Raw genomic sequence first — 68,295 nt, 5'->3', positions numbered from 1 at the left:
TCACTGCTGCCCTCTGCTAGGGTTTCCTGGGGTCACCTCCCAGCTCGGCTGCTTCCCCAGGGTCAGCCTCAGGAAGAACCCCCACAGGGACGGCGTGGTCCAAGCGCTGGCCCTGCTGCTGCCGGAGCCTCCAGGCCCAGCCCCGAGCTGCACTGCCGCCCGCCCGGCCCACGCTCCCGGCTGCTGGCTGGCTGGCAGGGCTTAGAATGTTCTGGTTGTCATGTCTACTACGTCAGGGCTGGAAAGAGAGCCGAGGGAAATCGGATGAGCCTGGATTAGGAGCTGTTCTGCAGAACTTTCGTGGTGATTTTCTGGGGGGGGAGGGGGCAGCATTCGGGATTCAGGGTGTGCGTCTCAGCTTAAAATACACCCTGGATCAGCGATGGCTGGGTGGCCAGACCGGGCAGGAAATAACACTTTCACACACGAGCCTTCAGCCCGTTTTCCAGGACAGGACAAAGCATGGGGCTGACCGTGACCTTGTCCTCATTCCTCTAAATGAGATTTTCAAAGTCAGCCGACAAGTGATGAGCCCCTGCCTTTTGGTGCCGCAGCTTCGAAGCAGCCTCTGACGACAGTGGGAGGCCTGAGCCCCGCCCCGGGGCAGCCGGGTGCCAGCCACCCAGTGCTGTGTCGCCAGTGCTCCCAGAAGGGCAGAATGGAGCCCCTTGTGGCCGAGCCAAGCTCTGGGAGACTGAGAGCGCAGCGATCCTGCATAGCCCCAGCTCCTATCCCAACCCGAGGTGAGGGACGCGGCCCTGGGAGGTTGAGACGCAGGTGCTGTCTCGTTCGTTAGGTGCCTTGCGTACAGAGCGCTTGGCATACAGAGGCTGTGAGAGAGTGGGGGTGGCTGCTCAGATGGGACTGGAGCTCTCCCAGGAGTCGCTGGGCCCATCCACCCCTGGCAAGCGGCTGGTGATTAAAAGTCGCTGCTGGGAAAAGCCCAGCCCCCGAGGCCGCACAGACCGGGGCTGGACCCAGCCGTGCCCCTGTGGGTGAAGAGAGACCCTTGCCACAGCATCCCCTGCTAAGCACCAACGAGTGCTGTGGACCTGAGCCGAGCTCTTGGCTCCCCACCCCTGTCATTTAATTTCCCCTTCTCACCAATGCTGTAAATGCATCCTTATTCCTTTTTTTTTTTTTTAATCATTTTATTTGAAAGGTAGAGGAAGAGAAACAGAGATTGAAACAGAGCTTTTGACTGCTGGTTCACTCCACAAGTGCCTGTAACAGGTCGGGCAGGGCCAGGCCTGGGCCAGAGCTGGAACTCGGTCTGGGTCTCCCGAGCGGGTGGCAGGGATCCAAGCGTGGGCCACCGCCCGCTGCCTGGGAGGATGCCCGTTCGCAGGAAGCTGGGTTGGAAGCAGAGGAGTGGGGACTCAAACCCAGCACCCAATACCGACTTCACTGCTGTGCAGGGCCTGTCCCTGTTGTTGCCATTTTACAGGTGGAGAAAGTGAGGCTCAGAGGGGTGGAGTGCTTTGCCCAGGATCATACAGCTAGGAAACGACAGAACCAGAACTTGAGACATGTAGATTTGCCTGCAAAACCCATGGCTTCTAACTCCCTCCCCACCCCATCATCACGGTGAAGGCCGGACTAGATCATGACAGCCACAGCTGGGGGCACTCTGTGCTCCACAATAGGGATTGTCCCATTCGACAGCTGGAAAGCTGAGGCTTGGTGCGACCAGGGGCTCTGTGTGGCTCGCTGGCCCCTTCACCTTGGCACTGCCATTGCTGGCCTCCTGCTGTCTTCCTGGTCTGCTGACTAAATGCTCACTCATAGCCACATGAACTCCAGCACCATCCCAGGACCCTTTGTGGTTGTTAAAGACAAGCTGCCAAATCGCGTTACCAAAGGCAGCCTTGCTCCTTCCCCACGTGCCGGCCCCAGGTGCAGTGTGCACGCAGACTCCCTGGTTCTCCGTGTGCTGGTCCCAGGAGCAGTGTGCACACACACTCACTCCTTCCCCACATGCTGGCACCGGGTACAGTGTGCACACAGACTCGCTCCTTCCCCACGTGCTGGCCCTGGGTGCAGTGTGCACACACACTCCTTCCCCACGTGCTGGCCCCGGGTGCAGTGTGCACACACACGCCTTCCCCTGCGTGCTGGCCCTGGGTACAGTGTGCACACACACTCGCTCCTTCCCCGTGTGCTGGCCCCGGGTGCAGTGTGCACACACACTCGCTCCTTCCCCGTGTGCTGGCCCCGGGTGCAGTGTGCACACACACTCCTTCCCCGCGTGCTGGCCCTGGGTGCAGTGTGCACACACATGCCTTCCCCTGCGTGCTGGTCCCGGGTGCAGTGTGCATGCAGACTCCCTGGTCCCCGTGTGCTGGCCCTGGGTGCAGTGTGCACACACACTCACTCCTTCCCTGTGTGCTGGCCCCGGGTGCAGTGTGCATGCAGACTCCCTGGTTCCCTGCATGCCGGCCCTGGGAGCAGTGTGCACACACACTCCTTCCCCTGCATGCTGGCCCCAGGAGCAGTGTGCACACACATTCGCTCCTTCCCCTGCGTGCTGGCCCCGGGTGCACTGTGCACACAGACTCCCTCCTCCCCCTACATGCCGGCCCCAGATGCAGTGTGCACACGGGCCAGCAGGTTTTATACTCATGGTTGCTGTCTGCAGACAGCATGGGGTGGGCTGCTCAAGTCTCCATGGACCTGACAGGTGAAAGATATTGCCGGAAGCGAACAGCTTGTAACAAAGAAAAGAGGCTTCTTCCATTTAACAAGTGTCCATAAAGGATTCTTTTTCTAGAAGGCTGAAGAACTTGCTTCTCTGGCCTGGCCCCTGGCCCTGATTCGGAGGAGGGTGGGCTGGGAGGAGGGCCTGGCAGGGGTCTCCACCTCCCGACCCCTAGCTCGCATGGACAGTGGTCCCTAGGCCCCCCCGGAGTGAGCCTGGGCCCCAGGGGCTGCGCACGGGTCGGGGTGGGCCTTTCCATCTGGCTTTGATGGGCCTTGTCCCCACGGTCTGTCAGTCCCCTCTGACGGCCACACCCCAGGCCCTGGCCCAGGCCCTCAGCGCTGCGGCCCCTGGCAGGGGTGGGGTCTCCCCGCTTGCCTCCTTCCCCCTCTCCACCAGCCCCTACTTGCTGCTGGCCCACTTGGGGCTCTTTCCCGGCTCCTCCGAGGCTTGCCAGCCCCTTCACATGTCCCCCCCAAACCCTCCCGGCTGCCCCTCCCCACCTCTGCCCTGGGCCAGCCCCCGCCCCGGCCCAGCATGGGCCTGGCTCAGTGGCACAGGGTCTGTGTTCCCAGCCTGGCCTGGTCTCCTGCACACATTTCAGGCGCCACCAGGAAGCTTCCCCGAGCACCTGGGCAATGGGGACAGAGAGGGCTGGTGCTAGGCCCTTGCTGAGATCCGCAGGAACACAGGTCCTGCTGCGTACCCGCCTCGCTGGGTGAGGACTCCCTGTCCATCTCCCACCTGGCCCAGGGCCAGGCACTCCCCTGGCAGGGAGAGACCATTACATATCCCCATTCTACAGACCACAGCTGAGGTCTACAGAGGGAAAGCAGACCCCCTCCCACACACGGCCTCAGGAACGGGCAGGAACTGAATTCAAGTCTTGGAGCCGCTTTGCTTGGGGGCTGCTCCCTGCAAGCCTCTGCCCCCACGGGTGCAGAAGCCGCACCCAGAGGAACCCCCGGGAGGCAGTGGCTGCTTTCGCGTTTGGTATTTTTGTGCCGTAGTTGACGCCGCTCATCCCAAACACGGTTTTCCTGCTAAGTCAGCCCAGGTGGCTTCGCTGCCAGGGGGAGCGAGCTGTTTCATTAGAGCCGCAAGCAGCCTCTGGGGTCCCCCACCCTGCCCCTTCACACTGAAGAAACCCAGAGGCTGAGAGGAAGTGGCGCAGTCGGAGCAGGTACTCCCTTCCCAGTGCTCCCCTCCCCCCAGGGGTAAGGGTGGGTTCTGCACGGGGCACCGTGGGGACAGCTGGGGCCTGTGGCCTGCAGCAGCCCGGCGGGGGACAGCTCAGCCCTCACTGGGGGATGGGAGAGGAAGGCCGGGTGGGCACAAGACAGGGCGTCCTTGGCACACACACGCCCGCCTCCTGGCTGGTTTATAGGCCGCGCTCTTTATAGCTTTTCCAAGACAAGGGCAATTACCTCCCCAAGCCTGGAGATTTATGGCCAGAGAAGGGACAAGGGACGTTCCACTCCACTCGGGCCCTTTGAACGGGGGTTTATTTGATTTGTCCCTGGGCTGGGACACTTTGCCTTCAGCTTTAAGAAGCACCGGCCCACCCTGCCCTCGCTTTACTGCCAACACCTGCTGGTACCTGGGTCCGCGGCTGCAGCGGGCAAACGTGTGAGGCTGAGCTGGGGGATGAATGGGAGTGGCCAACACACTTGCAGGTCCACGTCCCGGGCGGCGAGCAGGGCCTGCTGCCTGGCCGGGGTGATTGCTGGGACTCAGATGAGTACGGCTGGGCCGCCTGGTCCCTGCTCCCCGTCCCCCCACAGGCCAGGGCATCTGTTCACCCCCGCACCTGCACGGCTTCACGCCTTCATTCTTCCCCCTCTTCCCTATGCAGACATAAAAACAAAAAACCGCACCAACCGCTGGGCATCCGGCAGCTATGGGCTGGGAATCCAGAGGTGAATAACACAGCAGCCCTGGCTACAGGGAGCCCCAGACTAGAGGCCAGTGAGCCCGCACACTGGGAAGGGGCAGGACAGAGCTGGCTCACGGCTGTGGAGGAGGGTCCCGCCCAGCCCACACAGAGCAGTCAGGGAAGACTTCCTGGAGGAGGATGAAAAGTTAGGAAAAGACACTTCAGGAAGAGGGAATGGAGGTGTGGACCAGAAGGCACACCAAGGAGCGTGGATGGGGTATGTGGCTCACCGTGGCTGGCCTGTGCGACTTGAGGCAGGGAGGGGAGGACCCCAGTGGACAGAGGTCCCAGAAGCCCACGTGCATCCTGGGAGCTTGGGTTTTACTATGGAGGCCCCAGAGGGCCGTGGAGGCGTGGCTTCTTGAGTGCAGGCACCACGCTTTAGAGAAAGCACTCGGTGGCAGGTGCAGCAGAGGCTGGGGGCTCAGGGGTCATCACACCTGCTGTGCAGTGGGGCCACCTGGAGAGCTTCAGAACAGCCCCTTGCCCAGGTCCCCCTGGCTGGGCACTGGATGCGGAGACTCCTCTGAGACTCCTGTGTGGGCGAGGTGACCCGCTGCGGGGGAGCCCTGCAGAGGCGGCGTCCTTGGGCCTGGAGGCCTGCGCAGGTTCAAGAAGGGGGAGCACAGCCCGGGCCTTGCTCGAGGTGGAGCCAGGGAGGCAGCGAGAGGAAGCAGCCTGGCAGTCGGCGCCACAGGGGGCGTCAGAGACCCGCCCCCGACAAATCAGAGTCAAAGGCACATTGATTCGGGTGCAGTCCATCATGGTCCTTTCATAAAGTGCACTTCCCATGGACCCGGGAGTCCCTCTCTGAGTTACCACGTGGCCCAGGCACGTGTCCGAGACAGGTGAGAATGTGTTCACGCAGAAACACGCCCTCGGACGCTCATAGCCGCGTCTTTCAGAACGGCGAAGGCTACAAACAACCCAAAAGTTGCCTATCTGGTCAGTGGAGTGGTGTTTGGCTCTAAAAAGAAGTGAATTCTAATACAGGCAACATGGGTGAGCGCCGCGGCTCACTAGGCTAATCCTCCACCTTGTGGCGCCGGCACTCCAGGTTCTAGTCCCGGCTGGGGTGCTGGATTCTGTCCCGGTTGCCCCTCTTCCAGGCCAGCTCTCTGCTGTGGCCTGGGAGGGCAGTGGAGGATGGCCCAAGTGCTTGGGCCCTGCACCCCATGGGAGACCAGGAGAAGCACCTGGCTCCTGCCATCAGATCAGCGTGGTGCGCCGGCCGCAGCGCTCCAGCCGCGGTGGCCATTGGAGGGTGAACCAACGGCAAAGGAAGACCTTTCTCTCTGTCTCTCTCTCTCTGTCCACTCTGCCTGTCCAAAAAAAAAAAAAAAAAAAAAAAAAAAAAACAAAAAAAAAACCCTCGCATTAAGTCCGTCAGTCACCAACACGGTAAGTTCCGTATCCATGGAACGGCCAGGGTAGGTAAAGCGCAGGCTCAGAGCGCTGGAGGTTGCCCGGGGCTGGGGAGATGGCTGGGTGGGGTGGAGGGTTTCTTTCTTGGGGTGATGAAAATACTCTAAAATTGTGGTGATGATTGTGTAATTGTGTGACTACACCAACAGCCATGGAATTGCATACTCTACTTTTTATTTATTTTCATTTTATTTGAAAATCAGAGAGACAGATGGAGAGAGATGTTCCATCCAACTGGTTCGCTCCCTAAATGCCTACAACAGCCAGGGCCGGGCCAGGCCAAAGCCAGGACTCCAGAACTCCATCCGGGTCTCCCACATGGGTACCAAGAACCCGGGTCCTTGAGCCGTCATCGGCTGCCTCCCAGGGTGTGCGTTAGCAGGAAGCCGGGAGCAGAAGTGGAGCAGTCAAGATTCAAACCAGGCACTCCGATCTGGGATGCCGGTGTCCCAAAGGGTGACCTAACTGCCATGCCAGATGCTCACCCCTGAACTGTAGACGTTCAGTGGATGAATTGTATGTGAGTTGTATCTCAGCAAAGCTGAGAGAGAGAGTGAGCGAGCTGGGATTCTGACCCTTGGGAGTCGGCTAAATGGTGGCTTCATCAGTTCGGCAGAAAATGAAGGTGAGAGGAGCTACTAGGGCAGCTTCTTGGCTTAGTCACTGAGCCAGTAAGTATTCGTTGAGTACTTGGCAATGAAAAACGCCAGTGAACACGAGAAGCCCATCCCTGCCTTGTGGCCCTTTCACCGGGGGGCAGGAGGAAGCAGCGCAGTGAGCGGTCAGGGCGCCACGTGGCCAGTGCGGTGGACAAACGCAGTGAGGAAGAGCAGGAGCTGGGCTCTCAGGGAGGGGACTCGGACAGAGACTCGAGGGAGGTGGCACCAGGCCTTGGGCGATGGCGCGCAGGGGCGGGCTGTGTGGTGGCAGGCAGAGCAGACAAGCCGCTCAGAGCGGGGTGCCTCCCTCTAGCTCGGGGCTTCTCACCCTCAGTGCTGGCACATGGAGCCCAGATGATGCCTTGTGAAGGTGACTCACCCCGTGTGTGATGGCCATCTGCCGGTAGGGACCTCTCCACCTGGCCGTGATGCCCAGAATAATCTCCAAACTCGGCCATGGGTCCCTGGGGTGAGGGGCAAGTGCACCCCCAGGTGGGCACCCCTGCTGCGGGCTACAGGAGGCCATCCTCAGGCTGTGCTCCGAGGCCCACGCCACAAGCTCTATGTCGGGCAGCCCAGCAGGAGAGGCCAAGTCTGGCCAGCTCTGGTGTCTTCTGCCTCGGAGGCGGTGGAAGGAGAGCAGTGCCCAGAAAGTCGATTTCTGTTCATTGGATGATTGGAGCCCAGTTATGCTAATGGCCCTGGGAGAGACACGGAGATGAGTGTCGTGAGCTTCCAACCCCATGTCCCACACACGGAGAACATTTCTTGGCACCCCGGGCTGTCTCAGTGGGCGGAGCACAGGAGAGGCAGGGGCGGGCTGTTGGAGGCGCGGGATGGGCTGCGTGGCGAGCAGGTGTGCATTTCCTGCCGCTGGCACTAGGGCGATCACAGGAGCGCAGACTTAGGAAGAGGTTCAGGACCACCTCCTCTCAGGTACCCTGATTCTTGCTCTGGGGCCTTTGTGAACCCATCCTACCTGCCAAGCGTCCACTGCCTCCCCAGGTCAGGCCCAGGACTCCCGAGAGGCGCTTGCAGGCTTTTGATCCTGGCGTCGCAGACGTGCCCGAGGCAGTGCCGTCATAAACGTGGGGACCAGCGAGGGCGGTGTCTGTTTCCCTGGAAGTGGTCCTCCGGGCACATTCACTGAGCGTGCCGTGGGGCGCCCCCTGGCGCCTGAGGATGCGATTCTGAACTCTGGGAAGCAGATTGCAAAGGCCTGGGTGGGAGTTAAGCCTTTAGCTTTCTCTGGATCTGTATCACCAGCCATGAGCGGCTGGCTGTGCCCAGGAGTGTCTACTGTCTGTTTCCCCAGGGTGTACACTTGCACGCAAATGTGAGTGGGCATGCATGTGAGTGCATGTGTATGGAAGGAGCAGAGTGTTTCCTAGCCCACTTGACAGCTCAGGAGCCACCTCCTCCAGGAAGCCTTCCTTAGTCATCCTGCCGCCTTGCAGCTCACGTGACACCTGAGCATGAGACAGCTCCGTCACCACTGGCCTATCCCCCCCCCCCCCCTACACACCTTCTCATGCAAGAGTGACGGCGTTTCCCAGTGCACACCGGGAACTTTACTCCATACCCCCAGTACCCACCACAAGGGCCAGCACCTAGGGGCTCGATCAACAGTGACTACACTGGAGGGTCTCTTGCCAGTGCCTCCCTGTATCAGAACTGGGAGACTCACAGGCTCTGTTTATTCTGTGGATTCCTTCTCAGGTCTCAGGAGGTGACAAAGGACGTCTCTCCTGCCCTCAGTGCGCCTGTGAAAGTGAATCAGGAGCGCAGTCACCCCAAGGGCCTCCCCTCCAGTCACTCACAGTGAGCTGCGGCTGCTGCGGAGGGCAGAGCTAAGCACCTGCGGGTGCCCCCCCCCACCTGCCCGCCCGCGTGCCCCAGCCCCACAGTTCTGACCGGCATAGATCCCTCTGTGGCCCCCTGCATTGGTGACGCCCAGCCGTTCCCTGGTGGGACAAGGCATCAGCACAGGGCTTCTCACACTTGTGTGTGCACAGAGCCATCAGGGACAACGCCGACTCTGAGCCAGGGGGTCTGGGAGAGGACCTGAGGTTCCGCACACCTTTGGGGGCTCCCGAGCACGGCCCATATTGCTGGTCTGGCACGGGTGACAGTGCCCAGTCCCCTCTCAGTTGTGCGAGAGAGCGATGCTGCTCCAGCCTGGGACTGAGTTAGCCCCCAGCCCCGTGCACAGGCCGGCGGCTGCCATTTCACGTGCAGAGAAGTCCTTGTCGCTTCCCGAAAGAGTGCAGAGAACGGAGCCCGCAGCTCTGTACATTCTCGTGGAAACGGAGCTGGAATAGGCGGTGGGTGACCTTAATTCCAGCTTCAGTTCTGCAGGCCCCCAGGGCTCACGGGGCTGCCGTTTGATTAGGAGAGCAGGGGCTCGGCCCTGTCAGAACTGGTTTGTAGCTGTGGGGAGCAACCGAGCCTAGACTAAATTACTGGAACTGCTAGGACTAATTCTATGCATCTGCTCTCCCACAATATGGCGCTGAGAGACAGCAAACAACTTCTACACAGCTGCCTCCAGTTCGACTAATAAACTGCAGGAGCTGATCCTGCTCCTGATTGGAGGAGAGCAGCGTGCTCGGCGTGTGGGCAGCCGAGTTGGGATTGGTGGAAGAGGACTATAAAGGAGGAGAGAGACAGCATGCACCAGGAACACCTGAGGGACATCTGGGGAACATCTGAGCAGCCCCTGAGAGAGCCGGCCGGCGGTGTGCCGCTCCTCCGCAGAGGCGGGGGGTGGGGGTGGGCAAAGATAACAGCGCAGGGTCTAGTGTCGTTCCTCCGCGAATGGGGGAGCGACATGTAGCTGGGAAAAAGGCCCGGCCTTCTGGGCGCCTCGCTCTCCTCGGCTGGAAGTCAGGGAGGAGAAGCACGCGGGTGTGGGACAAGTGTCGAATCCCTTTCTCTGCTCCAAGGCCGACGGGAGGAATCCCTGGGCGCCGCCGCTGAAGTGCCAGCCCCGCTTGTCTGTCCTTACTGCCGATGGCTGACCCATGCGTCCCTCGTCTCCCTGGTTTATTGTCTGTCCCCCCGCGAGAACGGCGAGGCCAGGAGGCAGGGAGCGTGTGTCCAGGCGGCTCACGGACATAGCTCTGTGCTGAACGGCGGCCTGGCGATGCTTTGCGTGCTCCGCCGTCGTGTGCTCCGACCCGAGTCTGCGCACCCCTGGAGTTAGGACGAGGCGCGTGTCACAGGCACGGGTCTGCTCAGGGGCAGGGCCCTAGCAGCATACAGCTGGGGGGACAGGAGGCCAGAGGGTCCTTTCTCGGGGGCATGAGGAGCAATTAGCGTGGTGCTAAGGGGGGCGTCTTGGGCAGCCGCAAGTGCAGTGTTCCTCCTCCCTCTCCCTCCACCTGCCCCAGGCACGAGAGATGGATCCTGTTGAGTGTGTGAGGAAGCGATCCAGGGGGCCTGGAAGTCGTCCCACCCTCCTGCCTCTCCTTGTTCTCGGCGCCCGGGGTTCCTCGTTGCTTGGCTTTTGGGCCCAGTTTGGTTGCCAGTGTGGCCCAGCCTCTGAGACCATTGCACCCAGCCTGGGATTCTCTACCCAAGCTCTGACCTCGATCTAATATTCACCCCCTGGCTTCACACTCAGCATATGAGTAGAATCTGAGGCCCCTCCCAGGACCCTCAAGGCCTAGCACAGGACAGGGGCACAGAACACCGCTTCCCAGCAGGGGCTCTGGCCTGAGTCCTGAGCCCACAGACGTCCAGCTGCACCCTTGGCTGATGTTTCTGTATCCCACGGCTGAGGCTGGCAGATGCGGAATAGCATGTTGGGGATTCAGCAGCTTGAGAGCAGGCAAGCTCGGAGGAAGCGGGAAAAGATCAATCGGCTGAAACCGCGGCTCGCACAGCCTTTTCCAAACAGCAAAATCCTTTCTGCAGGAGCACTGACAAGCTGAGGCACTGTTCTGCAGGCTGCACCACACCAAGGGCTGTGGGGAAAGAAATGGGAGCAAACACAGGCGGTGAGCAGCTCCCAGCTCCCGGCGCAGGCACAGTGCACGGCAGCAGGTGCAACGGCCTTTGCGCTCTTTCTCCGAAGCCAGGGGTGTCGATTCAAACCTGCGATACTGTGATGCATGCTTTCTGGCTCTCACCCATGGGGTTCCCAGCTCGGAGCTCCCTCTGTACAGCAGGCCATAGAAACTAGACCTTCTCCTCCCCAAGGCAGGGCTCAGGCACTGCTCTCTCCCTTTCTGTCCCGAGCCGGCCCTAAGGAGGCTCCCTGACCTGCCTTGTCTGACAGTAGCTGATCAGATGGCTTTTGAGAAGGAGTCCGGCCCCCCCTGCCTGGGGAAGGAACACTGCACACACAGGCCACAGCCTTGCTGGGTTCCCCACTCTGCCTGTTAGCACTGGGTGAGCGCGGGTGTCCATGCCTCAGCCGTGTGTGCAGTGAGGGCTCCCTAAGACCCCAATGGGCAGGGTTTGCAGTTTCCCAATAGCTGAGCACTGGAGGTTCTGTGCGCCTTCCCACCTGTCTCACCCTGTGCCCCTCTTCACCCCTATCCTTCAAGATGGCCTTTGTAATCAGCCAGCACGGGGCTTCCCTGGGTCCTGGGAGCCGCTCCAGCAAGTTCATCAAACCCAGGGAGGGGTCTCAGGAACCTGACTTCTTGCCGGTGGGTTAGATGCACCAGCGAAGCTGCCTGGGTCCTCCAGCTGGCACCCCGTGGGGTCTGATGCTCCCAGCGCCAGCGGGCTCTGGTCTGTGGTCCTCACCCAGCTGGTGTTAAAGTCAAGGACAGGTGTTTCCAGCATCAACTCCTTTCCATGCCTCTCACAACTCCCAAGTCCTGTTCTTATTCAAGACGTGGGTGTTTGCGCGCAGTATTTGTAATGTCGTCATTGCTTATTTGCAGAACATGCGCCGGGGTTTGTAAAACCATAAACTCGCTGGTGCTGAGCCAGTTCCATGTCTGAAACGGGACAGGCAGGGTAAAGAGGCAGGAAGATGCCGCCGGTGCCAGGAGATGGTGGAGACCAGAGGGACCTCGGTGAACTCCAATTCACGCATTGCATTACCAGGAGGAGGAAGCCGAGGCGTGAAAGGAGGGAGGGAGTGAGGAATAGGGACAGAGCTGGGTTAGAATCCAAGTCCCACCTGGCTCCTGGCTCCTGCCATCGGATCAGCGCGGTGCGCCGGCCGCAGCGCGCCAGCCGCGGCGGCCATTGGAGGGTGAACCAACGGCAAAGGAAGACCTTTCTTTCTGTCTCTCTCTCTCACTGTCCACTCTGCCTGTCAAAAAAAAAAAAAAAAAAAAAAAAAAAAAAAGAATCCAAGTCCCACACCGCCAGGCCCATGTCTCGCTTCCACTACGCTCCCTCTGCAGTCTGCTCAGAGACAAAGTGGGTGCTTTGTGTGAGGTTTGTGACTCTGCAACCCTAACCTACAGCAGCAGGATCAGAAACTGAATCAGTGACTGATGGGTGGGGGGAGCATCTTCCTGCAAGGGTTTCTCTTTGGGTCCTCCTGCCCCCCCCACAACAGCCAGCCATGGGGGTCCTGGGCCTGTGCCAGATGAGGAAGGACCTGTTTCACTCCTTCAGCCAAGTTTCTTTCTATTTTAAAGATTTATTTATTTGGAAGGCAGGGTTACAGAGTGAGAGGAGAGACAGAGGTCACTCCCCAGGTAGCTGCAGCCACCCAGTTTGGGCCAGGCCAAAGCCAAAAGCCAGGAGCTTCATCTGGGTCTCCCACATGGGTGAGGGGGCCCAAGTACTTGGGCCATCCTCTGCTGCTTTCCCAGGTGCATTAGCAGGGAGCTGGATGGGAAGTGGAGCAGCCAGACTTGAACCAGTGCCCATATGGGATGCTGGCACTGCAGGCCATGGCTTAACCTGATGTGCCGCAGTGCCGGCCCACAGCCAAGTTTCCAGAAACTCCCATCTCCTGGTGTTGCTGGTCCAGCTGCCTCGTGTGGCAGGGACTGGGCCCTGCTGAGGACACATGGCCCTCGGCTGTCCAGCTAGTGCACAGCTGGGTCAGACTGGTAGGCCAAAGTCTTCAGGGTCCAAGGCTTATGCTCATTTCTTTAAAGAAAAAAAGTTTATAAAGTAAAATTCTTTTTAAAACCCCATGATTCTATAGCTGAATCACCTCTTTGTAGAACTTCAACCCTCCCTCCCCTGCACTTTGTCACTGCTTTGGCCAAACTGCAGCCTTGCTGGAAGCTCACGCTGCTTCCTGGCCACCTGGCGCCACGGAGCTGACCAGGTCTGATGGAAGCAGCGCAGCTGCGTGGGCTGCTCTCACTGCAAACTCACAGCCTTGGATTCCAGTGCTTTCCTGGTCAGGCAACCTTGGCACAACGCACTCAGCCCTGCTTGAGTGAGTGAATCTTACTTAGGGCCCCCTGGATGCAGTTGTTCTGCGTGTCCAGCGTGGAGCGTGCTGCAGGGCGGATGATGGAGCCGGCCAGGGATACCTGCCGAGGCCGCTGTCCTGATGGTGTCTGCCTGGGCTGTGGAGGGCGCTCTTCCCCGATTTCCCGTGGGGTCAAGCCCCAGCCCGCACTGGGAGCCTCAGGTCCTGCCTCGCTCCGGAAGGGGCCTCCTGGAACAAGTCTAGGGGTCAGTCCAAAGCTCGGGGCTGGGTCTCAACTCACAAAGCCTTTTTACAGCACGAAAGTAAATAGTTGGCTTCCTATTTTGAGAGAGGCTGTATTTGTCCTCCGGGCTGCCTTGTGCCCCGGGGCCCCCACCTGGGAGTCTGGAACACATCCCCTCCCCTCTCCTGACACTGTTCAGCGCTCCAGCCATGAACATCGTGGTGTGCGACAGCCGGGATGCCAGCCACGGTGCCCCTCTCGGCTTTGCGCTCCTGTCCGTGCCCTGCCTCGTCATAGCACGGACTGAAACTCTGGCCTCCTCTCCGCTGATTGTAGCTGCTCACGCGGGTGGCACGCAGCGCTTGTTTTTCATTGATGTCAGCAGTGGTAATGATTAAGTGGAAACACTCCACCCCAATCAGACGTCTCCTTCCCCGCTGGTCCCCGCCGTGCGCGTAAGAGCAGGGCGCCTCCCAGCACCTCTCCCGGCTCCTACTCCAGAGTGCAAGTGAGGTGAAACAGCAGAAAGCAGAGCCTTTGGATTCGAATCCAGCGCTCCCAGGGTTGGCCCCCTTCCCGCTTGGATGTGACTGTCCTTGGAAGGCCCCGGAACAAATATCCCCCTCCAAAAACCGGAGGCATAAGTGAAATGGAAGTAACTGGAGATGATGCAGTGCTCGGCCATGTTCTAGTTGTGTATGAGTTGGGGGTGGGATCAAGCAGGAGCCAGGGAGCTGGGACTGCGCTTGCCAAAGCAGTAAGGAATAATTGCCAATTGTTTCCAAAAAGAGCAATAAAAGGGACGGTCCCCTACCCCCTACCCCAGCCCTCCCAGTCTCAATCCCAGGAAATTCCAGGCATGAGCGCCTCCCCAGATAAGACAGATGTGGAAGAAAACCAAACTTACAAAAGCAAGCATTTTGATCTCCATGCAAACATGGAGTTAATCTCGGGCCAGCTCGGCACCACTGCACAGATGAATTCACCGTGTGAAATGGTCGCTGAGCGTCGAGAATGTCCGTGCCAGGGCAGAGTCCAGGCTCTGTAGGGGTCAGACCTGAATCTGCTGAGTGGAGCGCATGGAGACCTCCGTGTGCATTCGGCCTTGACCATTCTTTGAATTGAGTTCAGAGTTGCTCCCCGGGGTGGCTGAAGGAGATGCAAATCGATTATCCACCTCGGCCACTGAAGCCGGGCAAGGTTCTGGGCCCGGACGACGTGGGGCCTCTGCGTCCACGTGTGACGGTTGCCCAGAAGTCAACGGTTGCCGTTTGGGACCCTTCCCCTTCACTCAGGCAGAGAGGAAGCGTGGTGCGGCGAGCGCCAGTCCTGTCCCCAGCTCCCCAGGACCCCTGGGCTGCTGTGTTGCCTGAGTTGGTTCCTCCACCCCCATCAACTCAGGAGCTTGGACTGGCTCCGTGGTCTCGCGCTTGGGTTCTGAGGCTCCCACTCGGGGGAGCGTGGAACACCCACACTGTCAGGGTTTTCTGTTAAGCAAACGCGAACCAACTCAACAACATCAAGTATCTATGCCCTGACTCACTACCACGCTGACAGACGCAGGGCCGCGCTGGGGAGGCGCTCAAGTCATTGCCTCAAACACCTGTTGCTGTTGTCGTCCCTGCTCGGCTACCAACCCTGGCTTCAAGTCCATGGGTCCCTGCCACCCACGTGGGACACCTGGGTTGAGTTCCTGGCTCCTGGCTTTGGCCTGGCCTGGCCTGGCCCAGCCGCTGCAGGATTTGGAGGCGTGAACCAGTGGAGAACCAGTGGATGAGAGTTTCTCTCTCTCTCTCAAAATCAGTAAATGATTTTTTTTTTTAAACTATAAGCTCATCAAGTATCATGGCTGAGGCAACGTGTGAGATTCAGTGTTTACAAAGAGCTGCATCGCGGAGAGAACGCTCCCTGCACTTAGACTTGTACGATGTCCTTAGCAAGCAGGTAAGCTCCCAGATGAAGCAGCTCGGCGAAGACCACACAGGCAGCAGGGAAGGAAGGTCTCCTCGCTCCCAGCCTGGTCGGCGCCCCCGCGTGCAGAAGCTCCCTGTCACCTGACCTCGTGTGTCGCCTGCGCCCTTGACACAGTGTGCAGGTGTTGGCGTTTGTGTTCCAGAGTGAGGCCTCGCGGCAGTTCCCCAGGGACACGGCCATAAGCTGCGGAACACCCTAACTGCCTCTTCCACAGGACGCTTTTATACAAAGGAGATGACAGTGGCCCTGGTGGGAAGCAGGTGACCAGAGGTACAGGAAGGACTCCCTGGGGACTGTGGGACTCGCCCCGTGAAGAGCAGCCTGAGGCCGGGACGTCTGAGCTTTGATGTTTGGGTCCTGGCTCCCTGACGGGCGCAGGCCTCTGGAGAGCCGGGTGGTCTTGGAGGGGCCGACAGGCCAACCTGGGGGTCGTCCCAGAATGCCTGCAGCCCTGCAGCCAAGGGCCTCCCTGCCTCAGAGCCTGAAGCCGGAGAGCTGTGCGTCCACCCAGACGCCCAGGAATTTGGGATCCTGTCTGCCTTGGCTCCCTGGAGAGGGAGGACCAGCAGAGCGAGGGTGGCCCAAGCCAGAAAGGAGAGCTGGGCGAGGAGCGGCTGGCATGGCCCGGAACCGAGAAGCCAGCTGCCCTGCGTGTGAGCCATGGGCTGGGCAGGCGGATCCCCCATCCCGAGAGCCCTGCGGGGGCTGGGGTACAGGTGCAGCGGAGCCCTGCCTGTGTTTCCCTCCCTCTCTCCAGCTGCCGTGTGCTGAGCACCTGCGAGCTCATGTCCCCCTCATGGGGGGGCTTGCTTTAACACTCAGCCTTCCCTCCCCCTCCCCCAAGCCGTTGACTCTCCCCACTTGGGAAACACTGATGTGTGATGTGGCCCCCCCATCCTCCCGGTACCATCTCCTGAAGGGGAGGCTTCACCTGACCCCTCTTCACTGGGAGAATCAACTCCAGCTGCCCTGGGCCCTGTGAGACCCTGAGTCTTGTAGCCCGCGATGTCCCACTGTCACCATCCCCAGGCACACAGTCAGCCCTCAGGCTCACGCCGCCATCCTAACACGGCTGCCCAGCCTCTGTGCAGGGTCAGCCATCAGCAAGGTTTGGGTGCAGAAGAAGACCTCTGTCGGGCAGGTGTGGACCTGGCTCTGTCGCCCTCTGCGTGACCTAAGCCAGCCCACTCTCTCCCTCTGAGCCTCAGTTTCCCCAGTGGTAAGAGGGAGGGTCTCCGAGCGGGGCTCCCGGGGCGGGGCGGCTCCTGCACAACACCTGTGACCTGGCTGATGGGGTCTCCCCAGCACCCACCTGCGGCAAGGGCCCCCTCCCCTCTTTCTAGGGATTGCGGGTTATTCTTTAAGAAGGTCTTGTTGGACGGGACCTTTAAGTCCCACTGCCACTCAGACAGCACAATTATCCCAGTGTCTGTGGCTGAAAGCAAATCAGACCGAAAAGCATCCCTGGGCCTCGTCTAAATCCAATTTCTGCTTTGAACCTTACGCCAAGTCTGGGGCTTATCGGCCAGAGCACGTGTGAATTACCATATGAAAGAACTCACTTGGATCATGTGGTTTTTTTTTTAATTCATTTCAATTTAGATAAGAAAAACACCCAGTCCTTCAGAAATACATAGAAATTCCTCTGTAATGTCCTTACAGAGGTTTGCCCAGAGAAGACGTAATTACCTCCTTCCAGGATAAGGGGATCTTCCAGCCGGGAGGGAGCACCAAGAAGCCAGAATGTTCTGCCCAAGAGGGGGCTGCAGCAGGGCCACCCCAGAGGGTTGTCCAAGTTGGTCACTGCACAAGGGTAGGGGGCATGAGTAGGGGCCCTGCACGCCACTGGCCACGTCAAGTGTCCAGTGCAGGTGAGGCTGGCTCTATTGGCGGTACAGCTCTCTGGAATTCAGCGGAGGCCCTGTGCTGGATGCTAGCAGGCAGCCCCTGCACAGAGACTTGAGACTCGGCTGCTTCCAAAGGCTCGCAGAAGAACTGACTGCTGAAAGCAGAGGTGGAGACTGCGAGGTGGGGCAGGGGTGAAGGGAAGCTCCTCGTGGAAACCACATGGAGGGGCTGACGCTTAGCCCGTGCCTCCCGGCCAGCAGACTGCCCTGCTGCCCGTCTGCATGCTCGCTGCAGACCCCAGCCCAGCCTGCGCCAGCGCCCCCATCACAGCTGCTGCCAGCTCCCTCGGTTTTCCTTTATCTCACGCAGGTCGCAGTTTGCACGGTGGGGTAGGGTAAGGGAGACGCAGGTGTGCAGGGTTTTGCTTCACCGCCCTCTCCCCTGCAAGGTGTCAAGCTGTGCCAGCCAAACCGGGTCTGCTTCTGCTCTCACACCCCCAGGACCCAGCCCGGACAAGGCACCGTGAACGAACAGAAAGAGGTGAGCCTTGCACTCTGTGTCTGAAGTCACCGTGACCTAACCTCTGTCCCCAAGCCCGCAGGATGTGGGCCTGCAAAGACATGAGCAACCCTGACCTGGAATCTGAACCCAGGAGATTGTGACTCAGGGCTGGGTCCCCCCAGGGGGCCCCAGTCTGCCCATCAGAGCCGGGAACCCCACGGCTGCTGCCACACTAGACAGGAGGGAGCAAAGGCTGCTGCGGGACCCGCACACAGCTCCGTGGTCCTCGGTGGACCCTGAGCCTTGGGCAGATCTGGATGGCAGACACAGCGAGGGGCTTGGAGAGAGGAGAGAGGGGTGTCCGGTTAGGAATGACGAGAACAAGGATGGAGAGCCAGGATGCTGCACAGGTGCACTGTTGGGACAGGGCCCAACTCTGGATGGAAAATCAAGTGTGAGTCACTCCCCGACTCCCCGCTCGTCTGGGGAGCACTCCCAGTCCCCTTCTTAGCAGCCCACAGCAGGGTCCCCTGCACCCCCTCCTCCCCATTATCTGTTCCATTGGCCTCTTCCTTCTTACTCCCCTCAGGCCATGGCCTGGGGCAGGAACGAGCCTCCTGGTAGTCTGGATAAGCGGCCTCACTTAGGAATCCCACGTCCTGCTCACTGGCAACGCCACAGTGCTCACTGGCAACGCCACAGTGCCGAAGCGGGCAGAACAGCAGTGCCCACAGCCAAGCGTATCCAACATGGCGGGAGAGGGCTGTGCTACCCCAGGGAGAGCAACGCCCAGAGGGGTCTGTATGACATGTCTCACTTCTGCCTTGGGTGGGTTCAGAGTGGGGGCTCAGGGAGGGAATGGCAGAGGGGACGGGACGGGGTGGGAGGCAGAGCCACACACAAGCAGGCTGACCCAGGCTGGAGGGGCGATGCACACCCTGGCGCCCATGCACCCTTCCACATCTCTCTGCCCCACCCAGTTGGCCAACAGGCCCTGGCTGGGTTCGCATGGCCTTGCTCCTGCTCAGCTGGAGTTTTCCTAAGGCAAGCAGGTGCACTGTAGAAAGGACGGAAGTGCCCAAAGCACTCAGTGCCCGCCTTTGGGCCAGGTGTTCGCTAGGGAAACTGTATGGCTCTCGGGTTCCCAGCCTCTGCAGCGAGTTGCAGGCCCAGGTGTCTCCCGCGCAGAGCCCCGCGCCACACTTCAGTGCCACCCTGTCGAAGCCTGAGCTATCTTGTCTGCTGTCCAGTTACAGATTAATCTCTGCTTATCAGTGATTAACTTGCTCAAGCCACAGGAGCTGCTGAACCGAAGCAGCCCCTTGGGGGCGAGGGAGGCGGGAGCGCCGCGCGGTGCGTGGATCTGCCTGTGACCCTCGCCACTCTGGCTCCCTGCTGTGTCAGCACGGCCAGGACAAGGGTCCCGCTCTGGGCCCAGCGGCCCTGGCACACGCCCCGCGTCCCTCCAGCTGTGAGTCCATGCTGCCAGAGTTGAGAGTTTGTTTTCTTCTGTGTCTGCGAGGAAGGTTTTGAAGATGGAATTGCATGCCGTGGGGGGTGGGGAGTGGTGGTGGGGGGATGTTCTCCAGGAGCAGACACCACCCGAGGACAGCAGTATGGGTAAAAGGGGCCGTCTGTGGACCTCACTGGCCACGGAGGGGAGTTACAGACCCTCCCTCAGAGCCCCACAGTGGGAAGAGGCCTCAAGGGGCCTCAGTTCCAACTTCCTAATCCAACAGAGGCCTGGAGAGAGGGCTTGGCCCACCCGGGTCCCATGGTAGGGCCCGCAGGGAGAAAGGGAACAAATGTCATGGGTGCTTCCACGTTGGACAGAGGCGCATTTCTTCCCAGCCGAGCTCTCTCTGGAGAAAAGAGGCAAGGGCTCCTTCCAGATCACCAAAAGCCAGGACAGCCTGAGGAACCGTCACAGACCAGGGGAGGCCAGCAAGACATGGTGATTAAATGCAGGCAGGTTGGCTTCCGCCTGGCCCAGTCCTGGCCATTGTGGCCATCTGGGGAGTGAACCAGAGGATGGAAGACATCTCTCTGCCTCCCCTTCTCTCTCTGTAACTCTGCCTTTCAAATAAATAATCTTTACAATAAATAAATCAAGTAAGCAAGCCAGGAGGCAGGGCAGGTGGTATGGTACAGCAGGTTAAGCCCACATCCTAGATCACAATGCCTGGGGTCAAATCCCACTCACTGCTGCTCCAGCGTCTTGCAAACACGCCCCCTTGGAGGCTGCAGGGGATGGCTCGAATACCTGGGTCCCTGCCAGCCACGTGAGAGACCCAGATGGAGCTCCTGGCTCCTGGCTTCTTCAGCCTGGCTCAGCCCTGGCTGTTGCAGCCACTTGGAGAATGACCCAGCAGATGGAAGATCCCGCCCCCGCACTCTCTCTCTCCCCTTGTCTTTCAAATAAATAATTTTTGGAAACAAAAAAAACCAACTGCAATTGTGGCATCCTGGATGGGTCGGGGGACAAGACAAGGCCATAGGGAAAAACCAGTGGGCTCTACATAAAGGGCAGAGTTTAGTAAGTGGGGATGCAGCAATGCTGGTTCCTTATTTGCAACAAATGTGCTATAGTAGTATAAAGTGGAGCAGTTGGGACCTTGTAGGATAGCACTGGAGACGTTGTGAAACGAGACGCAGGAACTCTGCTACCTTTGCAACTCTCCTGTAAATTGAAAGTGCTTATTAAAAAGTTCAGGTGGTAGTGCCTTTCAGCTTCTCTCAATCTGGAAGCTTTCTTGGATGTTTCATTACAGCGTCCGAGACACGGAAGGTGTAGAATAATAAATAGTTGAGACAGAAAAAAGCAACAAGGAAGGGAGGGGAGGAAAAATGAAGGCAGAGTAAGAAGGAGGTACAAGATACAGAGGAACTGTAACCATCCATCGCTAAGGAACAAACGCACTGTGGGATGTCCACACGATGGAGCTTGATTGGGCCATAACGAGGAATTAAGTGCCGATTCCAGCTGTGACATGGAAGAACTTGGACACATACTCACGGAAGAAGTCAGACACAAAGGATCACATATCACAGTATTCTTTTTTTTTTTTTTTAAGATTTATTTATTTATTTGAAAGGCAGAGTTCAGAGAGGCAGATAAGGAGAGAGAGGTCTTCCATCCGCTGGTTCAGATGGCTGCAATAGCCAGAGCTGTGCCGATCCAAAGCCAGGAGCCTGGAGCTTCTTCCGGGTTTCCCAAGCAGGTGCAGGGGCCCAAGGACTTGGGCCATCTTCCACTGCTTTCCCAGGCCATAACAGAGAGCTGGATTAGAAGTGGAGCAGCCAGGACTTGAACCGGTGCCCATATGGGATGCCGGTACTGCAAGCCCGGGCTTTAACCTGCTGTGCCACAGCACCGACCCCCACGGCATTCCTTTTGGACATGACATGTCCAAAGGTAAATCCACAGGACAGAAAGCTTAGAGATGAGCAGGGTCTGGGGCACAGGGAGTGGGGAGTGACTACCCATGGCCACAGGGATGTAAATATCTTAGGACTAGATCTTCTGTGATAGCTGTCACATGGTCGTGTGGCCTCGTGTGGGGAGAGACCCATCCAGGTCAGGTGCCTGCAGGCCCCTTCCCTTGTCCATAAGCTCCACGGGGGCAGGAGCCTTGGCTGTGCTGCCCACCATTGCATCCCCTGCACCCAGCACAGGGCCAGGTCCCCAGGGGGCTCTTAGTAAACACACACTCCATGAAGGAGCGAGTGTGGGAAGTCCTGCGGCAGGTGCATACCCAGGTGCTATGGGCTCTCAGGCGAGGCTAACTTTCTAAGGCATGCATGAAAATCCCAGGCTGTGACATGGACTAGATGCTACACCAAGACACTATACAGCCTTTCACAGCTCCCCCTAATGCATACCCTTGTAATCACGGTGCCCAGGCAAAAACTTGCCAGGGTGGCCCCTTCCAGCCCCTGCCCGCTCCCTGTGCTCTGTGGCCACTTCCACAGAGCTCATGATCTGAAGAAAGTGATGTGTCTGCAGCCCATACCCTGCCTCTGCTGATGCAGCGTGCTGAGAAGAGCCAAGAGGTGTGGGTCAAGGGTGGTGGGAGCCCGGAGCAAGCAGCTCATGGGCTTGGGCCCCAGGTAGGTCACGGAGGGCTTCCTGAAAGAGTGGATGCCATTTCAGCCTGAGCAGCTTCGAAGCACCAGGGTTGGGTTACTGCTGAAATGCAGGTCCTGGGATGGTACTGGTTCCAACATCCCTTCTACAGATGATGGTTTTCTTGTTTCTCTTTCCAGGAGAGGATCTGTACATCCTTAGAGATAGCCTTCGATGTCATCACCAAGGATCCCAAAGGACCTGCAAGGTGACTCAGTCACTCAAAGGTAAGTCTCATTAAAGAAAATCAAATCTGGCATTTGGTGCAGAGGTTAAGATGCTGGTTGGGACGCCCACATCCCACGTCGGGGCACTGGGGGTTAAGTCCAGGCTCTGCTTCTGATTCCAGCTTCTTCCTAACGCGCACCCTGGGAAGCAGCAGGGAATGGCTCCAGTACTCAGTCCCTGACACCCACAGGGAGACCTGCCTTAAGCTCCAGTCTCCTGGCTTTGGCCTGCCCTAGTCCTGCCTGTTGCTGGCATTTGGGAAGTAAACCAGTGGATGGAAGATCTTTTTCTATCTCTGTTTTTAATCAAAATTGCTTTTTTGCCTCTTGAGCCAGCCAGAAGGACATGGTTATTTTAAAATCTAGCTTCCAGGACCTCAACACTGCAGGTAGCTATGGCTGGAAACTGAGCATCGTTAACCTGCAAGGGACTCAGCAGAGGGGTTTCCACCCCAAACACGAGCTCAGAGGGCAAAGAAGCAGGTGCCGCAGGCATGGCTGGGTGGCAGCACTAGGAGAGCAGACTGGGGGTCAGACAAGGCTGAGTGTCAGACAGCCCAGCCGCTCAAACTGTGGGCCTCAGTCTCTCTATGTGGGACCTGGGATATGGCACCCACCCCACCCCAGTGGGTCACTTTGAGAGTTCAAACAAGAGAATGTAGACCAAGCACCATCCTGATCAGTATCTGGCTAATAAGAGACACTCAGTAACTGGCAGGTATCATTTTTCATCCTCATTGTTATGATTAAAGACACCTTATGCATTCGGAGGGTATTTGAAAATAAATCTTCATTACAGAACTCCTATGCACCCTGTAGGATATTCTGAAGTCTATTCAAAGGGCAAATTGAGCTCTGGGATTTCAACTTTTTTGGTTCTGGACTAAATTGCAGATGGGGTTTCTACGCCGTTTTGTAGTGAGCGAAGTGTGGTAAAATCGCAGAGCCAGGTACCACAGCTCCTGGTCTTTCAGCCTTTTCTACAAAGCAAAATAAAATAAAGCCAGGCACCTCCTGGCCACTGCGGACGTGCTGAGGATGGTCTCGAGCTTCCAAGTGACATGTGACTTCAGTGCTCAATTCCTGTTACGTTCTCAGCCTTGCATAACGCACTGCCCATAGAGGCAGAAACTCACTTGGTGGGAAGGGCGGAGGAGGAGGGGGAGGAGGAGGAGGAGAAGCAGCCATGAAAACCACTCTGCATCCACTAGGCTGGCCCTGGCCAGCTCATGAACCTTTGCTGATGACCGGAGCCCCTCAAGAAGAGTCTCCACTCCTCATGGAATCACTCCGGAAAATCCAGGGTGAGGCATTCCGCTTAGAAGTTCTAGGTGGGAGCCGGCTTTGCCAAGTTAGGCTGACCTATCAATGAGCACGTGCTTCTCCAGGGCCCCGCTGCCAGCAAGGCCAATGTATTCTCTCGTCTGCCTTCTGATTTCACCCGTCCTGTAGGGGCAGAGCTCAGCCAGGAGGTCTCGGAAGACCATTCCCTACTCTTTTGCTTTGCTGGACTCGGACTCACAGGACAGACGTTTCTTCCCAAGCCATCGCCTGCCGGCTGCTGAAACACCTCTGGTAGGGAACATGGCACGCACAGCTGCCATCGCTGACTGGCGGGACAGGAGACAGCGCCGAACTCAGCTCCCCTGCAATTTTCATTCCTGCAGCGCCTTCGGCCTCTCGGGCCGCAGAGGGTCACCCCGACCCCTCTTCCCCAGCAGGGCGTGGCTCCCTGGGCTGTGAGCTGTGCTCAGATGGGCCCCTGCTGGGCTCTGTGTTAGCCACAGGGCGTGCAGGGGTGTCTCACTGGTGGTCCCTATCCCACCCAGAGGGCGTGGCAGATGCGGGAGTAGATACTTAATTCATAAGAGGGACCAGCTGCCGCAGCATCACCTGTGAACCTGATGCAAAGTCCCGGGCCCCACCCCCAGACCTGCTGAGTCAGAAGTGCTGGATGTGGGCCCAGCAGCCAGGGCCGCACCAGCGCTCCGGGTGATTCGGCGGCACCTGACGTCTGACGACTCACGGTCTAGCCACGGCTAGGGACCCTTCATGGCACATGATACGAGGATGGGTGCCGGGGCGTGGGGGAGTCTGTGTGGTTATACACAAAGCAATGCCAGTGTTTCGTCAGGCAGCCGACACTCCGTAAAGTTCTGGGAACAACTGCTGGGAAGTAGTGTGAGTGGCTCTCTAAGGGATGAAGTCGGTTTTGGGTTTTTTTGTGCTGCACCCTATCACCCCCATTTCCCATTGGATGGACAGACTGCTCTTTTTCAGTCTGTGGAGGGTTGTCGTTCCCCGAGGCCCCGGTCACACCCGGGCCTGGGCAGCTGGCAGGACATCCAGGGCCCTCTCCTTTCCTGGGAGACGTGGCCCCTGTGTCCAGATTGTGAACTCAGGCTGTGCCTGGATTCTGTCCTCTGGAGTGGTGGGAACCTGCCCCCTTAGCCTCCTGTCTGGAGAGACAGCCCGAGTGCCTGCCCCGTGCTGGGCACGGGTTGATGCTCACATCGTCTCCGCCAGGGTGCTTGAAGGTGCTTACATCATCCCTGCTGTACAGATGAGGACGCGGAGGCTCAGGAAGTAACTTGTTCCGAGGTCACACCTCTCTAACCCATGCATTTCAACTAACAGAAGTTTTTAACCCTGGCTTCATTTTAGGGTCTTCTGGAAACTGTTTACTGAAAAAAAAAAAAAAAAAAAAAAAGAAGGAAGGGAGGGAGGCAGGAGGGAGGGAGGGATATTAATCTAGCCTGAATTGCAAAGCAATTAAATCTAGAGGTAAGGTCCAGGTATCGTTTAACAAACACCCAGGTGATTCCGGCGATGGGCCGGCCCGGGCGGAGACCCAGTGAATGGAGCCTGTTCCTTTTATTCTCAGTAAGATGATAAACAGGAAATACCTGCTTCTCAGGGCTCCCTTAATAAAATTGCGCCAGCCTGACATTTATTGCACTTGATAGAGTCTGCTGGATAGCACGTGTCCATTGTAGAGAACTCATGAGGAGCACCCCAAGGCTGCGTCCTGGCACTCAGGAGCTCAGAGACGAGCCCAAGACCTCGCACAGGTGGGGAGCTCACAGCGGATTTCAGACACTAGAAAGAGGTCATGGAAGAGGCTTTTTTTTTTTTTTAAGTCTATGCAGTTTTTTCATAGTATGTACTTTCCAAACTTTTGAAGACTCATTGTATATATAATTAAAAGGGTTTTTTTGCACCAAAATAAGCTTACCTTTTTCTTTAAATATTTATTTTTACTTGAAAGGTACAGTCAGAAAGGGAGAGACAAAGAAATCTTCCATCCACTGCTTTACTCCTCAGAGCCAGGGCTGGACCAGACCAAAGCCAGGGGCCACAAGCTTCTTCCAGGTCTCCCACATGGGTGCAGAGGCCCAAGCAGCTTCCACGCCTTCCCAGGCACATTAGCAGGGAGCTGGATCGGAAGTGGAGCAGCTGGGACTCAAGTTGGCACCCATATGGGATGCCTGCGCCACAGGCCCTGGCTTAACCCACTATGCCACAGTGCCGGCTCCTAAACTTAACTTTTAACTCCATTTTTTCCCATAAACGTTTCCAAGTCCCCTTGTAGTCACTGGACAATCTGTGCTGTTGATCTGACCACAGGCACCACATCTAAAGAAGGCATCTTTAAAATTCAAGTATAGTTTTTTCTTTCCAGCTTCATGCCCTGTTGTCTTAGGGCTTTCTCATGGAGAAGTCCCTGGAGGCTTGCGTGGCCACTAGAGGGTGCACATCACAGAACAGGAACCCACATGTGCAGCTGCACCGGTCACGCTACAAGAACTAGAAGGAAATCACAGGTAGGACCTGTCAGGCTGAGTAAACTAAAATTCCAGGATCTCGGTTAAATCCGAACTTCAGATGAACAAGGCATTGCATGGGACATACTTACACTAAGCAAATTTACTCATTGTTGATTTGAAACTCTGACTGAACTGGGTGTCCAGTATTTCACCTGGCAGCCTTGATCAGAGAGGGTTTTTTGGGGAAGAAGCAGATAATGTAGTAGGTCTCAGCGTTTTCAAATACTAGAATCTGGGGGAGCATGCTGGAAGGGATCAAGGCACCATCACAACTGTGGTGTGGGACTCTTCAGGGCTCCAACGCCTGCCTCCGTGGAGAGCCCCCGCCACCCGCTGGTTTGCCCCGTGTCACTGTGTTCCTGCCCTGATCCCATTGTTATGTAATCAAGGCAAAGTTCTCAAATGCTCCAGCAGACTCCCTTGCTTTCTTTGGCATGGACTTCCTGGGACCTTACCCTGTGCTTCCCAGCTCTTGAGGTAGGCTGGGCCTGCAGCGCGTGGAGGTACACAACCTCAGTGTTCAGTCCACAGACAGCAGCACACAGAGGATCATCATTTGTAAGACAAGGAAGTTCTGCACGTGGACCAAAACGTGCATGTAGGAGATGGGTGTCACGCCTCCTGCCCAGAGCCCATCTCCCAGGTTCAGTCTCAAGTGTGATATCCCCTGGAGAAGAAGCAGCAGACCTGAAACCTCACCTGCCCACCGAGTTGCTTCTTGGCACTGGCAGTGTCCCTGTGTGGCCACAAGCTCTCTGTGGGAAGGGACCATCTTTATGGCATCGGAATGGAGAAAAGCTAAAGTGCAACCATGGTGGCACTCCCATTACCTTCCAGACAAACGCTGGCCCCCAGTTCTTAAGCTGTGGTCCATGGTCTGCCTGGGTGACAGCTGGGTGCCTATGTGTAGGATGGGGAGAAGATGAAGGGAATTGGAGGCGCTTGCCCTGGAAGGTCCACCTTAAGGCTGCACAGACAGAGCCCACGCTGGTGTCTTACTGCTGTCTACTGAGAGAGGGGGGAGGGCTCGTGGTCAGAAATCCCAGCCCAAGCCTCCTGGTCGCATCTCCTTGGTTTCTCCTGCAAAGTGATGGCTTGCGGGAGCAGGAAGGTGGGACAGTCCGCCCCCAACTCTGCTCCGGGTGCTGTGGGCACACCGAGAAGAATCAGTGCCCCTCCTCAAGTTACACAGGTGCACAGGGCGGCTGCTTCCCCCACAGGAACAGAAAGAAGACGCCCATTTGTCTAGAGAGGGGCCCCCTGGGGGCCAGGAGCCTCCCCCCTTGATAGATTCCTGACAAGTCCTGGAAGTTCTGGGCTCTGAGAAGTTCCGAGAAGGTCATGACGTTTTCCATCTGCAGAATGGGTACACGGTCCCTCTGCCTCCTCCCAGTGCACCTCGGGAAATGTGGGCCCCAAAGCAGCACACTGCTGGGACAGCCTTACTGGAACGTCCGGCAGTGGCGTGTGGCTGGGGCATTTTTGCTCCGGAGACATCCTGAATTCCTTAGGTCAACACATGAAGAGGGAAAGAGCCCACATTTTCCAGATTCTTCTCACAACCCTCAAAGCATGACTGTCGTAGGGGAAGCCGAGCATTCCGATTTGGGAAGGGAGGGCAGGAACCAAGATTGATGGAAGTGAGTCATCCTCACTCCCCCTTCCAAGGCTCCTGCAGGCATTCATTCCACACAGATGAGCGGGCACCTTTGTGGGCCAGGTGCTGCAGATAAAAATACCCCATCGTTTGGCAAGCGAGAAATTGGAGACCCAGAGTCCCCAAGGTAACAGGGCAAGTGACCCAGCGGAGGTTTTAACCTAGGCAGTCTGACGGCTCAAGAGGCCGGAGGATGCAGCCATTGTAGAACCATCAGCAGTGATTAAGATACGGTCCCTGTTCCCCAGGGGATGCCAATCAAGTGAGGAGGGCAGGTGAGGCACTCGCTGATCACGTGAAGACCGATTGGCTGCAGAGGCAAGCAACGTAAAGGAGCAGTGCAGGTGCAACCAGGGTGGGGGAGGCCCCCCGAGCAGCCAAGGTTTGAGAGACCAGGAAGAACCTCCCCGGGAAGGTCGGGGCGGAAGTGTGCGTCCTCACGAGAGGGAACAGCAGATGCGAAGTCTCGCGGGCGGTGAGTAGCTGTGAGAAGTCCGTCAGAAGATCAGTGACCTGAACAGAGGCTGTAGCAGCCGGCCAGCGTGGGGACGGGAGGCGGGAGGCAGGGGCGCTAGCCCGGGGCCTCCTAAATCATAGGCAAAGTCGGATTTTGCCCTGAGATCCACTCAAGGATGTTAGACTGAGAGGGCAGGGCAGTCTGCAAGGTGTTCAGGCCCACCTGAGCTGTGGCACAGATTAGAGGGGCACAAGCGGAAGCGGAAACTGCTCCAGCATCTTCCAAACCCGCCGTCCCCGGAGCAGCTGCGCTGTTTCCCCGCGGGCCACGTCTGACGTCTCCCTGCGGAGGCTCCTCCCTCTCTCCCTCCCTCCCTCCGCCCGTCCTCGTCTTCCTAGGGTGGAGTCCCAGTGTTGAGCTGCAGATAAGATTTCTGAGTTCTTGTGAAGTCTTTGCTGTCGTTATTCTTTCCCTGCTGTTTTTTTTTTTTTTTTAACTACGTTTTGTATGTTTTAGTGTGTTATTTGTTTTCATCTACTGGAAAGGCAGAGAGGGAAGAGTGAGATCATCCATCCACTGGTTCACTCCCCAAATGCCTGCAGCAGTCAGGGCTGGGCTAGGCTGAGGCCAGGAGCCAGGAGCTCTATCGGGCTTTCCCCACGACTGGGGCAGGTGCCCAGGTGCTTGGGCCATCTTCTGCCTCCCAGGTGTGTCAGGGAGCTGGATCCAAAGTATGGAGCAGCTGGGACTTGAATTTGTACTCAGATATGGGATGCCAGCATCACAAGGGCTGAAATGCTGTACCATAACCCACCCCCGCCCTCGCTCTGGAGAGCTGAGGTGGGGTTCAAGGTTCAAGGTTGAAAAGTACTTCCCCTAGGACCTTCGCAGGTACTGTTCCACTGCCTTCTGATGATGCCAGAATGGTTCTCTTTCCTTTGATCTCGTATTCGTAAGATTTCTCTTGTATCTCATTTCATCTTGAGCATGTTTTCAAAGAGATTTATTTATGTATTGGAGAACCAGAGTTACAGATAGAGGAAGAAAGAAAGATCTTCTAGCCACTGACTTTTCTCCCCAAAATGGCCGCAATGGCCAGGGCTGGATGAGGCCAAAGCCAGGAGCTTCATCCAGGTCTTCTGCTTTTTCTGGGGCATTAGCAGGGAGCTGGATTGGAAGTGGAGCTGCTGGGACTTGAACCAGTGCTCATATAGGATGCTGACATCACAGGTTGTGGCTTGACATGCTGCACCACAACCCAGCCCCCATCGTGGGCACCAGCCCTCAGCTGCACTGGCCTTCCTGAGTTTCCCTGAATCTATCAACCTTCGCCCACTCACCTCTCCCCTCTTCCTGGAATATTCCCCCAAATCCTTGCAGGGCCAACTGCATCTTGTTAATCAGGCCTGAGCTCAGAAGTTGCTGACCTAGCAAATACTAGATGTATAAAACATGCTGTTAATTAATTAGAAATAGTTAAATTCAGCTGGGATTCTGTGGGGATTTTTTTTTTTTTTAAAGGACTTAGTATTTGGACCAAATTCACAGTCTGATTCATCGTTCAACTGCCTGGGGGAAATCCCTATCTGACACCATACATAAAGTAATCTAGGTGCCTTAGACCACTAAATGTAAAATAAACACTATAATATAATAACAGGGGTCAGCACTGTGGTGCAGAGGGTTGAAGTCCCAGTCTGCAGTGCCAGCATCAGGTATGTGTGCTGGTTCAAATCCTGGCTGCTCCACTTCTGATCCAGCTCCCTGCTAATGCATGGGAAAGCAGTGGAGGACAGTCCAAGTCCTTGGACCCATGCACCCACGTGGGAGACATGGAAGAAGCTCCTGGCTTCAGACTGGCTCAGCTCCAGCTGTTGCGGCCACCTGGGGAGTGAACCAGTAGATGGAAAGCCTCTGTCTCTACTTCTCTCTGTAACTCTTTCAAATAAATAAAATCTTAAAAAAATAAGGACTAACATTCTAGAATAAAACATAAAATGTCTATAACATTGTAGGACTGGAGGTTTTTAAAATTATTATTTACAAGGAAGAGTGACAGAGTGGGAGAGATAAGATCTTTAATTTGCTGGTTCACTCCCCAGATGGCCACAATGGCTAGGCCTGGGCCTGGAGCCTGGGCCTGGGGCTGGCTGACAGCAGGAGCCAAGAATACCATCCAGGTCTACCAAGTAGGAGGCAGGGGTCCATACCCTTAGGCCATCTTCTGCTGATTTCCCAGGTGCGTTATCGGGGATCTGGGTTGGAAGGGGAACAGCTGGGACTGGAACCAGCTTTCATATGGGATGCTGGCATTACAGGGCGGGGTTTGACCTGCTATGCCACAACAGGATAGGAGATATTTAATCGGACACAAAAAGCATTAACCATTAAGACAAAATAAGTTGGAGTAGATTAAAATTTAAAAGTCTGTTCATCAAAAGATACTATTAAAGGAGTAGAAAGGCAAATGAGAAAAAGGTATGTGTGATACACAATATAAAATGGACTCATTTTTAGAATATATAAAAAATGTTCACAATTGATAAGAAAAAGGCACACAACCAAGCCCAGTAGAACAGTGGACAAAATCTTGAACAGATGCTAGACAAGATGCCCGAGTGGACAATGAACATGTGGAAATGCTCAATTTCACTGCTCATAAAAGAAATAGTTCTTAATTTTAAACATTTATTTATTTGAAATGCAGAGTTTATAGAGTGGTCTTCCATCCACTGGTTCACTCCCCAAATGGCTACAATGGCCAGAGCAGGGCTAGTCTGAAGGCAGGAGCCAGGAGCTCCTTTTGGGTCTCTCACGTGGGTACAAGGGCCCAAGCACTGGGCCATCTTCAACTGCTTCCCCAGATGCGTTAGCAGGGAGCTGAATTGGAAGTGGAGCAGCCAGGACTCAAAGCAGTGCCCGTATGGTCAGCTTTACATTCTACATCACAATGTTGGCCCCAAGAAATACAAATTAAAAGCATAATGTAATATCACTATATTCTCACCAGACTGACTAAAATGAAAAGGTAAATAATATAAAATGTCAGTAAGTGTTTGGAGTATCTAGGACTCTCATGTTTTGTGATGGGTATGTTTTAATCCCTTTAAAAGTAGCCATTAAAGCTAAACATATGCGTGGCCTAGTGTGGGGAGCAACTGGGAGCAACTCGGACTAGACTAAGTTACTGGAATTAAGACTTATTCTATGCATCTGCTCTCCCACAATATGGCGCTGGGAGAGGAGGAAACAGCTTCTACACAGCTGCCTCCAGTTCAACCAATAAACTATAGGACCTGCTCCTGATTGGAGGAGAGCAGCGTACTCGGTGTGTGGGTAGCAGAGTTGGGATTGGTGGAAGAGGACTATAAAGGAGGAGAGAGACAACATGCACCAGGAACATCTGAAGGAACACCTGGGCAGCCCCCGAGAGAGCCGGCCGGCAGTGTGCCGCTCCCCCGCGGAAGTGGGGAAAGTGGCTAGGGGGAACCGCCCTTCCACGGAGGTGGAAGGGTCAGTAGCCAACCTGGGAAGAACCAGCAGCAAACCCGGGGAGGGCCGAGCAGACGAAAGAACAATGCAGGGTCCTGTGTCGTTCCTCCGCGAAGAGGGGGAGCGACATAATGGTGCCGTGACTCGGATAGGAAACCTAGGAGGGAAGAAGCGGGAAAAAGTGGGAAAATACCGGAGAGAGAGACTAGAAGAGCCTAGGGAAAAGCCGGACGGAAAAGGTGCCGGAAGAAGCTATCGAAAGCCTAGGCATAGACTCGGATACAGACTATGGGGGGAAGCTAGGAGATTGAAAGCGAAAGTGAAACCTAGAAGAAACTTAGACTCAGATATGGACTGTGGGGAGAGGCCAGGAGAAATGAGAGGGGAATATTGTTGGAAGAAAAGTTAGGAAACATACCGGGTAGAGAAAAATGTTAGGGAAATTGAAGCCGCGGGGGCAGGCTGAGGCGGAGACGTAAACTATGTTGGAATTCTTCAAGTCAACCCGGGGAGCAAAAGGCGAAAAGCTAAAACCAGAGGCAGAGACGCGTCAGCTAGGTTGGAATCCGTCAGATTAGCCCGGGGAGCAAAAGACGGGAAGCCAAACCAAAAGGCGCAGACGTGAGCTGGGTTGAATTCGCCAGGTTAGCCCGGGGAACTTAGACTGAATACCGGTGGCGGAAACGTGAGCTAGGCTGTGTGATTCGCGGAAGCTGCCGCGCGCAGAGAGAGCGCGTGGGGCACGAACGGGGAGAGTGCACGGGGCGCAAATAGATAGAGAAAACGTGGGGCTAGCGCGAAGGCCGTGGTACGGGCGCAAAGGGCGCGGAGACCACAGAGCGCGCAGAGCCGGGAAGCCACCGCGGGGCAAGGCGCCAAGAAGCAGCCTCAGGGCGGGCGCCGGGAAGCCGCGGGGATAAGAGAAACAGAAGTTTAGAAGTAAAATGAGAGAAATAGGAATGCTGGCAGATAGAAGTAAAATAGGAGAAATAGGAATGCCCGGAGATAGAGAAACAGAAAAATAAGGCCTCCCCACAACATGGCAATGAGAGAGCTTGGATTCGGTCTGCCTGATTAGTAAGACGATAAGCACCTGTGGGCGGCTAGCAGCTTATGCGCCGCAGGTCACCGAAGACAGGCACGAATTAACATCAATAAGTCTCCCCACAATACGGCAATGAGAAGGCCCGGATTCGGTTTGCCTGATTGGGCTTGTAAGCACCTGCAGGCAGTTCTAGCAGAGCAGAGCATGCGCTGCAGGGCACCGAACACAGGCACGCATCAGCGCCTAAAAACCTCCTCACAACATGGCGAAGAGAGGACCCGGATTCGGTTTGCCTGATTGGTAGGGCTTGTAAGCACCTGTGGGCAACTCTAGCGAGCAGAGCAGAGTGTGTGCCACGGGGCACTGAAGACAGGCGCGTATCAACGCCAAAAAAAAAATAAATAAATAAAAAGAAAGGGGGATCTGTGGGGAGCAACTGGGAGCAACTTGGACTAGACTAAGTTACTGGAATTAAGACTTATTCTATGCATCTGCTCTCCCACAATATGGCGCTGGGAGAGGAGGAAACAGCTTCTACACAGCTGCCTCCAGTTCAACCAATAAACTGTAGGACCTGCTCCTGATTGGAGGAGAGCAGCGTACTCGGCGTGTGGGTAGCAGAGTTGGGATTGGTGGAAGAGGACTATAAAGGAGGAGAGAGACAACATGCACCAGGAACACCTGAGGAACACCTGTGCAGCCCCCGAGAGAGCCGGCCGGCAGTGTGCCGCTCCCCCGCGGAAGTGGGGAAAGTGGCAGGGGGAACCGCCCCTCCACGGAGGTGGAAGGGTCAGTAGCCAACCTGGGAAGAACCAGCAGCAAACCCGGGGAGGGCCGAGCAGACGAAAGAACAATGCAGGGTCCTGTATCGTTCCTCCACGAAGAGGGGGAGCGACAGCCTAGGACTTAGCAATTACACTCCTAGATAAATGCCCAATGGAACTGTGTGCATACATTCATCAAAAAAAGAATGCTTACAGAAGAACTGTTGGTAATGACTCAAGATGGGAAACTACAAAATATCCCTCAATAGTACAATAGCTAAGTGCGGTATAGCCATAAAATGGAATAATAGTTAGCAATGAGAATAAATGATTTTGTTACATGCAACAACATGAATGAACCTCATAAACATATACTTAGTAGAAGAAGCAGTACACAAGATTTTATGTTCTATGATCCCATTCATAGAAAATTCAAACCCAGACAAAAATAATCTATGGGGTTAAGATATTACTTTGCTTTTGTTGGGATGAGTGGGTAGTTGGTGACTGAATGGACCTGGGAGAGGGATGGGAATTTCTAGGGCACTGGTGATGATTGAGCTGTTTTTTTAAAAAACAAAAAAAATTTATTTGAAAGGCAGAGTTAAAGAGAGAGAGAGACATCTTCCATCCCCTGGTTCACTCCCCAGATGGCCCAGAGCAGGGATCCAAGCACTAGACCAGCCTCTGCTGCTTTCCCACGTGCATTAGCAGGGGGCTGGATCAGAAATGGAGCAGCCAGGACTCAAATGGATGCTCATATAGGATGCCGGCACCACAGGCTGTGGCTTAACCAGCTGCACTACAACGCCAGCCCCATGACTTATCTTGTGAAATGGGTACTGGTAATGGGCATATTCACTCTGGGGAAATGTATCAGTCTATACACTTGTGGTTTGTGCACTTTTCTATATATGAGGCTATTTCAGAAAGTTTGTAGAAAAGTTGAATTAAAGATCATTTTGATGCAAAACATTTTTGAAGGCCATGCTTGGTTTCTTCACAGTATTTGTTGTCCAAGAAGTTTGTGAAGGTCCCTCATAGGCATGGATTTCAAAATTATTTTGCAGCAGAGCAAATTTACCTTTTCTATTTTGCACAAACATTTTGCAGTGTGCTTGTTTATATTACCTTACAATGAAAAGTTTGCCCTTAAAAACTTATGAGGGTTAAATAAGACAATAAAGGGCTCAGTTCATACCTAGTGTATGACAAGCGTCCACTAACAGTTAATTGTTAAATTTCTTGGTACAATGACTGGTGGACAAAATGAGACACGTGTTTAGCAGCATGAAAAATAAATACAAAAGCTGATTCACACCTGCTAGGAAAGCTATTTTTTTTCCCGTTTTCTTGTTAATGGGGAGATAATTTGACATAGTTTCATGGTACGACGTGGTGCTTTCACACATAAGTGCATTGTGTAATGATAAAAGTGAATGGCTGGCCTATCCATTGTCTCAAACATTCATCATTTCTTGCTGGTCTCTTCTGGCTGTTTTGAAACATGTAATGGGGCCGGTGCTGTGGCGTAGCAGGTAAAGCCACCGTCTGCAGTGCTGGCATCCCATTTGGGCACCAGTTCAAGTCCCGGCTGCTCCACTTCCAATCCAGCTCTCTGCTATGGCCTGGGAAAGCAGTAGAAGATGGCCCAAGTCCTTAGGCCCTGCACCTGTATGGGAGACCCAGAGGAAGCTGCAGGCTTCTGGCTTCTGGCTTCTGATCGGCACAGCTCTGGCCACTACAGCCAATTGTGGAGTGAACCAGTGGATGGAAGACCTCTCTGTCTCTGCCTCTCCTTCTCTCTGTGTAACTCTGACTTTCAAATAATCTTTTTAAAAAAAGAAACATGTAATATTATTAACCATAGTCACCCTACTGTGTGCTCGACTGCCAGAACTGGTCCCTTCTATCTAAATGTTTCATGGCACACACGACCAAGCGCCCCCCACTGCCCTGTGCCTCCTCCCTTCCCACCCCTGACGATCACTGCTCTAGGTTCTGCTGCTGTGAGATCCGACTTTTTTGATTTCACGTAGCAATGAGGTCACATGGCATTTGTCTTTCTGTGCCTGGCTTGTTTCACATAGCATGATGTCCTCCAGGTTTCCCTGTGTTGTCACCGATGACCGCGTTACAGCCTTTTTAGTGGCTGAACAGTATTCCAGTATGTTATACACACCACTTTTTCTTACCCATTCTTCTGCTGATGGGCACTAATGTTGATTCCACATCTTGGCTGCTGTGAACAATGCTCCATGGAATGTGGGAGAACGGACATCTCTTCGACACTGATTTCATGTATTTTGGATACAAGTCCAGTAGTGGGATTGCTGGATCGGAGGGTAACTTTGCTTAAAATTTTTGAAAGAATACTACACAGGTTTATGCCAGTAAGTTTAGCAACTTGTGTAAAGTACACATAATTTCTCCAAAAACAGAAATTCAGCAAACTCATGTGTAAAAAAAATCTGAATGTCATCATATGTATTTTAGGATTTAAATTCTTTTTTTAAGTCCTCACAGAGACAATAAAAGGCCTAACTAGTTTCACTGGTGAATTCTACTACACATTTAAAGAATAAGTAATACCACAGTATGTTCTTTCAGAAGATAGGGAAGGATTGAGCTCTTTGCGGTTTGTTTTAAAAGATCAACAATAACTGCTGTATTAAAACATCCTGAGTATAAAAAAGAGGAGGTTACAGAACTATAACCCTGATACTATAGTCCTAATCGGTAAAACACTTAATATATAACAAGTAAAATCCAGAAAAAAGAACAAATAAAACATAATTAGATTTTCTTCTCTGTTGCGCACGTGCCTGACTGTTGAGATTTGCATGTTCGAGTGTCTGCATAGAGCTCCCTAAGCACTTCCTGTAGGACCGTCCAGTCTGCTGGTGAGGAACCCCTCCTGATGTGAATGTCTGTGTCCTTCCCAGTACGTAGAAGTTTTCAGCAGCCTCACTGGGTGGGTTTTCTGTGAGGTTTTCCTTCTCTCCTCCATCTGGAATCCCCGTAAGTGGACGCGTGCTCACTTACTGTAATCCCATAAGCCTCAAAGGCTTGTTTCATTCTTTTAAATTCTCTTTTGCTCTTTGTCTGATGGGGTCGTCCCAAAAGCTGTGTCTCCAAGCTCAGAAATTGTTTCTTCCGTGTTTTTAATCTCATTTATTGAGTTCTGTAGTTCAGAGACATCTGACGATCTCTCTCGTTACCTCTATCTGATGCACTTCTCGTTCATATCACGAGGTGCATTCCTAATGCCATGGGCGTGCCTGTGTTTTCTCGTATCTCATTAAGTTTCCTTAGAATCGTTGTACGTAATTCTCCATCAGGCGATTCTTCGACTTCCATTTCTTCGCAGTTTGTTGCCAGGAGTAGCTGTGTCCCTTTGGAGATGTCCTAGTGTCTTGTTTTGCAGGCTGCTTGTGCCCCTTGTGGTTTCTGGGCATCTGGTTGGTCAGTTGCTTCCACCAAGTTTTGCAGAGTGGCTTGTGTGGTAAAAAGCTTTGTGCTGGCTCTGCGCCCTCGCGTGTTGCTTGCATACACTGCATGCATGGGCTCTGGTTCCAGATGTGCACTTGAGTACAATTTCTGTGGAGTTTCTTTGGGTGTGGTCGCCATGGGTAGTGCCTGTGGCTGCCTCAGTGGCCTGGGCTGCAGGGGTTTGGGGATTATACCTCCAGTTAGTACACGACTCCCTTAGGCAAGGCAGGCTTGCTGGCAGCTCTGAGCGTGGTAGGCCTGGCTGCTGGTGCAGAGCAGGTTGTGAGAGATGGGGCCACCGCTGTGGGCCCAGGCAGGTGTGGTGCAGTGTGCCTGGCACCAGGGAGGGGAATCTGTGTCTCAGAACTTCAGGGGCCTGGTCACTCTGAGTTCTTTCCTGTTCTGTCTCCACTAGTGTTTACTGAACACATCAGGGGTGATTCAATCTACCTCCAGCTACTCCCCCTAAGTCCCATGGTTCACACGGAACTGCCTGTCACCTGTGGAACGAACTGGATGGAAAGGGGAATTGGCTTTGGGAGAAAGAGTGTGTGTGTGTGTGTGTGTGTGTGTGTGCGTGTGCGCGTGATGCAGTGTGGGTATTTCTGAAGGCATATTTGTGGGGCTGCGGGTGAGTCCGGGCCCCAGGCAGGCAGAGCGGGTGGCTGGTACTGGATATGCGCCTTTTCTGCAACCCGGCACCCACCCACTCTTCTGACTAAACAGCTCGCTCCAAGTGTGCTTCGGTTGGCATCCCAGTGCTGTCTACAGATCTGGGGATGGACCTGGATTCTACATCTCTCTCCTCCCTTTCTCTCTCGTTTTTTGAATTTGAAAAGCAGAGATAGACAAAGAGGCAGGGGCTGGAGCTTCCTTCCACTGGTTCACTCCCCAGGTGCCTGCATGGGTTGGACCAGGCCAAGCCAAAGCTGGGAAGGACTCAGGTGGTCAGGTGGGTGGCAGATACTCAGTCACTTGAGCTGTCCCCACTGCCTCTCCAGCTCCGTATTGGCAGGAAGCTGCAGTCAGAAGCAGGTGGCGGGTATGAGATGCAGGCTCTCTGGGGTGGGAGGCCGGCCACACTGAGCTGAGTGTCTGCTCCTAGGGCCTTGAGCCCCTTGAGTCAGGCGGCACATCTATGCCCTGGCTATGGAAAGAGAGAGCTTAGGGAACAGGACACACTCACCCCGTCTAGAGAGGAGTGAGTTGCTGCCTCTCTCCCCACATCTTGTCAACAGAAGCTTCTGGAAAGAGGGTCTCTCTTGCCCTGGATGGCGTCGTGGGAAGACGTGAGACACGTGGTCACCGGGCATCTGTGACCCCAAAGACCTGGTGAGGCCAGGGGGGCGGGGTGAAGCCACGCCCTGAGGAGACTGTGGCAGGCAGGGCAGGGAGTGCCCAGAGGCCCCGGGGGCTGCATTCGCCCCAGTCAGCTGCACCTCAGCCCTTCTCAGTTTCCAAAGTCTGAACTTGGGTTCTCCGTCACTTGTAGGCCGAGGGGCTCTAACAGGGGCATTAGTGCACTTGGCGCTGGCACCTTTTAATTCATAAAATCTGTTCTTTATCAAGCACGTTGTGACCCCAAGCCATCGAGAGCACGGGACACTTGTGCCGACAGATCTCTTGGGACCTCGTGGCCTCCCCAGAGGGCAGGCAGAGGTGGCCTCATCGCCCTCCTGTGAGTAGAGGGCCCCAGGCGTGGAGAGACTCTTCTCTGTGCAAAGACCCTGAGCCGGGCGTGGGAGGGGCTGCAGCTTGACCCCGGGCCCACCGACTGGTCTCACGTTGCTAGAGGGGTGGTGCAGGCCCAGCACAAAATGCAGCTCCTTCCTGTTCTAAGTTCTGCAAGTGAAACACAAGGGACTGGCTGCCCACCCACCCGACGGTGTCCTCTTGGCCCCGGGGCCTCCGTGGCGAGGCCTGGCTCGCCCATCCTGAGCTGGGAAGGGCGAGCGCACTGCCTGGGATGTCTCTGGGGCAGTCATGCGGGAGATGCTTTCCCTGTGGCTTTGTTGATTTTACAGGAGGGAGTCTGTGATCACCCTTGGAAATGTTGATGCTCTCGGGAGGGAGCCTTGGGCGTTGCGGTTGGGGTCTGGAGGCCGCTCACCCCCAGGGTCCTTCTTGATGCTGCGGTTCCTCCCCTGCAGGGCAGGGCTGACGGTGATGTATTTACGACCCACGTGGAGGACGTGGCTGGCCATGCCCCTTTGCAGGAGGGGACACAGGGACCTGGGTTGTAACCTTGCCCCAGGCTGGGGGACCAGATGCCCCCTCCAGATGCCCATCCGAGGTCCTCTCTGCCCGTGAGGCCCTCCTTGAAGGGCGGGACTGTGTCACTCACCTTCAAGTCACCATCCCTAGGCACATACTGTGGCCAACAGCTGGGGCTCAGTATGTTTGTGGAAATCGTGGGCAATTTGGCTGAGCTTTAGGCCAAATTAGATTAAAGGCTAGTTGAGGTTTTCAACTCCTTTTAGTCCACAGAGAACAAAATACTTGAGCAGTTCCCAGACACTGGCGAGTGTCCAGTCCAGGTGCTCGGTAACTCTTCCAAGTAGCAAGATAAAAACACTTGATGCAGTGAAACTGCTCTGTACTGTGCAAAGCCCTGATGCTGATACCGGCCACATGTCTCTGCCACCCTGAGGCTGGCACAGCCATGGCCATCTCACAGATGGGGAAACTGGGCCACAAGAGAGGGCGGGGAATCTGTCCAAAGTTGCAAAGCTGGTAAGTGACAGACAGGACTTGGACCCAGATGTTTGTATTCCAAGCCCGGGGTTCTTTGCACCCCCATCGTAACAAGGGGAGTATGTTTATCAGTGACTTCTCAGGGGACCCTGAAGGGCTACAGGGGAAGGAAGATGAGGTTGAGGAAGATGAGGGTAGCCCATTTTCTGAGCACCTACTACTTGCCAGGTCCTATGCTATCCTTAATCACTTCCCAGGGGAGGATTTACAGGGAAACTGAGGCTCTGAGCCCCTCCCCTACTCAGGTCCCTCTACAGCCCTGGTTAGTGGGTGTCACCAACTGACTGCACTGGAACCCTGAATCACCCTGAGTAGAGAAGGTGCCCTTGCAATGCCTGCATGCTATATGGGAATGCATGGGATCCAGTCTCACCTCTGCTTCCCATCCAGCTTCCTGCCAGTGCACCTGGGAGGCTGCAGCCAATAACTCAAGTGTTTGGGTTCCTGTTATCCACGTGGGAAACCCAGACAGAGCTCCTAGCTTCAGCCTGACCCAGCTCTGGCTACTGTGGACATTTGAGGAGTGAACCATTGGATGGAAAATTTCTGCCTGCCTGTCTCTGTTGCTCTACCTTTCAAATAAAAATAATTGTTTTTTGAAAAAATAATGAAGGTTTTCCCGGGCTTGACAATAGCCCTCAGGGTGTTCTGGACGCTAGGAAGGATACATTGTGGAGTTTTGGCTGCAGCCTGGCAGGGGCCTCAGGTCCACCCCAGATCCAAGCCCCAAGCACATCCCAGCACAGAGCTCAGCCCTGGAGACACTGCCCGGCCTCTGTGGGCTGGGGCGGCAGGTGCACGCAGAAGGGGGCATGGATGGCCCAGCCCCAGGCCAGCGCTCTGCATGTGCGTTTTACGCTGAGCCCCACAGGTGACTTGGCCACCTCTGGCCACTGTGCCTCTGGAAAGAGAAAACCAGCCCCTTGGGGTTAAAGAAGTTGGGGCGTCTGGAAGGAGGTGTGCCAGGCCCTCAGGAAAGCCAACTTGTGTGTGGCCGGGCTGTGGCGCAGGAACGGGCACGGGGACCAGGCTGGGAGACTCCACCCAACCTGGTAGACTGGCCCCCGGGATCCACCCATGGAAGGAGCTGCGCAGCCCCAGGAATCCAAGCTCAGAGGCCAGACGCCCACAGCCCTGCTGGCGGCTCGCACTCGCCCACGAGGTGCCGGACAGGCTGTGCCGCATTCTCTGTGCCCAGAAACTCGTTCTGCGTGCCAAAGGCAGCCAGAGACACTTGGTCTGAGGGGAGAGGGGCACACCCCGGCTTGGGCTGAGCCGGGTGGGATGGGCTGCCACTTTGCACTGGGGCAGCCCGCAGGGCCCTCTGAAACGAGGTCACAGGGTTCAAGACCTTGTAGCTCCACCACCCATGTGAGAGACCGGATGGAGTTGGGCTCCTGGCTTCGTCCTAGCCCATCCCCAGCTGTTGCAGGCATTCGGGGAATGAACCAATGGATGGAAAATCTGTTTCTCTCTGTCTCTCTTCCCCTCTTCCCTCCTTCCCCTTCCCTCAGATAAAAAGGAAATTAAAGATAAGTTTATTTTGGTGCAAAAAAATTTTTTTAAAAAGATTTATTTATTTGAAAGGCAGAGTTACAGAGAGAGAGGAAAGTCAGAGAGAGAGAGAGAGAGAGGTCTTCCATCCGATGGTTCATTCCCCAGATGGCCGCAACAGCTGGAACAGCACCCATCCGAAGCCAGGAGCCAGGAGCTTCATCCAGATCTCCCAGATGGGTGCTGGGGTCCAAGCACTTGGGCCATCTTCTACTGCTTTCCCAGGCACATCAGCAGAGAGCTGGATCAGAAGTGGAGAAGCCAGGGCTTGAACCAGTGCCCATATGGGATGCCAGTACTACAGGCCAGGGCTTTAACCAACTGTACCACAGGGCCGGCCCCCAAAAAGTGTTTGAAGTCTGTATTTATGAAAGGTCTTCAAAATGTTCATGAAAAATGTGAATTTTGAAAAAGCCATGGATTTCAAAGTTTTGTTTTGCTTTGTTTGTTTTGTAGTTCTAATTCCATTTGCTGCACACTCTGGAGAAAGCTTGTCCTTGATTTGTAATCAGTATTTAGGCTCTGTCTGGGACATTCAGGACATTTTTGTTTGTCAAGGACTTCGGGTGTTCCCAGGATGGGGGGCTTTCAATGCTAATGGGGAACCAGTCTTGGGGAAACAGGACACCTGGTCACCCTGCTGGCGTTTACATAAATGGGAAGCCAGGTATTCATTTATTTAATTGAAAGGCAAAGTGACACAGCGCAGGGTAAAACCAGAGAGAGATCCCCCATCTGCTTGTTCACTCCTCCAATGGCTGCCATAGCCCCAGCTGGGCCAGGCCAAAACCAGGAGCAGGAAACTCCGTCCAAGTCTCCCAAATGGGTAGCAGGGTCCAAACACCTGGGCCATCTTCCCAGGTGCTTTAGCAAGAAGCTGGATTGGAAGCAGAGCCATGGGGACGTGATGAGATGCTGGGATCGCGCGTGGCAGCGTAGCCTACTACACAGCAACACCTGCCCAGCTCTTGTTTGGTTTTTATTTTTAATAAAAAATTAACGTTTATGGGTCACCTTCAGGATATTTCTTGCCAAGTGATAAAACTCTTTGTATTCTCTGTCCTTAAAAAAGCCCGGAGGTCCTCTCAGGAGGGCGACAGACAAGCTGTTGGCCACCGTCTCCCTGCCTTCGAGCTGAGCTCTCTCCTGTACTGCTTGCAAATGAGAGCCCGTGGAGGAAGGTGCTTTTCTAGAAAGACAAGGCAGGTGAGAGGCAGGCTGCTCAGCGTATAACTACGCCCACAAGGGAGGAGGCGGGCTCATGAAAACGCTCCCGGGGTAACCTGGGGACAGCGAATTTCCACAGGCTTGCGCAGTTCTCAAATAGGAATATCCACCTGCAAGATGAGTTGTGCAAGAAAAGTAAATGTGATCTTCAAAGGCCTGGGCTTAATTTCTGTGAGGCGTCTCTGTTGTGTCGCGGCAATGGGAACTTGGTCTTAGTCGGTTCTGAGTCCTCAGCTTTTCTCCAAGGTTAGTGTCCACGTTTGGAGGGAGTCGGGGTGGGGTGGGGGCTGCTGAGCACTGTGCCAAGGTTCAGGGCCAGGCTGAGGACAGCATCACCTAATGATACCGAGAGCAAACACCAGGCACTTCCGGCAGTGCCTGTGGGCTTGCCCTTTTGTTAAAAACTCAGAACAGCCTTAATCGCTGCTATTAAAAGATTCCTCTATATTTCATTTTATTTATTTGAAAGGCAAAGAGACAGACAGATCTTGTGTGTGCTGGTTCTCTTCCCCCATATGGCCGCAACAGTGAGGGCTGGGCCAGGCTGAAACCAGGAGCCTGGACCTCATCAGATTATCCACGAGGGAGGCAGGACCCTGGCTCCTGGCTTTGGCCTGGCCCAGCCCTGACTGTTGTGGCCATATTGGGGAGTGAGCCAGAGTATGGAAGGCCTCTCCCTCTGTAACTCTGCCTTTCAAATGAATAAATAAATCTTAAAGTAGAGCTGGGACTGGTGTTAAGCCACCAGCCGTGATGTGGGCAATCGCTGTTAGAGTGCTGGTTTAAGTCTCAGCTGCTCTGCTTCGGATCCAGCTCCCTGCTAATGTGCCTAGGAAATTGGTAGAGGATGGCCCAAGTCCCCGGGACCCTGCACCCACATGGGAGACCTAGATGGAACTCCTGGCTCCTGGCCTGGTCCAGCTCCAGCTCCTGTGACCACAAGGGGAGTGAACCTGCAGAAGGACGATTCTCTCCACCACCCACCCCCTTGTGTCACTCTCTGCCTTTCAAATAAATAAATCAATCTGAAAAAGACAGAGTAGAACTGAGGTTTGGAACCAAAGGCCTGATTCTTGAGGCCACTTCATTTCCTTTATTTACTGAGCACTGGCCAATGGCCCATTACCTGACGGCAGCCCACAGCGTGAGCAATGAGCAAAGCAGGCTGGACCCAGCCTGCACCAGCTTCCCTGCTGGCCTTGGCTCCCCTGCTATCTTGCGGCCACCATGAGACACCCTGGCCTCATTTCCTCCTGGACCACGTTTTCTTATTTTTCTTTTCCCATTCCAGGGGATGCCTGGGGTCCGGCAGCTCCTAGAAAGACGGGTGCTCATCCTATGATTCCTGTGATCTGCGCTGTGCCGTGGAGGGGAGCGGCTGCCGGGACTGCTGCTCTGAGGCTGCTTCACACATGAAGGAGAAAAGGAATGAAAAAGTAAGTTTATTTTTGGTGCAAGGAGTTTTGACATCAGTGCATACTCGGGCTCCTCACAAGGTTCAGGAAATGTGTAGCCCAAAAAGTCTGGGCATGGATTTCAAAAATATTGGGCACTGAAATAAACCTTTCTTTTCATCTTGCTCTCCCATGAATTTAAAAACCAATTTATTTTTAGTTACTTGAAAGGCAAAGAGACAGAGAGCTGGAGATCTTCTACCTGCTGATTTACCCCCAGAATGCCTGCAATAACCAGGGCTGGTCCAGGCTGCAGCCAGGAACCAGGAACTGAATCCAGGTTTCCCCATGTGGATGACAGAGGCTCGGGCGCTTGAGCCATCGCCTGCCTTCGCCCAGGGTGTATATTAGCTGCGCTGGGACTTGCACTGAACCACTGCCATAAAGAATGTGGGCATCTTAACCAAACTCTTACCTCTCCTTGAACTTTGTTTTAAAAAAGGATTTATTTATTTATTTGAAAGGCAGAGTCATGGAGGGATGGGGTGGGGGAGAGAAAGAGACAGAGAGGTCTCTTTCCTGGTTCATTCCTCAAATGGCTGCAATGACCAAGGCTGAGCCAGGCCAAAGCCAGAAGCTTCTTCTGGGTCTCCCAGGTGGGTGCAGGGGCCAGGGACCTCGGCCATCCTCCACTGCTTTCCCAGGCGCATCGGCAGGGAGCTGGATCAGAAGTGGAGCAGCAGGGATGTGAACTGGCGTCCATGTGGGATGCCGGCATCTCGGGCAGCAGCTTAACCCGCTGCGCCACAGCATGGGCCCCTCTGTGGATTGTCCCCCCACTCGGTTCCATCTGCGCTGAGACCCGGAGCAGCACTCCGACGTTGCATCCATGCCCAGGAAACAAGCTCTGCAGGCCTTCTCAGGCGTGGTGAACACACACACCGGCCGTTTCCACTCAGGGACCTGACTGCCCAAACTCATGAGACATGGAGTGTCCTCCCCAGGCCCCCAGATCCCCTGTTCCCGGGGCAGGAGCACTGGCCCTAACGCACTACATTCTTCTACACCCTGAGTTAGCTCACAGCCGTGTGCTTTGAGTTTCAAAACTTTGAATCCTTCCCTGCCCCCTGTAGCAAACCTCTCCCCTCTACAGAGTATGTGCGTGGCTGCTCCTAAATGTCAGGAGGACGAGCAAGGACAGAAGCAGATCCCAGGGGAACAGAACTGCTGTAACCACTGCACGCCGGGACCTCACTTGCATTCCCACAGGCCAGGCCCTGTGAAATAGAGCTCCATGCGCTACTGATGTCCACGGTGCCGCTTTCACAGCAGCACCTCTTTATGCCTCAGGTTACTGACCTGTAAAGTGGGAAGAATAATGCTACCCACCTCATAGGATGTCTGGGAAGATTCAAATGAGTCACACGGTGGTACAAAGTGCTCGGAAGTTTCTAGCAAAGAGTGAGTGCCATGGTATTAAGATTATTATTAGTCATCCTGTTTGTCTTTCCTTTTATACCTATTAGAGGGAGAGGACAATGTTTTTTGTTTGTTTTTGTTTTGTTTTGTTTTTGATAGGCAGAGTGGACAGTGAGAGAGAGAGACAGAGAGAAAGGTCTTCCTTTTCTGTTGGTTCAGCCTCCAATGGCCGCTACGGCCAGCACTGCACTGATCCGAAGCCAGGAGCCAGGTGCTTCTCCTGGTCTCCCATGCGGGTGCAGGGCCCAGGGACCTGGGCCATCCTCCACTGCACTCCTGGGCCACAGCAGAGAGCTGGCCTGGAAAAGGGGCAACTGGGACAGAATCCGGCGCCCCAACTGGGACTAGAACCTGGTTGTGCCCGCGCCGCAGGCAGAGGATTAGCCTAGTGAGCCGCGGCGCTGGCCGAGGACAATGTTTCAAGGTTCATTTCTGTGTCTTCAGCATATACCAGAGTCCAACATGTATCAGTGTTCAGTATATGTTGAATCTTAATTGAATGAACAAACTGTTGTGTGTTGTCCTCTGGCAATTTGAAAACTGAATTCAGACCTTGATTCGATGAAGTCCACTGACTGCTCCCATCAGCCACCCACCCTGACCCCTTTCTCAGGATGTCAGATCTGGGGCCCGCGTTGTGGTATAGAGGTAAAGTCACCACCAGCGACACTGGCATCCCATATAGGCACCAGTTCAAGTCCTGGCTGCTCCACTTCTGATCCAACTCCCCGCTAATACACCTAGGAAAGCAGCAGAAGATGACCTAAGAATTTGGGCCCCTGCACCCACGTGGGAGACCCAGATGGAGTTCCAATTTCCTGGCTTCAACCTGACCCAGCCTTGGCCATTGCAGCCATTTGGGGAGTGAACCAGTGGGTGGAAGATTGATCTCTATCTTTTTGTAACTCTGCCTTTCAAATTAATTTTAATATATATTTTATATATGAAATACATAAATAATGTCAGACCTGGAAGGAGCTGGGAGATCCCTGGTCTGACTGGCATCCACAGAGGGTCTTTGGGCTCTGGGAGGAGGGAGTGCAGTGCCCAAGGGCACCTGCTTGGTAGCCGAGGAAGGATCTGTGATGCAGGGACTTGGGCAGCCCGGCAGCTCTCAGAGACGGAGCCCCCTCCCTCGCACCCATTTCACTGACGACACTGAACGGACATGCTCTGTGCTGTGCTTTGGGGGGAGACCACAGGCTACGGTGCTAGATCAGGGGTTGAACCCCAGCACTTGGCGGTTGTGCACCCTTGGGTGAACTGACCCTTGTTTACCTCGTTTACAAAACGGGACCAAAAAAAAGAGTTGGCAGGAGCTTCATGGGCACTAAACCCGCGCCAGTGCGTTCATGTTTCTGGTCCCTTCCCCTCTATTCTGGGCACAAGCCAGAGAAGCAGGAGACAGGGCCCTTGTCCGCCAAGAGAACTGAACGCAGCACCATCCATCTCTGCCAGCAGAGGAGGCTTGAGCAGAGATGAGAGGAAGGGGGGCTCAGAGGAAGGGGAGCGGTGACTGGGGTTGCTTGCTTAGAGAGGCAGTCCCCGTGGTGAGGGCAGGCTTGCCAGAGCAGGTGAGAAATGTGGCCAAAGTGCTTGTCAGAGTGGCCTTCCTGACCACCTGCTCCGAGTAGTCCCCGCCCCCCTCCCCCAGCCTCCTCCACTCACAGCTCCCCACCACGTGTCCCTCCGTCTTGCTGTCTTCTCCATATTCCCAGCCGGCCGTACACCCCGTGAGAGCAGGGCCTCATCTGCCTTCTGCCCAGTGCTACGACTCCTGTCCCTACAGCAATGTCTCGCGCATAATAGTAGCTGCAAAAATATTTGGTGGCTAAGGAGTGCCACACTGCAAAGCTTGGTATTGAGTTCTTTGGGGGAAGAAAGGCGTGACCTGGACTAGGAAGAGTGTCTTACATTTGATACACTTATTTTTATTTATTTGAAAGGCAGAGAGAGATCCCCCACCCACTGGTTCACTCGCTAGTCCAGGGCTGGGCCGTGCTGAAGCCAGGAGTCAGGAACTCAACCCAGGTCTCCCACGTGGGTGGCAGGGACCCAAGTACTTGAGCATCACCTGCTGCCTCCTAGGGCAAACATGAGGAGGAAGCTGGACTTGAACCCACATACTCTGTTACGGAATGTGAGAGCCCCAAACGGCACCTTCACTGCTGGGCCTGATGCCACCCCTTGTACTGGAAATACTGAGACATAAAGTGAGAGGCACGAGGCGCTATGAGCTGGGATTTGACCATTTCCCAAAGGCAAAAAGCAGGGCTCACTGCGGAGCGTGCCGAAGCTGCCAAAGGCGTCCCCGACCTTTGGCCTGCTCCTTCACTCTCCTGCCTGCCCATGAGCCTGGGCTAACCCCGCCCACGCGAGGCTCCGGGTGCCTCGAGGTCAGCCCACCTTCACGTGGGATCATCCGAAGTCACAAGTGAATCTTGAGTGCCTCTGACTTGGTCACGTGCTGGTCCAGCCACGTGTTAGAGACAGGACACTCTGCACTGTGCGTGGATCACCACACATCTTGTTTGTATCGGAGAGCGAGGGAAACTCTAAAAGCCTCTACCCATAAAACTGTGGTGTCGAAAACATGCTTCATAAAAACTCCTTAGTGACCAGTCACCCCAGTGACCTCGGGTGGCATATGGTGGAAAACACTTTGGAAAACCATGACCACTGGTTGCCCAGTTTTGCTTGTGTGCAGTAGGGGGCGCTGTTGATACAAACTATATCTGTGCAATGATGCCATTATACTATCTACAGTTTGGCTGTGTCTACAGTCTTGCACACTTAGTTTACAAGTGTGCAGAGCAGAAAGTGACTTTACTCCGTTTGAAGGACAATGGTTTTCCTGGTTGCATTCAACTGAGTGTAACTGGTCCTTTTCCTATAAAAATCCTATTGACTGTAACCAGCGATTTTCCTGTAAAAATGTTTCCACTTTTTTCAATTCTCACCTTCCTCTCGAGGTTATATATGTGAGGTAGTCCAAGGATTCCTGTTGGATGTCCTCAGAATCCCTACATTAGGGGAAGGTTGAGCTGTCTGAAGCCAGGGAAGCTACAGTCCCACCCACTGGCTTACAGCAAACCTAAACAAATTGGGTGAAGCCCAGGTCTCCCAAGAGAGGAACTTCTGAGGCTGCAGAGGGAGTTGTTTGGGAAGCTGCTCTTGGGTTCCCCAGGTATCAGTCATTTAGGGGGAAAGTTGCCACTAGGCATTGCGGGAGGCGTGAGAGTTACTGAGTGCCAGCTGGTGCACGGGCACTGGGCAGCAAATTTGCCTTTCTGGAAGGTCTGAGCGTCCAAAATAAGGAATGAGTAAAGGGTGCCTTCCTTATTCCTGGCCCTTCCTCCTCCACCAGGCAACCAACCGGCCCCCAGAACAGGCTCAGGCTCGCCAGATTCTGCTTGGACCACCTTGGGAAGCTCAAGGGCACGCGGTCAAGGAAACACCGAGATGACTGGGGATGTGCAGACACTTGGACCTTTTTTGGCTTCTAGAACCTTCACTGTCCTCAGCCAGTTCACTCCTTCTTCTCAAGGTGGATCAGCGAATTCCTAAGAGGTTCCGGCTGCTCCTCACGGCTTGGGCACTGGCAAGGCTGGGGATCCAGGCTGTCTTGGTGCCTCAAAACCAAGCAGGGGGAGCATCCCACGACTCCTTTCCCCTCGCTGCATGCAGCAGCCATGGGTAGAGGTGCCAGAGAAGGGCTGGGAAACAAAGGCGGCTTTCACCCGGGACCGGCGAAGATTGGACGGCGCGGCGCAGCCCCAAGCCCGGAGCAGGCTGCCGTCCTGTGACTCGGAGCTCAAAAATGTGTGAAATTTCTTTTTGCTGGGTATTCTACATCAAGCGGAACCTGTTCTCAGAGAAACATTCCATTTCACAGACCCTAATGGCTTTCCTCTGTGCCGGTGCATTAATGAGGCTCCGGCTCGTTCTAATCAGAAGGAAGCCATGCAGATAATTGCCTGAATTTTTAATTCAGGGTTATGATAGGGGAATGAAAGTCACACTGCTGTTGCTGAGGCCGCCTCCAGTTCCAGCCCATTGACTTTTGCAATTTTCTTTGATTTCCCCCTCTTCTGCTCTTTCTCCCCACTCCCACTTTCTCTCTCTCTCCTCTCTCTCTCTCTCTGGCTTGGTGGGGACTGACAGTTTCGGGTTGGGGCGGAGTGGAGGAAGGGGGCAGCCCTTGGGGTCTCCTACACAGTCTGTCTTCCTTTTTTTTTTTTTTTCCCTCGCCTTTCCCATCCCCCTCGCCGGGAGCAAGTGGATCCTGCTGCACCTGTCACCCCGGGGCTGGTTCTGGGAGAGTGCCCTGCCCTGCCCTCCCCTCCCAGGGTCTCCGTGCCCATAAGCAAGACAGGAAATTTGCCTCAGGAGAGGATCTCCTTTGGCAATTGACTTCCCATTTCATCTCAGCTTTTAGGACAAGGGAGAGAAATGAGAAGGCAGAGTGGAAAGAAACGGGGCGGCCCGAGCAGCTTAGAGCCCCGGTTCCTTGCAAAGGCAGTTTGCTCAGCCATGCAGGAAGCTGGAGGAACCTAAGATTGGGGTCCTCCTTGGATTCTTTAACTCCTGCTGTAACAATCGCGGGGTGCCAAAACTTCCAAGCACTGACCAGATCTGAAAACTACAGGTGATAGAATGAGAATGCCACCTGCATTCACTGCCACCGGCCTGCAGTGAGAAAGGAGCCCGAGGTCACTAGCAAAGGGTGCACTCAGCTTCCCCTGGATCTGGGACCTTGGGGCCAGACAGAATTTGCCAGGGGGAGAGGCAACCCTTGAGTCCAGCTCCAAGCACACAAGCTGGCCTTGTGAGAACAACTGTGGCTGCAAGAGGAGCTCCTTCTCCCAGCACTAGCACGAGTGTCCCCGTGAGCGCATGTTCCTGCCTTCAGACGGGACTCAGCACAGGGACCCTTTCTCCTGCAGACTGAGCTCAGAATTGTTGGGCACTGGCCATGTGGCTTCAGAGACCAGAATTGAGGTCCACGTCCCTGGCTCTTGGTAGGTTTGGGGTTCCCACTTGCAAGAAAAAGATGTTTGCACTGTGCACAAGCACCCCCTGGGTACCAGAGGCTTTATGTAGCATCGTTAGGTTTAGTCCTGACGAGCACCTGGTGAAGGGATGACTGTGCTGCAGATCGGGAAGCTCGGGTTCACCAGAAAGAAGAAACCTTGCTCCCACTCCCACCCTGCCTGGCCGGGCAAGGTTTCAGTCGGGGAAGCCAGACTGGCTATAAGGACCGCTGGCATGGTCCTCCCAGCAGGCTGCAGCTCTCCCCGTACCATGCTGGTGGTCTTTGCCCACCATGGGGCTTCTGTTGCCTCAATTCGCTGTCACCCCAGGCACCCCTCTGCTGGGAAGGCCACCTGCAGTCACCTGAACACTGAGGGAGGAGGGGGAAGGCGAGGCTCCCCCAAGAACTTCCCATTTCCTCAGACCGGGGGCCTTGTCGAAGCTCTGTGATGTTGTCTGACACTGCGGGTGTCTGCACAGGTGCTTGCGGCCCTCTGTTGAACTTTTTAAGCAAAATCCACTTCCATTTCTTTTAATGGAAAAACACGAGGCCAGGCCCACCTTGTGGTGCAGCAGGCTAAGCCACTGCTTGCAATGCCAGCACCCTGTATAGGAGTGCTGGTTTGAGTCCTGGCTGCTCCACTTCCGATCCACCTTCCAGCTAAAGCACCTGCTAAGTTAGTGGATGATGGCCCAAGTACGCAGGTCCCTTGCCACCTGTGTGGGAGACCCAGATGGAGTTCTGGGGTCCTGGGGTCCTGGCTTCTGCCTGGCCTAGCCCCAGCTGTTGTAGCCATTTGGGCTGTGATCCAGTGGATGGAAGATTGTCTCTGTGTCTGTGTATGTGTGACTCTACCTTCCAAAGAAACAAATCTTTTTTAGAAATAAAGGTGTGTCTGGCTGGCGCTGTGGCTCAATAGGCTAATCCTCCACCTGCGGCGCCGGCACAGAGCGTTCTAGTCCGGGTCGGGGTGCTGGATTCTGTCCCGGTTGCCCCTCTTCCAGTCCAGCTCTCTGCTGTGGCCAGGGAGTGCAGTGGAGGATGGCCAAAGTGCTTGGGCCCTGCACCCACGTGGAGAACAGGATAAGTACCTGGCTCCTGGCTTCGGATCAGCGCGGTGCGCCGGCCGCAGTGGCCATTGGAGGGTGAACCAACAGGAAAAGGAAGACCTTTCTCTGTCTCTCTCTCTCACTGTCTACTCTGCCTGTCAAAAAAAAAAAATTAAAAAATAAAGGTGTGTGCTCTGGCAGATTTAGGGTCTCCTTCACTCAGCCAATCAAAGAGAGGGAACACAGGCTGTGCCAGGCCCTGAGGGTGCAGAGGTAAAGACCAAGTCCTGCCCACTGCGGGATCACAGTTGAGTGAAGCAGACAGGCAAGGGCTGAGCCAGAGGATGTGTGCTCTGCTGCGAACCCTGACAGGGAATCCTGGACTCCAGCTAGCAAGCTGGTATAAACTTGGCGAAGTTGAGAGTGTCAGGCGAGAGCCCTGGTCCTTGAGCCCATGTAGACCCCTTCAGGAATGAAAAACCCCGGTGTGCACTTGGGACCCTCCCCACATCAAGGGCCGTCTCTCTCGGCTCCCTGGAGACCCAGCTTGCTCCCCTGGTCCTGCGCATTCCAGCTCCAGCCCTGTGAACTTGAAGTTAATGATTAAGCCAAGCGTCGGGCCGTGGCTGGAGGCTGAGGCTTCCTTGGGGTGAGCTGGGCAGCTTGGCCCTGGAAACTGCCAGGCTCCTGGCTCAGCTCCAGCCTGGGGTAGGCCGGAGGCAGATCCAGCCCCCACACCCAGGGGCAGCTCGTTTCCAGTGTCGGCTGCTGTCTCAACAACCTGCATGCCCTGAGCCTCCTGCTGCCATGCTGGGCAGTGTGGTACAGAACGGGGGATGGGACAGGCAGTGGGGTGCTGGGGACAGATCCTAGGTCTGCCACTAGTTGGCTGAGTGACCTTGGGGCAGTCTCCTAACCTTTTCTCGGACTCCGGTTCTTCGCTGTAACCAAGCAGGTGAGGCGGGAACGTGCCGTGTTCCATGCCTTTGCACCCTCCCTATTTCTTGCATCTTCTTTCTTAGCCTTCAAGGTACAGCCGAGGGGGCACCAACCCCAACCCTCTCCCCCTCCTCTTAGCCACACAACGCCGCTGTCCTGGGTCGGTAGCTGACCGTGATGTCATTGCCACCTTGTCCTGATCCCCGCACCATCCCGACCCCTGCAAGACTGAGCTTCTGGAAGGCAGAAGTTGTCTCTACCTGCTTTTGTGTCTCCCGTGCAGAGCACAGTGCCTGCTGTCAACTGTGTGCTGAGGATTTAAGCTTCATCCGATCAAAACCATGGGCGACATTTGTGAACTTGTTTCTACTTTTATTTTGCAGTTCTGTTGTTTGGAATTCTCACAAATTTCCTTTAAGAGTGGAAGCTTTACACTCAATTTCCTTTTAGTACTTAAAGATTAAATACTTGCATTAACAAACCATTAGTATCTCCCACCTCTTCCCCCAAAAGCACAGAAACTTTAGGAGACACTTGAACTTGTCCTTTTCACACCTCTTTGTATCCTTGTACTTTATTTTTTAAAAAGATTTATTTATTTATTTGAAAGAGTTACACAGAGAAGGAGAGGCAGAGAGAGAGGGGGAGAGAGGGAGGGAGGGAGAGGTTTCCATCTGCTGGTTCACTCCCCAATTGGCTGCAATGACCAGAGCTGGCCAATCTGAAGCCAGGAGCTAGGAGTTTCTTCCGGGTCTCCTACGTGGGTGCAGGGGCCCAAGGGCTTCGGCCATCTTCTGCTGCTTTCCCAGGCCACAGCAGAGAGCTGGATCAGAAGTGGAACAGCTGGGACTTGAACTGGCACCCATAAGGCATGCTGGCACCACAGGCAGTGGCCTTACCCATTACACCACAGCACTGGCCTCATCCTTGTACTTTAATTTCATAATATTTTTAAGCTCACCAAAATTACTGTTTTTTTTTTTAAATTAGTGACTATGTAGATATAACTATGTTTACACATGTATTTTAGTTTTACTCATATTCTGGGAATACCACTCCTCTCTGGGCTCAATTCCCTTCCTTTTTTTTTTTTTTTAAGATTTATTTGCTTATTTCTTCAAAAGATAAAGTGACTGAGAGAAGAAGAGAGGAAGAGACAGAGTGTCCATCAGCAGGTTCACTTCCCAAGTGGCTGCAACAGCCAGAGCTGGGCCAGGTCAAGGCCAGGAGCCTGGAACTCCATGCAAGTCTCCCACGCGGGTGGCAGGGGCTCAAGCACTTGTGCCATCATCGCTGCTCTCCCAGATGCATTAACAGGGAGCAGGACGGGAAGCCGAGCAGCCAGGACTCGGGCAGCGCACAGTAAGTGGCAATGTGACCTGCCACACCACAAGGCCACCTCCAGGTCCCTTCTCCTTGAAGTGCATCCTGTCCTGGTCCTCTCACTGAGGGTTGGTGACAGATAAGCTCCATGCTTGCCTGAAAACATCATTTTGCCTCCACTCTCAGATAACACCTCAGCGGGCCATACATACATTTCTGCTTCATTGGTTCTTCTTCCCTTGCACTTTCAAGGTCACTTCCACCATATTCTGGCCATTTTGGCTGCTAGACAGAGGTCTGCTCAGACTAACAGACTTTCCCGTGCAGAATGTGTTTATCTCTGGCAGCTTTTAACTCGTTTTGTTTTGTTTTGTTCTATTTCACTTATTTGGATACTCAAGGTTCTTGACTCATTTGTAATAGAAGTTGACCAGAGCCAACATTCAAGGCACAGCGAGTTTGCTGAGGTTTATATTTGGATATGAGTGGGGAAGTGGGGCCCTCAACTGCCCCTGCAGCTGCGGGAGCTGAGAGGGGTTTGGTGGGGCTGCCGAGGCGTGGCTGCACTCTCCCTGTCTCTGGATTATCCCTCTCGGTGTGTGCACTTTGGTCTGCACCCAGCTTGCTGGTCTTGCTTTTGCACTCAATGTGCTCAAAACGACCGTGTGGCTCACTGCTGCCTCCCGAGGGCAATGTCTGTGCTGATGCTGGTTCTGCAGGGTCCCGAATGGAGCGGCTTGGGGGGCTTCTGTGCTTAGCGTCTGGACGCCCCCTGCTCCTGATTGCTTTAGAGTGGACGGAGCAGCTTCTGGTCAGAGACGGCCAGGAGGGGCTGCTCCTGTGAGGCCTGTTCCTGTCTGTCTGTCTCTGCAGATTTATGGCGAAGTAGCTAATCATAAGGAGGGCGTTCCATGCCCTACTCCTATAACCAGAGAACTCACATATTTTTTCGATTTCGGGAGCCAGATTTCTTCAGATGTCACCATTTTTATACATCTCTAGGCTCCTGTAAGAACATCTATCAGAAACATGTTGGACTTCGCCGTTTTGTCTTTCATGTCTTCTAACCTCTCTTTCATTTGCTTCATTGTGGGAGCCTTGCTCAGATGCATATTTCGAGTTACTAATTCTCTTTTCCTTTGTCACTCTTCCATCACCCAGTTCATCTGTTACATTTCAATGACTATGTTTTTCACTTTGTAAAATCTCAGCATTTTAGGTGTATTTATTTTTTAAATTAATGTATTTATTTGAAAGGCAGAGGTACACAGAGGCAGAAAGAGAAAGATCTTCCATCTGCTGGTTCACTCCCCAATTGGCCTCAACAGCTGGAGTTGTGCCATTCCAAAGCCAGGAGCCAGGAGCTTCTTCTGGGTCTCCCACGTGGGTGCAGGAGTCCAAGCATTTGGGCCATCTTCTACTGCTTTCCCAGGCCACAGTAGGGAGCTGGATCGGAGTGGAGCAGCTGGGACTCGAACCAGCACCCATATGGGATGCCGGCACTGCAGGTGGTGGCTTTACCTGCTACGCCACAGCACCGGCCCCAATATTTTTCTTACTATCTTATTCCTGACTTCTTTTACCTCCTTCAGTGTTTTAAGTATTTTGATCTCTTCCAGAATGTTCCATCCCTGCTCCTGCCTCTCTCTGTGCACTCTCCCTCCCGGTGCTTTGCTTGGTAACACCGTCCTGCAGGCTCCTCTTCAGGGCCACACGAGCCTCTTCCAGGGCTCTGTTGATGCTGCTGGTTTGGACTTGGTCCCCTGCCATCCCAGCTGGATGTTATAAACCCAAACGCCACACCTGCATGAGACAGGCTTGGGCTGATGGAGCCTCCCTCCCATGTGTCTCTCTTCCTACCCAGAGGCCCTGGGGACTATCAGGGCTCCTTGTCAATGCCTAGGCTGGCGGGCAGTTTTGCAGCCCCCACCCTCATACAGGGTAGCCCTTAGAATGCAGCCCCATGCCCGCTTCTCCCTGTCCTCAGAGTTTCTTCCCTGAGCCTTCGCCCAGTATCTAAAGCTGAGCTCTAGCCCCTTACACCTGTCTTGGAATCTGAAACCCCTGTCAGTCACAGAGGGCTCTGCACCCCTCCCCCAGCCACTCCCTACTCTAGCTTGGAACCCAATCTTAATTTTTTTCTTACGAGCACAACAATATGTGTCGCTCCCCCTCTTCATGGAGGAACGACACAGGACCCTGCGCTGTTCTTTCGTCTGCTCGGCCCTCCCCGGGTTGGCTACTATCCCTTCCACCTCCGTGGAAGGGCGGTTCCCCCTGCCACATTCCCCACTTCCGCAGGGGAGCAGCACACCGCCGGCCGGCTCTCTCGGGGGCTGCACAGGTATTCCCCTTAGATGTTCCTCTTAGATGTTCCTGGTGCATGCCGTCTCTCTCCTCCTTTATAGTCCTCCTCTGCCAATCCCAACTCGGCTGCCCACACGCCGAGTACGCTGCTCTCCTCCAATCAGGAGCAAGTCCTACAGTTTATTGGCTGAACTGGAGGCAGCTGTGTAGAAGCTGTTTTCTTCTCTCCCAGCGCCATATTGTGGGAGAGCAGATGCATAGAATAAGTCTTAATTCCAGTAACTTAGTCCAGTCCGAGTTGCTCCCCACAATATGTTTGAGGAATTTGTTTTGTCTTATAATCCAGATTGTGTACATATATGTAGCAGAAGCAAGTCCACGTTAGTCATCTCATTAACAAGAAGTTTCCAGAAGCTTCTTTTCGCTGAATGAATGAAAGTTTCCTTTAAGTTCTAGAAATGCGAGAGCCCTGTCTTTCCAGGCCTCTTTCTAGGGAAGTGGGCAGAAGGTAATGACTCCAATGGGTACACATTAACCAAGGTTCCCCAAAGTAACAAAACAAGGTCCTCTCTAGTCATATTCCGACAGTGGATAGAAAATATGCCTGGTATTCTAGAACACTTTTTTAATTTGAGAGGCAGAGAAACAGAGGCAGAGAAAGACAGGTCTTCCATCCACTGGTTTGTTCCCCCAGATGCCCAGAACAGGCTAAAGCCAAGCGCCTGACTCAATCGGGGTCTCCTGTGTGGGTGGCAGGGACCAGGTGCCTTCCTGGGTGTGCATTAGAGGGAAACTGATTGGGGCCCAGCGGTGTGGCATAGCGGGTAAAACTCACCTGCAGTGCTGGCATCCCATAAGGGCGCTGGTTCAAATCCTGGCTGCTCCACTTCTGATCTAGCTCTCTGCTATGGCCTGGGAAAGCAGTGGAGGATGGTTCAAGTCCTTGGGCCCCCTACACCTGCGTGGGAGACCCAGAAGAAGCTCCTGGCTTCAGATCGGCGCAGCTCTGGCCAATGCGGCCATTTGGGGAGTAAATCTCTCTCTCTCTCTCTCTCTCTCTCTCTCTCTCTCTCTCCCCCTCCCCCTCTCCCCCTCTCCCCCTCTCCCCCTCTCCCCCTCTCCCCCTCTCTCCCTCTCTCCCCCCTCCCTCCCTCCCTCCCTCTCCTCTGCCTCTGCCTCTGTATTTCTGCCTTTCAAATAAATAAATAAACCTTTAAAAAAGAAGGAGAAGGAGAAGGAGGAGGAAATTGTATTGAAACAGAGCTTCAACTGGGAACTCTTTTACAGGATGTGGGGATAACAGTTGGTGCCTTAACCGCTGTACCCGAGGACCACACCTGCCTTTTTATTTTTCAAAATGGAAGCCATTCAATTGATCCAGCTTGTGGTGTGTTAGAAAAACAACAGAACTGTACAGATGAAATTCTGAGGCTACAATGGAATCCCAATGCTGCTAACAGCCCAACGCCAGGGAGCTCCCTGTCTGGCTCTTCTGCATGGATACCATGCAGACAGGATAAGCATCTGCGACGTGGCAGGATTTTGTTCATGCTACCCTAAACCCCACAACCGGAGGCTTGTTCCTTCGGCCCCAGGATATGCGGGGCCTGCCCACAAAAATCATCTCAGCCTGGCTCAGGCACTGGCCGTGAGCTCTGACCCGGGCCACTCCCTGAGCTCTCAGAGACAAGCGAGAGGAGGCCCCTGCCCTCCAGACTCCGCCTGGATGACATTGACCGTGGTGGGAACAGGAAACGGCCCGTGCTACTTTGCTTCACATTGTAGTTTCCTTCTACTTACTCACCTATCCAGAACCTCTGACGTTCCTTCTACCAGTTTCCTTCCTTCTGAACTTCCCACATGGCCGCCCGTGGCCCTGGGACGACTCAGTCTGGCCCTCTCAGGAAATTCAGTTTTCCTCTGCGGCCTAGAAGGGCAGAATTTTGGATTAAGACAGACGGAGCCTCCCAACGACCCAGACAGCGTCTCTGCCCATCTCATGGGGTCACCTCCACCCTGCCATGCTTTGTGTTTCTCCCGGTATCTGTCTTCTCTCCATCACTGGACTCCACGCTCCCTGAGGGTTCATCTTCCACACTCAAAAATTTGGCTCAAAAATTACTTTTGGGGCCAGCGCTCTGGTAAAGCCACACCTGCAGTGCTGACTTCCCATATGGGGACCGGATTGAGTCCAGCTGCTCCACTGCCGATCCAGCTCCCTGCTAACATGCCTGGGAGAGCAGCAGAGGATGGCCCAAGGGCTTGGGCCCCTGCAGCCATGTGGGAGACTGGGAAGAAGCTATAGGCTCCTGGCTTTGGATGGGCTCAGCTCTGGCCATTTGAGGAGTGAACCAGCAGATGGAAGACTTCTCTCTCTCTGCCTCTCTGCAACTCTGCCTTCTGAATAAATAAATCTTTTTTTAAAAATTACTTTCAGGCCGGTGCCGCGGCTCACTAGGCTAATCCTCCGCCTGCGGCGCCGGCACGCCGGATTCTAGTCCCGGTCGGGGCGCCGGATTCTGTCCCAGTTGCTCCTCTTCCAGGCCAGCTCTCTGGTGTGGTCTGGGAGTGCAGTGGAGGATGGCCCAAGTGCTTGGGCCCTGCACCCGCGTGGGAGACCAGGAGAAGCACCTGGCTCCTGCCATCGGATCAGCGCGGTGCGCTGGCCGCAGCACCCCGGCCACAGCGGCCATTGGAGGGTGAACCAACAGCAAAGGAAGACCTTTCTTTCTGTCTCTCTCTCTCACTGTCCACTCTGCCTGTCAAAAAAAAAAAAAGATTACTTTCATATGAATTGATCTGGTCCAGAGGCCTCACAGCTGAACCATGGACCCATGCCGTCGAGTGACCTACAAGGCTGGACACAGACAGTGGCACAGCGCAAGACCAGGGTCTTCTGTTGCTCCCCATCACTCCACAAACTTCTCTCTACTTGGGTGCCTGTCAGACCCCTCAGCCACCCCGGCAGATCCTGATGGTTGGGTCTGGGTGGGTCCAGACCTGCACGGGAGCAACGCACGCTTGACCCTGGGAGACGTTCACGGGCGGTGAGGAGCTGGAGACAGCAGCTGGGAAAGACCCAGCCTCGCAGAGAGCAGAGGAGCAGAGACTCCGGGGAAACACAGACAGGAAGCGGGGTGTGGTTGTGGTGAAGACCTGCTCTCTCTGCTTGGGCTTCAAGGTGCACGGAAAAGGGAAGCCCAGACGCTTTCCCTCGCTGCACCGCTGATGAGGAGCCGCACCCCGCACCGCACCGTCTGCCCTCGCGGCGGCGGGGGGCGCGGTGGGGGGGGGGGCGCCGCCCTCTCTAGTCCCTGCAGCCTCCTCCAGTCGGGCCCGCTCTCACACCCGCTTCACTGCCCCTAACCAGACCGGCGACCTTGACCAAGACTGCAGCCTCTCTCTGGTTCCTCCGAGCCCACGTGCTGTTGAGAAGCTGTCCCGAGGATGGACGTGAACGCCCAGTTTCTCAGATTGGGGTTGGAAGAGGGAGAAATCGCCATGGTGAGGGCTGACCGTGCCCAGGAACCTTCAGACCTCCAGGCACAAGTGCCCTAGACTGAGAACTCCTTCACTCCACTGCTCTATCAACACGGCCCTGGGGTGTGTGTGTGTGTAAAAGTAAGAGGAGAAAAAAACCCAGACCTGTTCCAGTAATAATCCCGTCTACATCTCATTGTATTGCCCTGGGCATTTTCCTTCGGCTGGAAATGAACGTGGCCTATAAACAGTGTCTGGGCCCTTGGGCCGTGGTCACTTCCTGCAGGAGAAACTGGGACACGGTTCCCTGGGAGCCCAGAGCTGCATGCGTGTGTGCGAGCCCTGGGCCTGCCCTGTCCCCCGGTGGGGTGAGCGCACACCAGGTCTGACCTTGGCTCTGAGGGGTAGGCGAGGAACAAGAACAAGGAAGAAGAAAGAAGTTCTCCAGAGGGGAGGCAGAAATGTGGGTGTTGCGAAGTCTGTGTATTGAATCCTTTCTTTCTTCAAGATTACTGGTGGGGAAGCAGCCCAGCTGAGTGGATGGCGACAAAATCCACCAGCCCCAACCCAAGTGCATGACCAGAGGCACAGCGGTGGTCAGCTCAGCAGAAGTACAGCAACCCTCACTAGGAATGGGGGGCCATTTTCAGAGAGGGAAAGGTCTGGGCGGTGTATGGCGACACTGAGCCCGGGGAGGGTCCCCTCCCTGCAAACACTGTTGGGAATTTGATTTGTATTACAATCCCCTGGGTGTCACAAGAGCTTCAGAATGGATTTGTGGAGGCTCGGAAACTGTAAGGCGCCCGTCTCCGGTAGCACGCAGTTGAGTCTTCGCTGCGGTAGGTGCAGAATTTAGGGAAGAGGTTGTGATTTGCCCCAGATGATACTGCAAGGCAACCAGAGAAGGAGCTCCTGAACCCTGACCCAGCAGTTCTCAGCCCACTGAGGAGCTGCGGTAGGAAGCATGAAGTGAAAGTGGAAATGCCCCAGCCCCTGATGGGAAAGTAGGCCCTTGTGCACTGAGGTTTGCCGACTGGCCAGCTGAGACTTAAGAACAAGCAAACCTGGCGCCAGCTTCGTGGCAGAGTGGGTAAGGCCGCCACCTGCAATGCCGGCATCCCGGTCCTGGCTGCTCCACTTCCGATCAAGCTCCCTGTAATGATCCTGGGAAAGCTCCTGGCTTCAGCCTGGCCCAGCCCCATCATCTAGAGAGTGAACCAGTAGATGGAAGATTCTCTCCCTCTCTCTCTCTGTGTGTGTATGTGTGTGTGTCCCTCCCTATCTGTAACTCTGATTTTCAAATAAATAAATTTTTCTTAAAAAATATGCAAACCTGAAGCAGACATTTGGTACAGTGGTTAAGAAGCTGCTTGGGGCCAGCTCTCTGCTGTGGCCAGGGAGTGCAGTGGAGGATGGCCCAAGTGCTTGGGCCCTGCACCCGCGTGGGAGAACAGGAGAAGCACCTGGCTCCTGCCATCAGATCAGCGCGGTACGCCGGCTGCAGCGCGCCAGCCGCGGCGGCCATTGGAGGGTGAACCAACGGCAAAGGAAGAATTTTCTCTCTGTCTCTCTCTCTCACTGTCCACTCTGCCTGTCAAAATAATAATAATAATAAGCTGCTTGGGATGCCCACATCCCATATTGGAAAGCCTGGGTTCAGGTCCTGGCTCTGCTCCCAATCCCAGCTCCCTGCTAATGCACACCCTGGGAGGCAGCAGATGATGGCTCAAATAGTTGGGCCTCTGCCACCCATGTGGAAGACCCAGATGGGGTTCCAGTTTCTTGACTTCAGCCCGGCCCAGCTCCAGCTGTGGTGTGCATTTGGACAGTGAATCAGCAATTGGGAGACCCCTATGTCTGTCTCCCTGTCTTTCACATAAATGAAGTAAATGTTTAAAAACTGTAACCAACCTACTAGCTTTAATATATTATAAAAATCAAGATTAGATGAGTAAGGGAACTTGTTTTCTGCACTTTATTTATTTGTTTACTTAAGAGGCAGAGAGAGAGCGCACTTGTGTCTGCTGGTTCACTCCCCCCCAAATGCTGCAGTGGCTGGGGCTGGGCCATTGCTGAAGCTGGGAGCCAGGAACTCCATCCAGGTCTCCCACGTTGGGGGCAGGGATCCAAGTCCTTGGGCCACCACTGCTGCCTCCGAGGGTCTGCACTGGTAGGAAGCTGGAGCCAGGAGCCAGAGCCAGGAATCCAGCCCATGTGTGGCTCGGCTAAATGCCCACTGTTAGGAACTTGTTTTGAACGGTTTAGTATATTCCCCAAGAAAAGAACCAGGGACGCAGTGGCTGCAAGGAGAGAGTTAATCATAAACGCAAGACCAAGGCAGAAAGTCCATTTTAGGCTTTAGACCAGAAATAAATTTGGGAGAGCCATGTTTTCAAAACAAATACAGAGCCTGCTGGAGTGTCTGCTTCGACAAACACTGGAGAAGAAATCGTGGCCTTCAGCTGCCGGGCCCCGTATCCTTTCCCCCCACACCGCGTTCGGACTCCTGGCTTCCAACATCACAATGCCACAAACCGCTGACCTTGGTTCCTGAAGTACCTCCTGCTTATGAGCTGCGCTACTGACATTTCTAGGCCCATACCTCTTGCTGCTAACTTTGGATCAGTGACTAGCAACACGGCCCATGACTTGTGAATTTCTACCAGCTTTCTAGAAGGCAGATTGGCAATGCATATCGAAAACCACAGGAGGGGCTGGCTGTTGTGGTGCAGCTGGCTAAGTCACGGCTCGACATCGCCGCACACTGTATCAGAGCACCGGTTTGAGTCCTGGCCGCCCTGCTTCCTACCCAGCTTCCTGCTGATATGTCCTGGGAGGCAACAGGTGTGATAGCTCAAGTGCTCGGGCCCCTGTCACTCACATGGGAGACCCGGATGGAGTTCCAGGCTCCTGCCTTTGGCCTGGCCAAGCTCTGACTGCTGGGAGCATTTGAGGAATGAACCAGCAGATGTAAAACACCCCTCTCTTGGCCGGCGCCGCGGCTCACTAGGCTAATCCTCCGCCTAGCAGCGCCGGCACACCAGGTTCTAGTCCCGGTCGGGGCGCCGGATTCTGTCCCAGTTGCCCCTCTTCCAGTCCAGCTCTCTGCTGTGGCCAGGGAGTGCAGTGGAGGATGGCCCAAGTGCTTGGGCCCTGCACCCCATGGGAGACCAGGATAAGCACCTGGCTCCTGGCTTCGGATCAGCGCGGTGCGCTGGCTGCGGCGGCCATTGGAGGGTGAACCAACGGCAAAGGAGGACCTTTCTCTCTGTCTCTCTCTCTCTCACTGTCCACTCTGCCTGTCAAAAAAAAAAAAAAAAAAAAAAAAAAAAAAACCCTCTCCATCTCTTTTTTTTTCTCCCTGTCTGCCTTTCAATAAGATGAAAATAAGTTCTAAAAATGGTTAAATCCGCAGAAATGTCTATACCCTTGTGCTAAATAATCCCCTCCTGAGACTCCTCCCCAAAAGGGATGTCGGAAGGAGAGCAAAAGTTGTAAATTCGCCTTCGTGGTGCTGTGAGCGTGCACAACTCTCTAGCGGCAGGGACTGCGGCTGCCTTCTGTGCCTCTGCCCAGCCTCCCAGCGACGGTGTCCTCCTGCCTCCCCCGTTTCCCGGGTGGGAAGACTGCGCAGCACAAGGTGGCCACTGACCGAGCTCCCGGGGGGAAGTAAAGGCGTGAACCCTGGGCCTGGGGACAGAGACGCTTCCGCCTCTCCCCTCCCCCCACCCCCGGGGTTGCTGGGGACCAAGCCGCTGGGGCGGTGACTCTCAAGACCTGGCTGCGAGGCAGCAGCATCCATGCTGGGCACAAAGAAGGCCCGGCAAAGTTGAAAAAGGCTTCCTGGAATATCACTCAGGGAAGAGAGAAGGACCCCCGGATTGAATAAATAAATATATATATATATTTGAGATTTATTTATTTGAAAGGTGGAGCTACAGAGAGAGAGAGGGAGAGACAGAGAGCGCTTCCATCCACTGCTTCACTTTCCAAGTGGCCACGACGGCCATGGGTCAGCCAGGCTGAAATCAGGAGCCTGGACCTCCATCCAGGTCTCTCACATGGGTGGCAGGGGCCCAAGCACTTGGGCCATTATCTGCTGCTTTCCTAGGCGCATTTGCAGGGAGCTGGATCAGAAGCAGAGCAGAGCAGCTGAGACTTGAACCGGTGCCGATATGTAATGTCAGCGTTAGCCCAAGTACACCATAACACCAGCCCCAGAGGGCTCCAAACGAGACCTACAGTATGACTAGAATGTTCATAAAATTCTGCACGGCCACTGGGAGCAATCACAGAGGGAAACACGTGGGCTGGCATTTGCTCGGCTTCTATTTTGTGAGTGTTGTCGTAGCCACGTTTTAACAGCGAGCCGTGACAATGGACTGGAGCTGAGCTGCGTAAAAGCACGAGTGCTGCTCTCTGCCTCCTACCTCCCAGTGACTTCTCCACCCCACTGATTCTTCTCTCTCGGTTTCATGATGCCTGCACCTTGTTGAAACCACAGCTTCCCCGGGGGGAACCGCTCGGCGCCCCGGGAGGGAATCAATGGTGGGTCTTTCTCAGCCGGGGTGGAGGGGGTTGGAACAGTGACGTCATTATTCAAATGGCCAGGGAGAGAGGGGCAGCACCAAACAAGCTCACATGCCAAGGAGAAAACCAGTGGTCTTTTATGCCTCTGTTTATGGGAAGTCTCACCGCCTGAAAGGTCAGGAGCTGACGTGGCCAGCAGCACTGGAGCATGACATGAAATGGCAAAAATAGAACCTTATAAAAATTCATAAGCTCCTGAAACACCCACTGGCCCGCATGGCTAAGGGAAGAACCGTCAGGATTCTGTCGGGTTCTAGCAAAATGGAAGCGGAACAGCCCCGTCCTGGTAACAGACGTGCGTGGAGTGCTGACTGTATACCTGCCCTTTGCACAGCGCCTCCTGTATTCACTAACATAGTCCTCGTGTCAGTCCTGTGATTGATACTATTGGTTTACAAATGAGAAAATAGGCTTGCAGATTAAAAAAAAAAAAAAAAAAGCCCAGCAGATGTGATGGGTGCCAGTCTCTGTCCCCTGCAGATGTGGTGGGTGCCAGTGGCCATCCCCAGCAGATGTGGTGGGCGCCGGTCTGTCCCCTGCAGCCTCCTGTGAGGCCACTCCGCCCAAGCCTGCTGACCCATCCCTGTGGGTGCCCTGGGTGGCGCTGAGTGCAGCCCCCTCTGCAAGGGGACACCACAGGTTTGCAGAAAGTGGAATTAAAAGAAAAGTTGATTCCACACCGAAAGATTTTGAAATTCTTGCATGTGAGGTTCTTGTGACATTTCCTAGGAAATGCATATTCTGGGGAAAAAAGCATTTGAATATTTTTTACCAAGTTTCAAATTTTTTTGCACCAAACATAAACTTATCTTTTGACTTCCATTTTTTTTTTCCCACAAATTCTTTTTTTTTTTTTTTTTTGAAAGAGAGGGGGAGAGGGGCCTGTGCTGTGGCGCAACAGGTTAAAGCCCTGGCCTGCAGTGCCAGCATCCCATATGGGTGCCGGTTTGAGTCCTGCTGCTCCACTTCCCATCCAGCTCTCTGCTATGGCCTGGGAAAGCAGCAGAAGATGGCCCAAGTCCTTGGGCCCCTGCACCCACATGGGAGACCTGGAGGAAGGTTCTGCCTCCTGCCTTTGGAACAGCTCAGCTCTGGCTGTTGCGGTCATTTGGGGAGTGAACCATCAGATGGAGGACCCCTCTCTCTCTCTCTCCCTCTCCCTTCCTCTCCCTCCCTCTCCCTCCCTCCCTCCTTCCCTCCCTCTGGCTCTCTGGCTCTCTCTCTCTCTCTGTAACTCTTTCAAATAAATAAAATAAATCTTCCAAAAAAGTTTAAAAAGAATAAAAAAGAAAGAGGGAGAGCTTCCATCTGCTGTTTCACTCCCCAAATGCCAGGGCTGGGCCAAGGCCTAAGCCAGGAGCTGGAAACTCCATCCGGGTCTCCCACATGGGTGGCAGAAGCCCGATGGCTTGAGCTATCACTGTTGCCTCCCAAGGTGCACACTGGCAGGAAGCTGGAGTCGGAAGCCGCAGCAGGTATCGGACCCAGGTCTTCTCAAGTGGGAGATGGCTGGGCTAAGCACCTGCTCGTGTGCAGGGTGTCTGAAGTCCCCTCACCCACATGGTCAGACGTGAGTGAGAACACCCTGGCAGAACAGATGCTGCGTGTCCTGTGGTGGAGAGAATGTGGCCTTGGGAACTCAGCGAGTGCAGCTTTGCATCCGCGCTCGGTAACAGGCCAGTGACTAACCGTCTCCGCCTTGGCATTCTCGTGGGTGCAGTGGGGGGACCGCGCTCTCAGCAGGGGCCCTGGGGTCCCACACAGCACCTGGGTGCAGCAGGAGGGGCACATTCACCTGGTCACTGACCTGCTGCTCATGTTGCTCATTGACCCTAGAGGCAGCCCTGGAGGTTGGGTCTCCTCTTCCCCAGGGAAGCTGCGGAGAAGAAAGGACCGGTGGTTGGTAGCAGTGCGAGCTGATGGCCTGGCCGTGCCTGGGCCCTGCCTGCATGGGCTGCACCTCCAGGCTGCTACCTGTGGCCACTTCCTTCCTCATTCCCATTGATGCCATCAAAGCTGGGCCTGACCCGGCCACCAGTGGGACTTCTCTTTCCTCTGATGGGCTTTGGCTCCCTTCATCCATTCTCCAGTCTCACAAACCATTCACCTTCATGCTCGCTGGTGGCCCTGTCGGACCTTCGCTGTTCTTTGCACCTCCCGCAGTCCACACACAGAAGGCTCCAGAAGGTACCCTGCAGAAAGACAGTGCTGGGACCTGCTCTCCTCGCCTCCTCCTCTCCAGGCCAACCACTATGCCTGGGATACAGCAGGTGATCCGTAACTGGGTGCACGAGGGAATGAATGACGCACAAGCAGTTTGCACGGCCGAGCAGACCCCGAGCCCTCTGCTGTGGGAGCAGAAACTCAAGACAGAGGGTCTGCGGGGGCCTGGCAGTCGGGGTGGACTCATGCAGCCCTTCTGTCACCTGTTCCAAACAACCACGATTTACACCCCAATTCACTGCTCCTTCCTGGCAGAGGGAACTCTGGTGGTTCATGGGCCTCTAAGAGCCTTAATGATCTAACCTGTGAAATGGGGGCAGCAGTATGCCCTACTTCAAGTTGTGGTGAGAATTCAGTGAGGTCATCTGAGTAAAATACCGTGAGTCAGGTGCGCCGTAAGCCTTTGGTGGCAGCAGTGCTGGTGTGTGTGTGTGTTGGGGGGTGTTAATGGTGGTAATGCTGATAACAGCAGCAGCAGTAGTAACTAATAGAGCTTAGCGTTCCCAGGGTGATTTTAACTTCAGCGTATCCAGAAGTCATGGTGGTAATTTGGGGAGGTCAAGTGGGCTTTTCTGTATAATGTCCTCTACTCTGGGAGTAAGAGTGAGTACAGGATTGGGGAGGCGGAAGAAATGTAATCCTTTACTGGGGGGGAAGGGGGAGTTGTCCTTATGGGCGGGAGACCCGCAATTCCCAGGTCCAGCCACCAGGTGGAGCAATGATTCGAGACGCACAGTGTCTGATCCACTCAGGGAGGAACTAGGCGGCGACCCTTGGTAATTGAAGGAGAGCCGGCTACCCCTGTTAGTTTGCGAAGGATGTCAGGAGAGCAAGATCCGTCACTAGGCAGCAGAAAGCGTGGTACAAAGTGGGGAGGGAGCAGCAGGGAGTGGTTCTCCTCTTGTGTCTCCCTGAGTGACAGGCTAGGGACAGGGTGCCCCTGGGCCCACCTGCACTTCTTGCCAGGGCGGGAGCGGATGGGCCCCAGTCGCTGAGCCGGTCCCCTATCTCCCTCATTCTTCTGGACCCCGTTCATGCAGTAGCTGTCCTGGGGTTGGGGACGGCAGTCTGGGCCAGAATGTGGTGGCCAGAGGGTGAGGGAGGGGGAGTTACAGAAACCAGGGCCCCGCAGAGGACTAGAGGGGTGGAAGGCAGAGGGTGGGCTGCAGGTGTCGGCTCTGGGAACGTGGGCGGGCACTCGGCCTGGCAGCTGGGATGACCGGGCTCAGGTGGGAGAACCCAGGTCCCATAACTGGTTCTGCTCTGGATTCCAGTTTCCTGGTAATGCAGGTCCTGGGAGGCAGTGGCGAGGGATCGAGTACTTGGATCCCTGGTACCCACGTGGAGGCCTGGATTCCATTTCTGGTTCCTGGCGAAGGCCCAGCAAATTGCCTGTCGCGTGTGGGTTTTTGGGGAGTGAACCAGCTGATGGGAGTTCTCTCTCTCTCCCTCCCTATCTCTGCCTCTCAAAGAAAAAAATCAAATTTTTTAAGTTCATTGGGAAAAAAAAAAAAAAAACACAAGAAGATGGCTTTGGGGTAAGAGATCTGAATGCAAATTCTGGCCCTGATCTCTTGCAGTGTGCAGTGTAAGGTGGAGATCTGTGGGGAGCAAGTGGGAGCAACTCGGACTAGACTGAGTTACTGGAATTAAGACTTATTCTATGCATCTGCTCTCCCACAATATGGCGCTGAGAAGGGAGAAGCAGCTTCTACACAGATGCCTCCAGTTCAACCAATAGACTGTGGGACCTGCTCCTGATTGGAGGAGAACAGCGTACTCGGCGTGTGGGCAGCCGAGTTAGGATTGGCGGAGGAGGACTATAAAGGAGGAGAGAGACAACATGCACCAGGAACATCTAAGGGGAACACCTATCTGAAGGAACACCTGTGCAGCCCCCGAGAGAGCTGGCCGGCGGTGTGCCGCTCCCCCGCGGAAGTGGGGAATGTGGCAGGGGGAACCGCCCTTCCACGGAGGTGGAAGGGTCAGTAGCCAACCCGGGGAGGGCCGAGCAGACGAAAGAACAGCGCAGGGTCCTGTGTCGTTCCTCCATGAAGAGGGGGAGCGACATAATGGTGCCGTGACTCGGATATGAAGCCTAGGCAGGGTTTAGTGTCGTTCCTCCACGAAGAGGGGGAGCGACAGAGATCCATACCTGGTTTTGTTTTTTTGTTTTGTTTTGTTTTGTTTTTTGACAGGCAGAGTGGACAGTGAGAGAGAGAAACA

At 54.7% G+C, this 68,295-nt stretch overlaps 1 long non-coding RNA gene across 2 annotated transcripts; it reads left to right on the top strand.

Moving 5' to 3' along the window:
* The first annotated feature begins 26,223 nt into the window (after nucleotides 1-26,223).
* LOC103351524 (uncharacterized) lies at nucleotides 26,224-53,124 on the top strand. 2 transcript variants are annotated; one of them, XR_519290.4, is made up of 3 exons: nucleotides 26,224-26,285; nucleotides 43,542-43,686; nucleotides 48,491-53,124. It is a non-coding gene; the product is annotated as an uncharacterized lncRNA (long non-coding RNA). The 2 variants fall into 2 exon arrangements; XR_007911471.2 differs by having other exon boundaries at nucleotides 26,226-27,940.
* Nucleotides 53,125-68,295: the final 15,171 nt, after the last annotated feature.

The sequence above is a fragment of the Oryctolagus cuniculus genome, chromosome 17 (genome assembly GCF_964237555.1).
Source record: "Oryctolagus cuniculus chromosome 17, mOryCun1.1, whole genome shotgun sequence".
NCBI classification, from domain to species: domain Eukaryota; kingdom Metazoa; phylum Chordata; class Mammalia; order Lagomorpha; family Leporidae; genus Oryctolagus; species Oryctolagus cuniculus.
The sequence above is the reverse complement of the archived record's forward strand: the minus strand, read 5'-3'. Positions and strand labels throughout refer to the sequence as shown.